Source organism: Cetorhinus maximus, chromosome 6 (assembly GCF_964194155.1).
Source record: "Cetorhinus maximus chromosome 6, sCetMax3.hap1.1, whole genome shotgun sequence".
Classification (NCBI taxonomy): domain Eukaryota; kingdom Metazoa; phylum Chordata; class Chondrichthyes; order Lamniformes; family Cetorhinidae; genus Cetorhinus; species Cetorhinus maximus.
This window is the reverse complement of record NC_135884.1, coordinates 118,096,571-118,158,818: the sequence shown is the minus strand read 5'-3', so window position 1 is coordinate 118,158,818 and position 62,248 is coordinate 118,096,571. Positions and strand designations below refer to the sequence as shown.

General features: G+C 42.9%; 1 protein-coding gene across 1 annotated transcript; it reads right to left on the bottom strand.

The window, feature by feature from the left end:
• Window positions 1-1,639: 1,639 nt before the first annotated feature.
• On the bottom strand, window positions 1,640-46,789 carry LOC144681379 (ninjurin-1-like). Its single transcript, XM_078542972.1, has 5 exons — window positions 46,708-46,789; window positions 46,418-46,556; window positions 10,416-10,568; window positions 8,664-8,764; window positions 1,640-1,834 (listed from the first exon to the last, which is right to left on the bottom strand). Exons 2-5 carry the CDS (start codon window positions 46,532-46,534, stop codon window positions 1,687-1,689), a joined length of 519 nt encoding a protein of 172 aa, XP_078399098.1. The 5' UTR covers window positions 46,535-46,556; window positions 46,708-46,789; the 3' UTR covers window positions 1,640-1,686.
• Between the last annotated feature and the right edge of the window lie 15,459 nt (window positions 46,790-62,248).

The following is a 62,248-nucleotide window of genomic DNA, read 5'->3' as shown; positions in this document are numbered from 1 at the left end:
TTAGATATCAATGGTCTCGATCCATTACACATCTTACTACCCAAGCGGCGATATTAGCACCTAAACACGTCCCCCAGCCCCTATCCCTTTGAAGTGCGTGATGCAAACTTATATAAATCTTGGTAATGTACTGTGCATCTCCACAAACCTCGCGTTTACATTGGGCTTTAGTTGGAGGGCCTCTTTCTCATTTCCCAGCTCTTTGTTTCAAAGGTTTTAAACCACAATAAGACCTGCTAAGGAAAGGCGAATAGCGGATTATTTTGGAGTAAGTGGTATGTCCAGCTCAGGCTTTCCCTGATTGTCGAACAATTTCATTAATGTCACTCCGATCATCATGCGGGAATGTCATTGAGAATTACAACAACATCAAGAGGTTGTTCAACTGGAAAGAGCTCCTGTTCCACTTCATCTTGCTCCAAGCTGACACCAGTGACTTTTTCACATTCGGGTAAGTTTGTTGGCGTTTTCTTAGTGCGGTTGATCCATTGCTGGTCGGGATTCCGCAAACACGCCTGGTACAATAATACCACACCGGCTAACTGACCTGAAACCTTAACTCTGTTTCTCTCTGCCGGATCTGCTGAGTATTTCCAACATTTTCTGCTTTTGTTTCAGCTCAGTCTAAACACGTTTCTCAAGCAAAACGTGGCAAGCAGGCATGTATGTACTCGATGTCTGCAACTAGAAGTGTGGAGTGTACCCCTCTGATATCAGTGTTAATCTGGGGGCTGCTGCGATTTATCATTGCAACGTGAATTCTGCAGCTAAACGTTGTAAAATCAGTTGTTTTGCTTTTTTGCTTTCCTTAAAGACTTGGTTTGAATTCATTGCAGAAATGCCATGGGCTGATCCACACACCGTCGTATTGCCATTTGAAATCATACGAACCAATCAGATGAGTATGAATTCGAAAATCAAAGCAGAAACTGCTGAAAAACGCTCAGCTGGTCAGGCAGAATCTGTGGAGAGAGAAACTCGGTTAGCTCTTCAGGGACTTTGAGCAGAGCCGGAAGGTGGTAGAGGTTAACGCCGCCCGACCTGCTGAGTCTTTCCAGCGTCTGCAGTATTTTGCTTTTGAGTATAAATTCGTTTTTTGGATACGCACTATCTACACCTCTGAGCAACCAACCGCGAATACATTCGCATCTGGAATTAACTAAGCAGCGGATGCAACACTTCTGACATACTGACAAATATCATTATCCAGAGCACACTGTCTACCCCCTCAAAAAGCACAACAAGGAATTCGAGAAACTCCGGTAACTATAATCAACCCTTTCCAAAGGGAGGCGTAAATTAATTCGGCAAAGTGCAGTTTTAGACAAAGAAGAGTTGAAATCAGCGCCCTTTTAACTGTGACCTTTAAGAGTGGTTCAGTTTAATGATCAATGTGAACATCGTTTTATGTTGCTGGAGTTTTGAGTCTAGCGACAACTGGAAGAATCTATCAGAACTCCCTTCCCCAATGTGAAGGCATCCGTTGCTAAACATCTTTAACTCGTGTACAAGTAACAGTTGTAGTACCTTGTCTGTGCTGTACAGTAATGTATGCGAGCCTGGGCAGAAAAAAGGGGAAACCGTTAATTGGTGACGGGAGGATGCCAAATAAAAGATGGAGCCGTTTGCTTGTACAGTTGTACTTTATTTTTCTGCAGCTGGTTTTATTGTGTGCACAAATAATGGTCAACAGTTAGTGCAGGTGGCAACTGGGCTGAGGCGCTGCTCCTCTGGCGTGGTGTGGGGAGGACTGAACCAGAATGAAGTGATGAAAACATTGACAGCTGTGATCACCAGGATCAAACCGGTTACAATATTATTCAGCAGATGTACTCTGAAAACAAAGAGTAAAGAGCTAGGAATCAAATACATCAAGGTCATGGTGGAAGACATGCTGACTTTTTTTTACACTGAGTGTCAGCTTGGAGGCTGCATGTGAAAGCTCTCAGGGTGGAGTCTGTTATATTATATGAACTGATGCACTGTAATCAATGCCAGCATTTAAACATTTTAATTAAGGTTAGTATGAGGTTAGCTGACTTACCCAGTGATGGATCCAGTGGCAGAGCCAATGGGGGGGGGAAGTTGGTGGGGGGAGGGGGAGGGGGAGAGGTCATGATACCCCACCCCCCACCCTACCACCCCACAATCACTTGGCGCTTGGTCAGTGAGCCTTTGGATCACTGCCTCCAGTTTGCTCCTTTGTCACCAGAAGCAGCCATGTGCAATGAGCAATCTCAACCCAATCTCTGTGAAGATTGGACACGCAGCACAAGCCTATACAAAATTTGGTTAAAAAAATTAGCATTAAATTAACAGCCTCATGAAGAGGGACCAGGATATCCAGCTGGAAAACCTACATTTGCTGCTGAATTATATAGTGCTTATGGGGTTTAGGGACATTGTTGGAGAAGAGTAGCTGGGGACTATAAGGGTGATTTTCCTAACTCTTGTCACTTGAGAACACTTAATACCATAGGCAAAGGTCAGGCAAAAGGGGCAGAATATATTATTACTGAGTTTCTAACCTTTGATATTGCCCTTGGATTTCCAAAGGTAGAGCTTGAACTGTGCCTTCAATAAGTGCAGACCTGTCAGGGACACACGAGTGAGCTGAGGGAGGGTGTAGCCTCCCACCTAACTTTCCAGGTCACTGATCAGTTGGCACCCCAGGATAAGGAGCACCAGGAAATATGGCACTTTGCAAGTGGTATTTGCAAGTCCACAATGGAGGAAGCTATGTAGTGACCTTGTAAAAATATCTTTACAAATCTCCATGATTTTACTACAAATAACACACAGAAATCTTCCCCTAATATGTTTAATTAAAATGTTTCCAACTCTCAAAAGTAGTCAGCTACAAAACCTGAGCAATGTCACAACAATAAATAAATCAATAAATAATGGTATTAGTTAATGTGATTAAGCACGTTCTGTTATATTTGTTCATGCATTGAGCCACACAAACAGTTTAGTGGCATCACTAAAAATATTAAATCAGGTCTATCTTCTGCATCTAATTTAAATTGGCAGAACCTCCATCAGCTTCATTTAATAAATAATTTAATTTCCTACACAATTCAAAGGATATCTAGTGCATCCACTTGCAAGATTTCTCATTCCAGGCTCCATTAACACAGCAATTGTTTTATAAACACCCTGGAGTGAAACAGCAGCTTTATGCTGAGACCACAGTTAAAAAATTTACATGTCCAAACACAAAGCAGTAAACAGCTAGGAGATATAGCTGAGTACCTACTTAGCTGAAAATCGCAGTAAAATTCTATCATGGTGATAAAATAATTACTATGCGAATACATTGATATCAAAAGTCTTACTGAGGCTTTGCCAAAGTAAAAGAGCTGGTCTGTGAACTGGGCTATTTTTCTCCCTCTCTAATGTTTGAACAGAGTCCACAGGACTGGCTCATGTGAAATAATATGCTGGTTGCTGGAGATAATTCTCTTCCTGAGATATGCTTCAAAAACCTTTAGAAAAAGTTTATGATCTGAACTTAGTTCAAAAGCCAATTACACTGCACATTTTAGTACTGTAGACAGGAAATATGGGGAGATCTGTAATTGTTCACATTCACACTAATCCAAAGTTTCACATTATTTCAGGCCAACACTCAAAATGTCCATCTTAAAATAGATGGGCGTATTGTATGAGGTGATAATGATGTGATGGTATTATACACACTACTTTCCATTGTTACGGCTCATTACTGCTGACCTTAAATTATGCCTGTGTGAAGTAGGTGTCTAGTATTGCTAGGTAGTGAAGATGGAAATTCATCTAAAGGGCCAGCAGGTACATTTATAACGGTCATAAGCCAATTGTCATCAATCTTTGCTTTATTGCTTTATATTTTTGGGGGCCCCACTCAGCATCCTGTCTAATCCTCAATTCTAAAGGTTTCAATTCTCTTTGACCAGAGAGTAATGGGACTAACACTATAATGTGGCCCTGCCAGCAATGCTTTGCTCTCAGTTGCTACCTGTCTCAGAACAGTAGTTGTGGAATAATGATACCCTTAGATTGTATCCGGCAAAATGCAGTTTTTTTTGGGAACAGTTGGTTGCTTTTTTGGAGCAGCAGTAAGAACAGCAATGTACCAGGTTGTAGGCACCATGTAGATCAAATAAAATTCAATAATTGATAATAGTTACAGTCGATTTTGCTTAATCCCACAAGCTGCATGCTCAACATTTAAAACGTGATGTATGCTGAAATTTGCAACACAGCTTTGTACCAGAATTAAAAGAAAGGCAGTGGAATATGTAAACACAACAAAAGTATTTCTGGAGGTTTAGAATGCTGTGTGGTATTAATAACTTTTTAAATTTTAATTGGGTGACGATCTTCATTAGCCTAGTGAACAGAGGAGTTTTCATACATACGCATTGATGTCAGTGTTACTAATATTGCACAGCGTGATTTCAATACCTTGGAGATTTTAGCATATGCAATTATGGCTACAATGCGCTCTGCTACCTCTTAGTAAATGACATTTTAATTTAACATTTTAATGTGCTTTAAATTTAGAGATTCCTCATTTTCAAAACCTATAGTTGTATTTAACTGAGCAATGGCATTAGGAATTTTTTGTTAACTTGTAATCCATTTTGTGCTATTTGGATCACTGTAATTTGAGTCATTTAGGCAATGGTTTAAGTTTTTCGCTAATGTCTAATACATTGCTATTGATATAGCAGGCGACATTAGCTGCTGTTTAAGAACTTCCTCAATAGCTTTCTATCATTCTAAAAAACACATCCACAGCAACATCAATTGCAAGTGTTGAGTTTTGTTTCTTTTATCCTTAAAAAAAATCTTTCTACTTCTCTCTCTCTTGAACAACAGTTCTGCCCTCCCACTTTGAAGAAACTTTTGAAAGTTATATTTTTTTTAGCTTGGGGCATTATCTTTACATGTCAGAGGTTTTATCAATGGCTTTGGCTTTAAGGGTAATTTTGTATTTTTCTGGTGAGAATGGCAAAAGTTGCTGTCCCTTTATTTTGTTCAGGTGTTGCAGTATGAAAGTATCTCTGTATCACCAGTACAGTTTTATTAATTGTCCAGATATCTAGGGGTCAATTCTGACAGAGCTTCCTTGCAGAAAATGATTCAGCTAAAAAAATTAAGGACACAAATAGAGCCTGAAGGCCATTTAATAAATTTCATAATGTCTGAAAAAATGTATAATTATGCAACATGCAGAGACATATTTTAAATAACTGTTCAATAGTTAATAGTTAATAGCAGGTTTCGAAAACAAATGAACAAAAATAAACACTAAATTGTGGCTAAATTCTTCTTTTTATGGATCATGGTGATATTACTATATGAATATGGACAGTTATCTGTCAACTCATTTACATTGTGTGACATGTTTGCCTCTGAATATTCAGTGGGAGCTGTTGTTAAGCAGTCCTAGTGCAGGTCTTTCAAAGGCACAACAAATGCATTCAGTGAAATAAAATGTTATTGGATACTTTAAAAAAAAATGGATTGGATGGGCAGTTAAAATGATGAAATCTGAAACAGGAACCCAACCGTCTCAAACTCGTGCAAGTCTGGTTTTAACGGAGGTGTTAACGAATGCTCTCAGGTAGCGTGTTAATCACTGAAACCTATTATCAAGGTGACATGCCTTCATTTAGATGGGGTTTTTATTTTTAATTTATGTTAGCCTGACTTCCTGGGCTTTGGGAAAAACCAGCAGATAAAAGGAGGTGAAGAGCTGGATCCATCAGCTTAGTGCACTACTTGCGGGCCAGGTGGAGCTGACCCAACCAGCTGGCTTGTGAACACCCTGTCACTGCCACAATCTCCCTTCAACCCCCACATCGCCATCCCAGCCCCTGGCTCCGCCCCTGATCTCTCACTGACCCCTACCCCCACCCAATCTCCTCTGAGTATCTGGTGATCACCCCAACACTCCCAACCATGCTGTGCCACTCCCCCCAACTGTCCTCTGCAATTGGTATCCCCAGAAACAACTAAATATAATAGTGGCCTTTTCTGAGTATTCCCCGCCTGACAAGCATGTCAATAGGTTGGTTTTCAGACAGGAAATCTATTCAAATGAAACAGTGCATGCTTGGAGTTAGGTTACCTGACAATAACTCTGGCCTCCATCCCCCAAACTCTGCACCCACCCACCACCACCTGCCACCACCTCAACACCAATAGCTCCAGAACCTCACCACAGTAAATATTGGGGCCATTGACTTTGGCTTTGTAGACTAGATGCTGTATTCTTTGCTTGAAAACAACACAATATATTAAAACCAGCCTTAATCTTACAGATAACAAAGTTAAAACATTGGCAAAAGACAAGGATTAAAATAACATGCACATGTGCAATAAACGTAATGCACATTAGTTTTAAGCATGGTCCCACTCTGACTATTAAACATTGTCCAATACAAACAGCAGCTACTGGCTCTCTCTAACCATATAAATTTGTGTTTCTGTTTTTTACAGTCTCATAATTTCTTTTTCTCATTCCTGGCAGGCATAGCTCACTGTCACTCATGTCTCTCACTGATCCAAGCAGCTTTTTGCTGTTTTCCACATAGATTTCCTTTCTAATCCCGATGACCACAGTCCAAATAACCAGAAAGGTTATCGTCCTACTCCAAGCTGCCATTCTCTGCAATTACGTAATTCTGAGCCAGACACTTGCACTTCAAATTCCCTTCCGGGTCATTAGTAGTCATTCTTTCTGGTTTCATACATCCTTACTTCTTACCTTTAAGCAACTATTCCTCGCACACCCAGACTCACAGACTCATTTTGGCCCTAAGGAAGTAATTTCTTGGCTACTGTCCAATGTCTGTTCCTGCTCTGAGCAGACAGTGTAAGATCATAAGTAACTTTTCCAAAAGTTCTTTTTTGACCTCATTGGAGTCATTGTACATTGAACAGAGATCACATGACCAATGTCAATCTTTGCTCCAACCTCTCTGAGATAATAAGTTGATTTGTTTACTACAGTTCCAACATAAATCCATGACACAAAAACAAAGCCTAGTGGAATATGCAGCAAGGACCAAATATTATCAAAATAATTTTCACGCAGAAGATTTGATTGCCTATCAGTTATGAGGTCAGGTCACAAGTATAAACATTTTCCTGTTCGGTTGGTCTTTAATGAATAGCCTCTCTTTAATAAACTGCCTATACTCTGCTATATTACCAAACTAAGAGCAAAGAAGATGAAAATGAGTCAAATCATGATATTTTCATTTTACTTCTGTGGGCAGAGATCACCACTTTTATGTTAAGTACTACAATTTCTGCCTAAGAGAATGCTACCAATCCTCACATATAATCAGTGGAAAGTAATGTGGCCATTTTGGATAACATTTGAACAATAATTAATAGCAAACACGGAAAAAGAACTGTTTTGATTCAAAATGCTAGTTATGGAATTTTAAAAAATGAATGATATCACACTAACAGCGTTATTTGAAAGACTTACCATTTTCGCAAAATTTGGGTTGGAATGGAGCATTGTGAATTTGCTCTACAAATGGGAAACTTTTCATTGCTTGGTAAATGTTTTGAGTGTTCTAATGATAATTTAACACAAAACGTGCCTGCGTGTAAGTTTGTCTTTTCTTCCAATTTTGAATTCCTTTAGAAACTCTAATCCTTATTGCTTCTGTATCCATTGGCTAGTGGAGCTATGAGGAAAATGTCTGACCCTGCCAGGCAAGAATCACAGTCCAGAGTTTTCACTTTGGGCGCAATTGGCAATCTGAGCACAAATTATGCTGAAAATTGCACTGGTTTTCCTAAATTAAGCGACAGTTCAAGTTTATATTCAAACTTATTTGCATAATCACATGACTTCATCATAAAATGCAACGCAATTGGGCAGGTTTTTAGAATATAATTGCTTTATTTTTCTAGCGTTGAAAGAATTCCTTGGTGTCTTTAAGGGTGGTAACCTGGTTCAGTTTTACTGATGCAGCTGAAAAGAGATTTATTACAAAGAATAAGCATTTTGAATAAGCCTAGTCAAGCACCTGGTTTTGGTTGGAGCACTAACTAGATTTTAAATAGCTAAACATGGCTTTAAAAAAAAATTATACAAACCATTTACTAGTTTCATTGGTGTACAGTAGCCAGTTGATTTGTCAATTAAAGGCAAAATTTGCTTTTGTAAGTTATTTGTAAATTAAATTGATCTGACGTTTGAAAAAAATTAAAAGGTGCCTACTAGTGCCCTGTGCCTAATAATACATCTTAATGTGAAGCCCCCCTCACCCCCGAAAGCCTGCAAATTGGCACAATTTGAAACTTATTGTGCTCCTTAATTCAACCTGTAGGCATGGCTAGTTCCGTGAGCAGGGCTGCCTTCCATTCTGCCATTTTTTAAACTAGTGCAAAAAATGTAGGAACATAACCTTCCCTTCAGATTCTGTGATCTTTTGCATTGGTTTGGCTGATTTTGGAGGAATTGCACTGGAAACATCTGTGCTGTAATTTTACCCCCACATTCTTATTCAGCTATTCCACTGACATACATATTACGCGAGAAATCTTTTGCTTGCTTTAAGTTAAATCTTAATATATGGGCTACTAAGTGAAAGACAAGATAAATCTTCTAAGAACAAGCTGTATATATATAGTAAGAGCCAATATACCTGTCACTGAGCCTGCGTTCAGGATCATCACATTCTATGTTCTTTGATCCTTTATAAATTAACAGGGCTGCAACAATCAACTGAAGTATGATGGAGATGCACTGCAAAACAACAAATGTTAACATTGGACAAAACCTGTAGTGTGTGACAATATACAGAGCCCATTATATTATTTAACATTAATCACCATAAAAATGGTTTATCATTGATACTTAAATTTAGCATAATGTCCTTGAAGCATAATTAAATGTACCATTGTTTTGTTACAGAAGGAAACTTGCTTTTCTGTCTATGCATTTCTTACAAGTGAACCATTTAAGAGGAAATGGGTTGTCTTATTTAGCAATTTAATTCATTTTAAATGTCGAATAACTGAACCCCTACTACTTCAAACCTCTCAATAAACAAAGAGCAATCACTGATTCTTTTTTGCAACTGAGTCATAGCAAATAGAACCAAATTGAGTCATCTTAAAAATTTGCTTGGGGATGAGGATGATACTGACAAGGCTGCATTTATTGTCCATCCATAAGTGCCACAGTAATTGTTTTTCCAAATGAATGAAATTCCCTGGCAATCCAGAGGAGATTAAGGGCAGCATATTGCACCCGTTGAGTGGGCATGCCCTCGACCCGAAGAAGTGTAAAATGACACATGATGATATCGGGCGAGTGTCCCGGCATCATTGCACACTCGCACACACAGGAGTCGGTAGTGCGCCTGCCAACAATTAACAGGCCTATTAAAGCCATTAAAGATCTAATTAAATGAAGCTTTTTGCTGCCCATCCAACCTTACGTTTGGCGGACAGGCGAAAAGGCCAAGCGGCCTTTGGATTTTTTGCAAAACCTCATCCACGGATGGGATGGGGTTCAGATCAGTGATTTAAAAAAAAAAAATTTTCAAACTAATTTGAAACATGTCCCTGCTCATGCGACAACGCCTTTTTGTCTGTCCGCCAAACGTTAATAGGCCTGTTAATTGTTGGCGGGCGCGCTGCAGATTCCCGTGCGCGCCCACCAACTGAAATATCGCACGAGTGTGCAATGATGCCAGGACAATGTCGCATGAGGGGACGTTATTAACATTTTTAAACTCTTTATTCTTTATTTTCAAAACGCTTCAGCTCTGTGCCTCAGGGAGCTTTTACTGTGCGCACCTGTGTGCATGCGCTAAGTTCCGCGCTCACCCTCCTCCCCCCCACCCTCCCCCACACAGGCAACGCTGAGCACTGCAACATGCGATTCATGCTGGCTAGCTGTTAATTGGCCAGCCAGCGTGAAATGGCAACTATGGCCGATCGCGGGTGGCGGTCTGATTCACGGCCGCTCCTGCTCGCCCCCGCCGAGCTCTCCCGACAACCAGAAAATCCTGGCCCTAAGAGTTTAGCATATAGCATCGGACTGATATCAAATGTAGATCAGAACAGGTAATTTCCTCTCCCTGAAGAACATTTGTCAAAAACTTCTGCTTTTACAACAATCGAGCAGCTCTGATGATCACTTTTTCTGGTTCTATCCCACAAATGATAGAATTTTACTAAATTCAATTCCACAATTTGCTGTGATGGGATTTGAAATTATGGCTTTGGCTTACCAATATACCACAAATGTAGGTTATTATGTAGTAATGCTGAATTCATAGTTTGCAACAAAAACAATAGTTGTACCATCACATGCAATGGATCCTAAACAGTGGGTCCTGAAGCCACTTTAATAGTATTATGTAATAAAGAGTATTTCACATACACACCAACAGAACAAATAGGAAATAGTAAAACTGTATTCCTGGGCCTTGTTGCAGGAGGTGTTTCATCTGTGATGCGTTTGCAGTAAATAGGGCTATATCCAGAAAGCCCTGAGCAATGGTCTTTGTTCTGGCATATGTGTTGATGTTCCTTATTACCTGGAATAGAAAATAGACTGTAAATACTGTGTATCATTCCAGAATTTAGCAGAAAGGTAGATGTCAAAAGAAATCAGGACCTAAATTTGGAACAAACCCAAACCCCCTGCAATAAAACACCTTAAACCATGTTTCTTCTTTTACTCAAAGGTACTTAAATGCTCTGTTTCATTTATAGTCCACTAATAAGATGGTAGCAGTGTGCAGTTTTGGTTTAATGTTATTTCATTAGCATGAATGAAAAATAGCTCATCGATGCATCTATAATAGTTGACTATTCATTGACACTTCTTAAACAGCAAATGAGTCACATAGCTGGTTTAAGTAAAGGAAAGTTCAGAAATGTTACTATGGAATGCCAAATATTGGTGCAAATTAGTACAAATTTGAAAATCCCATTTTACTCAAAGGAATATGAGACTTAGGAGCAGGTGTAGTCCATTCAGGTCTTCGAGCCTGCTCCGCCATTCAATAAGATCATGGCTGATCTGGTTGTGGTTTCAACTCCACTTTGCCATCTTCCCAGCACCTCCCCTGACTTCATAATCCTCTTGTTTATCAAAAATATATTTAACTCTGCTTTGAATACATTCAAGAACCCAGCTTCCGCTGCTTTCTGGGGAAGACAATTCCACAGACTAACCACCTTTTGAGAGAAAATATTGCTCGTCATCTCCATCTTAAACTGTAGGGGCTGAATTTTCCCCCCGTTGGGGGGGAAGTTGATGGGCGGGCACGTATGCCCCCGATTGCCCTCGATTGGAGGCATGGCGCCATTTTATGTGGGTGGGCCAATTAAGGCCCGCCCAGCATGATGTCCGCACAGAAGCGCTATGTGCTCCCTGTGTGGGCGGGGGTGGGGGGAGAATCCCAAAATCGAGAGTGCGCTCTTTCGCCCATGCTCATGAAAGAGCGCACTCATCTCCCTGAGGCTAAGTGCAGCCTCAGGGAGATCGGCTCTACATGTAAAACAGATAAAAGTAGAACATGAGTTGGGACATATCCATAATTTTTACACAATCTTTATTAAAATTTTTTAAAGCCTACATGAAACCTCATCCCGCCGGTGGATAAGGTTTCATGTTTTTTCTAGCTCCCGCCGGGGCTCCTGGCCTGCCCGCCAACCTTAAGGTTGGACGGGCAGGTCCTTTAATTGCTTAATTGACCTTGTCAATGGCCTCAATGGCGTCACCACACGTCACTTTACACGTGAGCAAGCGGGCCCCGCCCCGCTCGCCAACTCGTAAAATTCAGCCCTAGACGTCTGATTCTTAAAGTCTGTCCCCTGGTTCTAGTCTCTCCCACAAGTTGAAACTTCCTTACGGCATCCACCCTATCAAGTCCCCCTCAGAATCTTATATGTTTCAATAAGATCACCTCTCATTCTTCTAAACTACACTGTTTTTAGGCCCAACCTGTTCAACCGTTCTCCATAAGGCAAGCCCCTCACCCCAGGGATGAGTCATGTGAACCTTCTCTTCTAAAGCAATTATATCTTTTTTTTAAAGGAGACCAAAATTGTACACAGTACTCCAAGTGAGGTCTCACCAAGGGCCTGTACAGCTGCAGTAAAACCGCCCTACTTTTATATTCCATTGCCCTTGAAATGAGGCCCTGCATGGAACACCTTCGAAGATAATGGAGAAGAGAAAGCACATGAGTAAGTGACAGGGAATGTGGACTCTGAGGAGCTCAGATTTTTCTCCCTAGCATGATTGCTGGTGTAATTACGTACAGCAGGATTTTTGCACAGCTGCAGGATTTGGCACTGATCTTAGTGAATTTTCTGGGGTCAGACAATTATAAATATTTTTGGTATCGCCTGATATATACTTGAGAATGCATCACTTGAGGAGTTGGGGAGCATGGGACAATAAAGCAGGCATTAATTGGTGATGTGATACCCAGTAGCAGCTTAAAGTCCCAGGCAGCCTCTCCAACAGCAGACATGTTGTGCCTCCACTAAGGAAATGAAATTCCAACATTACTTTATAAGTGTTTGCTGTTGCCAATTATATCCTGTTTGACCCTCCCAATTACCAAGCAATATTGAACATACGTTGTATACAAGTGTAAGTTATATCCAGCATTATGAGGTGGTAGTGATATGATATCCGATGCATGATGTAAGTGTTTTCACCACCTCGTTTTAAAATGTTGCGTTCATCCTGTGCCAGTCAAGTCTCCCCACAGATATTCACACCTTGGGTCTGCAGATGGATCCTTGAAGCTGATGAGACCTGTGACAAGCAGGAAAGGTAACACAGAAGCCGTATGGGCATCAGGGCTGTGATTGAGCATGCAATTGGGATACTGAGGATGTGACTCATTTGCCTGGACATATCTAGGGCAGCCCTTCAGTATGCAGTGGTCAGGGTTTCCAGAATGGTAGTGGTCTGCCGCACCTTGCACAACAGGGTGCAGCAAAGAGGGCTGGAGCAAGAAAAAACTGATGAGCAACTTCAGAGGAGGAGCAACAGCAGGAGGATGAGGAGGAGGAAGAGAGTGATGTGGTGGGGACACCAGCAGCTGCACACATAGCTGCCAGGGACCCCTGGGACAGCCTCATTGAGGCACACTACAGCTAAACTGAGGCACTCATATGGCAGACAAAACCTGGACCCACTGCTCTCCACCCATCCAGATCCCAACACAAAGCAGTCCCACATTAAACAATTTATTTCTCTTATGAACACCTACTTCTCTCCTTTAACTCTTGTCCTACCATTCTTCACAAGGCCACTTGGCAGGCAGCAGGCAAAGGCAGGTAAGGTGGAACAATGGAGCAGTGAAATACATTTTATGGTGCATAAAAAATTAATCAGAAATTTGACAATTAAACACCACGTTAAACACCAAAGTAAACACTCTTGTGCAACTACAAATCCTTTATCTTCCTTTTTCTAGTACTCCTACATGATGTTACCCCTGTGGCTTCAGCAGAGCTAGAGACAGGCTGCTTGTGTCTCTGCTCTGACTGCTTAGATGCTTGTGACCAATGTCCTCTGGGTTTTGGAGCCTGTGGGGGGCTGTCAAAGGCTGCCCCACCTCCACCTTTATTTGAGAAGACCTGGCTGTCAGGAGAGGAGGCAGCATGTGAGGCTATGTCTGAGTCGGGTGCAAGGGGTCAGAATCAGAGGCTCCTGAGGGGTGATTGTAGGTCCTGTGGGAGAAGACAGGCTTGATTTGGAACTGACAAGGTGAGAGGGTTCCATGTTATCATTGTGCAGATGATCATATTTCAGAGGTTGCTGACATCAAGTCAACATGAGTGAGTGTTGTGTGACATGTGGTTGTGCGATATTTAATTCTGTCACCAGATAGCTGGAAGAGCCTCATCTCTCTATCCCCAATGACCACAAATGCAGAGATCCAGCTAATCTCCATTGCTTCCTCCCTCACAGCTGTCAGAATGAAGATGACTTGAGGGTCAGGCCCAGTTTTTTGCCTCTCTCTAGTCTTAGGTTTTACAGCAGAAGAGAACACCGATGAGTGTGAGAAGTGAAATATTTTGAGAGGATGGATGGACAACATTTGCAGATGGGTATAACTCTGCAATAAGATGAAGTTGAGTGTTAGTGGTGTCTGGTCAGATGAGTATGTTAGGGGGTGTCTCGATAGAGAGGAGTGGGTCCACCTGCAAGTTGTGTTAATCTGAGGAGTGATGTGCAGGAGAAGACTTAAGAAGGCAGAGTAAGGTGGGGTTGGGCTTGTACCTGAATGTGCCATGTCACTCGCCTTTCCTGCCCTGAATATCTTGCAGCACTGTATCCAGCATTCCTGCTGTTGACCTCCTCAATCACCTCCAACCCTGTCTGCTTGTTTTCTGTGGCTATCCTCTTTCTCCTGTCTATAGGAAACACTGTCTCCCTATGCGCCCTTATAGCCTGCACCATTATCTCTAGAGGTATATCAGAGAAGATGGTGCTGCCTTTCCATGAGAGGGCAGAGCAAAATGGAGGTGAGAGGGGCTGAGGGAGCAGGCAATCATTTCTTCACTCTTGAGCATCACCCATGACAGCAATCTCAATAAGATTCTTCAATTGCAAATCTCTGTCAGTGGATAATCATAGGCTTGTCACTACCCACATTTAAAGATCAGATTGCAAGTCACCCTCCCGGACCTCGCACTGTGTACTTGGCTGCTATGCATGGATGAATTACAGATAGATCATGGGTCCCCTGCACTGCAGGTAAAATTCCGGTTCTGGGAAATGCCTCTCAAATGTTTCCAAAAGAACCTCAATTGGCTTCCCACCATTGCCACATGAGGTACCTACTCCTGGAGGCAGAATACATTGGCAAAACAGCCCGATGGAATTTTTCAAATTTTCTGGCCGAGCCTGCTTCCAGCCCTGCCCCCAAGTCTTGGGGAAATTTCCCTATAGTGTTAGCTCATGTCTCTGTGGAATTGTTTATCCATTCGTCCATCTTCTTCAAATCACTGTATCATGTTTGATTTCCTCAGTACAAGCATTATTGCGCTGCTGGAAAATATATTTTGAGGTATTTGATTTTCTTATGGTGCAGGCACAGTATTTGTAAATTTGTACCATAATAATCTTATTAGGTACGTGATAGGATTTTTGTAATGCCCTATACATAGAGGAAGCCAACAATTTGTTCAAACTTCAGTTGTGTTTCTGTTATATGTAGTGGGGTGTGTGATAATACCAGACTTCAATTACTTTTCTAATGGGGTAATGCAAAGAAAACTGTTAACATCTGATATGTTCCATGTGGTATAAATGTTTTCGGCGCTGTGCCTGCAGAACATTAAGAACCAGATGACACCTCTCAGTTCCAATATCCTTGTTTGTCCGTGCTATTCATGCACTGCTTCTCTGTCACACTCACGTAGCTAACTCTGTTGTGGTGGACTTCCTGCTATGCTCGAATCTGGTGTGAGTTCTGTAACTCCTATATCTCTGCACTTCCTGTCTACCTTCTCCATTTTACTTTTGGGACTAATAGATATTCTACAATATCCCCTTTATTTATGCTGCGGGGCAGAAAACACCAACTGAGCTATTCACTTCAATACCTTGAAACTTTGTATTTTGCTAAAACCTCACCAATTCTACCGACCTGGGGTTAAACACTTCCTTTTGATTTACCTTCTGTTGTACTACCCTAAATAATTCGGAATATTTATCAGGATTTTCCTTTAATAAGGCAGTAAAAATACTTATTTGATTTAACTTCTGTTCATTTTTGGAACAGTGCTAATTATGGGCAAAATAATTAAAGCTTTTCATTGCTTTTGCACCATTGGGTGGAATCGTCCCAGATTTGCACTAAGTGCGGTAGCGGGCGGGTAAAATGTTATTTTACCTGCCGGCCGCAATGGCGGCTTTTCACGCCGTATCATCCCAAACCTGCTGCACTAATTATGCATTCTCGGGAAACATGCCATTTCCATGGCGGGTGGGCTCCCATTCTCCCACTATACCATCACCTCACCACTTCAGCACACCGGGCACCATATTTAAAGTCCAGCCATGCGCACACCTGTCAGTGCTTCCAGCCCACGACTGCTGCAAAGAAGACACAGCCCTGAAAGGCAAAAAGACTGCAGCCCCCAGGTTCAATAACACGTCCCTTGAGTGCCTTTTGGATGCAGTAGAGACTCGCCATGATGTCCTCTACCCCCACTCTGGCCGCAGAATGGACAGCAACATCGCTAATCCGGCTTGGCAGGAAGTAGTGGTCAGCGCCAATGCCCGACAAAGGAGAACAGCCACCCAGTGCCGCAAGAGGATGAATGATCTCCTCTGTTCTGCCAGGGTAAGTCACTCTTCACATCACTCTCAACTCACACATTCACAAACCCATCACACTGCGCCCGTCACCACAGGGCCCTCACTCACAGCAAGTTCAAGGGACATCACCATTCACTCTGTCACGCTCACCATCATTGTCCTCATCCTGTCCATGGACCACTCACCACCCACACAGGCCAAGGCATACTTATCATCTGACCAGGCAGGCGTCTTGCTTTTAATCTCTCCATCTCTATTTATGCAAGACAAGCTGGCACACAACAGGGAGAGGTCGCTTATCGACAGAGAAATGCCTGAAATCAAGGTCCTCATGGACTTTGAAAACAGAGCCATCCAGCTGGCTGGTGAGTATCTGGACCATTCCTGTGCTGACGGTGAGATCAGCTGTGCTGTACCATGTGAGCGTCCAGCAGTGCAACATTCATCAGACAACTATGCCCTGAGTGATGTGTCCTGTTTCACAGGCCACTGCCATGTGCTTAATATCTCTCCTTGCTTTCGCAGGCACATCTGGGAAACAGCCGACGGAGCCCATGACCCAGGGCCTCCATCAAGCCCCGAAGAAACCTCTGAAGGAGAATCTGAATGCACCCTCCTTGAAGTCCCGTCACAGCACTCACCCACACACTCCACCAGCACAGAGACACACACCTTGGTGGGACCTGGCTTTAGTGTAACCCTGGGATCACAATCTGGTGAGCACATCGCACTGTCTGGTCCACAGCAGGCGGAGGCAGGAATTTCCCAGGTTTCTGATACTCGGAGGACTGCTGGAGGCCAGGAATTTGCTGAGTCCAAGTCAGATGATGAGCCTCTGGACTCAGTCATGTCATAGTTACTGGAGCTGCAAAGGCAAGCTCGGGAATGTCAGGAAGGGATATCCATTGCACTCCGCAGATAGCAAGGCACGATGGAGGAGTCCGTCCACCTTCAGGCTGAGGTGATAGCGCCAGCATTGCAAAGCACTGAGGTCAACACTGGTAGGGTGGCGGCTGCCATGGAGACCTTGGTTCAGGACATCACCCCTGCACTGCTGCGCGGCTGAACTCTATTGCTGACGCCATAGTTGCCTCCAACAGTGTGTACACGAGAGGGGTGCAGGGCAGCTCAATCTCACTCCAGCTACCCCTTCTCCTCAAGGAGTCAGCCAGGGGCCCTTGGGCACCCGTAGGGAGGGGCATCAGCAGGTGCATACCTGGGGCCATCGATCCAGGTGACTCTGGGGGTGTCCAGCCGATCCGAATCCCCTCTTCCTGTGACCCCAGCAGCTTCAGCTCCACAGCTCAAGGAGGGTACCACTGCCACACATCGGAACTCCGAAAGCAGGCCAGGCACCTCCAGTGCTTGGCCCTCCAGCAGACGCCTGTCAAGGTCATCAGAGACAGGGCGTCACAGCCAGCAGGCTGCCTCCACCTCCATGTTGATGTCCGGGGAGCACCAAGAGGTAGCGGCAGGGTTAGGAAGGTTAAGATGTACCTCTTGTAACTCTTTCGAGCACATTCACAGTTCTTGACCTTTTTTTTTTGTTCAAAGTCCTGGAGTGGGACATGAACCCACAACCTTCTGACTCAAAGGTGAGGGTGCTATGAACTGAGCCACAGCAGTTGCACAGCCTGGGCATGGGTGTTAATCATTTGTACATACTGTTCACTATTGTCAGTGAACTCCCATTCTTGGCTCCCTGCCTATGGCTCCTTGTTCTGATCAGCAATGCTCGTGTCACTCAGATGTGAAACCTTTCTGCACAAGATAAGAGGCGGGTGTCTAAGTCCAAGGCCTCTTCCCTGTGCTCTGTGCAGCCTTCAGACCACAGTGATGGTCCAGCCTCACACTCCCTGGTCACATTACTGATGCCTGCACCTCAACGGTGCATGTCATTACTACCAGAATGTCGTGGGCAGGCACCACAGAGTTCTCTCATTCTCTCTGTGTGCTGTTAGCACCTTTCAGGTTGGGCTGGCCCCCATCTCCTCAGCATCTGTGACCAGTGATGCTGTGCTCCTGAAGGGCTCAGGTGCTGAAGGTGGACAAAGGATCAGATGCTTCTAAAGTTTAATGGCTGCGTCTCTATGATATGACCCTTATCACAGAGCACAAGTGATCTGCACTTGGCTAGGCAGGAGTCAGATATTCACAGAGGCTATGTTAAGATCTATGGAGTGTCCTCACTGCATGTCGTCATCATCCTCCATAAATCTAGCAGCTATAAGGGCCTCCTGAGTGCGCCTGCCTTGTCTGACTAGTGTGAGGGCCTCATCGCCACCATTGTCACCTTCGAGGACCTCCTGACCCTTATCACTGTCGACGCCCTCCTTATCGGAGGAGTCCTCCAGCTCTTCCATCTTCTCCTCGGCCAGCTCTTCTCCCCGTTGCAGTGCCAGGCTGTAAAGGGCGCAACAGGTGACAACTATGCGTGACACCCTCTGTGTATAACAGGGCTCCACCAGGCCGGTCCAGGCACTGGAAGCACATTTTCAGCATCCTGATGGTTTGCTCTGCAAAGTTGCGAGTTGCAGCATGAGCCTCATTATACCGTCGCTCTGCTGCAGTCTGAGGCCGCCACATGGGTGTCATCAGCCACATCCTCTGCGGGTAGCCCTTGTCCCCAAGGAACCATCCCAGCAGCCTCTGTGGACCCTGGAAGACATTAGGGATCTGAGATTGGCTGAGAATGTAGGAGTCATGCACACTCCCTGGAAACCGTGTGCAGACCTGCAAGATGCATTTGTGGTGGTTGCACAACATCTGCAAGTTCAGCTAATGGGATGTCTTGTGGTTGACATAGTTGACTGTATGGTGCGATGGAGGTCTGAGCATCATGTGAGTGCAGTCGATGGCATCTTGCGTTCTTGCATCCTGCCTCTCCTGACCCCGGGCGAAATGCACATAGTTGTGTGCCCTCGCTAAAATGGCATCCATGACACTATGGATGCAGTTGTGGGTGGAGGCTTGTGATATCCCACAGGGGCCACAGTGGAGCCCTGAAAGGAGCCACTGCCACTGGCAGTGGATGTCCTCTATCTCCCCATGGCGCCAAATCCTGCAGTAGCTGGCAGATGTGACCGACCAGTTCCCTAGGCATGCGCAGTCATCGGCAACACTGGTTCTTGGTCATCTGCAGGAATGAAAGGTGGCGTCTAAAGACCCTGGGTGTTGTTAGATGCCAACCAGTGACAGCTCACTGTGGCTCTTTGGCGCCGTGTGTGGGAGTCCCACTGCTCCTACTTCCAGAGGGTGCTGCTCCTCCCTCTGCACAGCCAGGCACCTCAGTCGCTGTCTTCTCCATCATATTTGCTCTCTGTACACCACGAGGCATGCAGCTAATTCACCAGGCTCCGTGATCCTGATGTACTCCTCTTACAGGATTAAAGAGAGAGACATGTGGGTTAGCATGGGTGCACTAAGAACCTCTCTTAGTTAAGTCTGAAGGCACCTCAATGCAACCTGGAGAGTGCAGGCCACCACTTGCATGGGCAGACATTAGTGCACTGCATGGCTGCCTGAAACCCCACATTTCTCCACCCACTCCACCTGACCGATTGGCGGCAGCCTTGCCCATTGGACTAGGTGCTGTGCTCTCAGCTCAGGCGGCATTCTCCTAACCTGCACTGCAAGGCTGCACTGTTAGCTTGAACCATGGGGGAGTCTGGTCCAAACCGGGATGCTGACATTACAAGGGGCTGTGAGCGCCTCCACCAGTGACTGCTCCATGGCCAGCTTTAGCAAGGAGGTTGTACAACATGCCCAGTCACCCAACTGTTCTGCAGTCCACTGAAACACTCATTAGTTTGCACTCTGTGCCCAAGGAGTGAAAAGCTCTAGAGCGCTTGGTGGCACTTTGATACCTCTGCGTTGCTTGAGTGGACAGATAACCTAGAGGCCCGACTCCAATCATATTGGCTGCGTCTGACCTGTCACAGCTGCAGAGGAATGGTCACTTTGTGCAAGGTGTCTCTAATGTGTGGCCGCTTCCCTCTCCCCCTCCACCCCACATGTGTTACCTTCAACTGCAGGGCAGCCTTTGTAACCCCCCAAAGCCACCACAACTGGAGGGCAGCCTTTGCCCACCCCCTAATGTGCCTCAACCTTGAAGTCTAACAGGTGACCATGGCGAGCGCTTCGCAATGTTACTGTGTACTCACCTCCGATTTCCCTTCAAAGTGCAGCCCGCTAAGTGCATTCCTTTTATGTGATGTTGTGAAACACGCTGGCATGTAATCACGCCGACATGGTGGGGGGAACGAATATGTTGGGCTAATCTTATAATGATATGCAGATGCATTAAAATGAGGCTCCCGGCATCCAATGATGAGAAATGTGGCCTGCCATCGACAGGCTGAACAGACGGTTGCAAACTGGTTTCATGATGCTGTGAAACTGATTTTTGGCCTTCTTGCCATTTTGCCCGCTTATGCCACCGAGCACACCCGCACCAGCGGGCACGGCCGATTTTGCCCATTGTGTTTGCCTCTCTACTTTTTTGCTAAATTTAACAATAAGAAGAAAATATGGCACCTTCTGACTCCTGAGAAAGACTTTTATGCTAGGCCAGTAAACGATCCAATTGTATTGTTAACAATAAACTACGTTGAATCCAATGCGGCATTAGTAAAGGCAGATAGCCATCATTGGTTGTATCAACAGTATTTGGATCACATTCAAAGCTATACAGGTATTACATAAGATATAACATTTCTGCAGAATGGTAATTTCAATCCTTGGTTTCAGTTTGTTACGCATGATCAGTCTTACACTTCGCACTTCTCCACTGAAGGTAAGAAATTGTTTCATCATTTTTAATGAAAATCAATTTTCACACTTAGTTTCAAATGATGCAATTCTACTTCTTTCCTTTGACACCAAAGCTTGGATCAGGCTTTGAAGCTTTGTACAAAAGGCCCAATGCTTTTAATCCCAACATCCTGAGGGTTCATCAACACTTCAGAAATCTGTCACAATTGGGGGAGGGGAGCTAAAGGATGTAGTAATTTAAAAGAATAATCATTTTTCAGCATTCGCACTGGCTCTTCATATCTTAACTGTTCAGTAAAGTACATGTCAATGTCTTCTTCTCAATTTTGCTGCAAGTTTAAAAAGTAAATGCAGCACATTACTTCCTTTCTGTGTGATTAAATCACTCTGTTATATTTCTGACCTGGTTTGTAGGTTATGTTCATGAATGCACATCAGCCTGAGAACTGCAGGAACTATCTCTGTTCAAAATTTAATATTCTTAATTTCTTCAATTCCTTGCTGTTAGATTACATTCAGTAACAAAACAGAAACTTATTCAATACATTTTTGGGCAGCAGATTGAGTAGATATTGTGCATAATATCTATGATATCCTGGACTCAGTCGTACACATAATAAACTAATCATCCACATTCTCTCTAGGCATCACAAGTGGCAAGAACTTTGCTCAGAGAATGCCTTAATGGATTAATTGTAAAAGACCAAATAATTGGCCACCTGCGTCGAATCTGATTTATTTCCATCACCTGGATGGATTGGGTAACGGTTTAGTTAGAAATATGCACCTGATAGCAATTACTTACTTAGTCCTGACAGACTTGATTGTCTATGCTCATTGTTACAAAGCTTGCAGGTCTACAGTTGATATTCTCTTGGTTTCAGCATTGCCTGTTGCACTCATAAAGAGACCTCATATTCCTTATGATCAGGATCATTCTTTCACTGCCTATGGTGCCCTGAACTTAATCAATAGGGACCTAGAGTACAAAAGCTAGGAAGTTAGGTCAAACACTGGTTTGGCCTCAACTGGAGTATTGTGTTAAATTCTGGGCCCCACACTTTAGGTAGGATGTGAAGGCATTAGAGAGGGTGCAGAAAAGATTCAAGAGAATGGTTCCAGGGGTGAGGAATTTCTGTGTTACATAGATAGATTGGAGAAGTTGGGACCGTTCTCCTTGGAGAAGAGAAAGTTGAGAAGAGATTTGATAGAGTTATTCAAAATCAGGAGGACTCTGGACAGAGTAGATAGGGAGAAACTGTTCTCATTGATGAAAGGATTGTGAACAAGGGAGCACATAATTAAGCTAATTGGCAAAGGAAGCAACGGTGGCAAGAGGGAAAACTTTTTCATGCAGTGAGTGGTTAGGATCTGAAATGCACTGCCTGAGAATGTGGTGTAGGCTGGTTCAATAGAGGCGCTCAAAAGAGAATTAGATTAGTATTTGAAAAGGAAGAATGTGCAGGGCTATGGGGAGAAGGAGGATAAGTGTCACTAGGTGAATTGTTCCTTCAGAAAGCCAGCACAGACACGATGGGGCAATGGCCTCCTTCTATGAATCTATGATTCTATTGTCTAATTAAACAACAGTTTGACTGAGTGTCTGTAACAATGGATCCTTCATGGTGTGTACTAGATAATGTGCTCTCACAACTGAAGCAATGTACAATATTCTGTTGCTTCAGATGGTGGAATAAAACAATCTTGTGAGAGATGGCCAAATGTACACCAAAAAACTGGCTTAGATTACATGAAACATATTCATTCATTCACATGTACTTTGTCTAATTCAGGTCCTTGGCTCATTGCCTGCCCATGGTCCATTCTGAGCCAGTCCCTTGGCTATTTATTTTTAGTGGTGATTTGCCATTGCCTTCCATTCTCAGAGGTAGGGCAAGGGGGCAGGTCACAAGTCTACATCAGTGGAATTGCAATTGAACCTGTGCTGTTGACATTAATCTGAATCACACGCTAACTGTTGAGTCAACTGAGCTAATCAGCCCTCATGGAATATTTAAATGAACAGAATATAGTTCTCTAACAAAATACATCTATTTCCTACCATTTCTCATACACTAAAATAACAAGCTACGCACCATTACCACTGTTCCGTGTGGAACCCACTTAATTACTAATTACCAGTCACCACTGAAATGGTATAACAGTTGGTTACTTGGTGTTGTGCTCTGTCATATTGAAAGATGAGATTCTTCTTACTGCCTCAGACCCAGTGACTAGAGATTAAAATCTGTGTCTGACTGTTTCAGATTATCTTTTTCAGTACAGGCACTCTTTCCCAGAGTTCTACAGAACAGGAACAGTGTTAAAGATAAAAATGGGATTTGTAAAGCATCTACCACAGGAATAAAATTCATACCATGTTAGGGTGTCCCACTGCATCTAACTGGAAACTGCATCACATTGAATTACCCTTTGGCATGTTACCATGCCCTGCAATTCTCAGTATTTCATAATTTAAGTGGAACAATATATGATATTGAAATCAGAAGGCACCAGAACTGGATTGTTCAATCCACCATGATGGGATACACCTTGGGAATGATTTGAATCTGTGTAGTAAATGAGGGGTGGGGGAGGGAGAACAGCAAAGGGGCTCAGCAATTGCCTAGAGGATCCATGTGAGTTTAGTGGTCATCTTTATTATTAGGTGATCGGCAAGATGTAGACATGCAAGATGCTCCAAATACACAACTTGCCAATTTGGAGGTGCAAAATCAGGCAGTAAGGCAGCTTGCTGAAGGACTGCAGCAACATAACAAGCAGGTCAGGATAGAAAAGAAGCATCACTGCATAGCAGAAGGCAACATGAGTGCAGAACCTGCCGCAGCAAATACATCAACTTTCAAATCCATTAAGGTGGAAAACTCAAAAGCAACTGTCAGAAAAATGTTTCCAATAACTTCATCTAGCTTTACCTGTCAGCAGCTGAGGATCTCTTTAAATATTTCCTGAATAACCGTCTCCTGACATGTACCACCGTTTGTTTGTGGAGAGCAGTTGGTGGCAGTCCCACTGACTCAGAGAGTGTAGGGTCCACATTATTTGACTTGACCCCTATTTGTTTTCTTGGTTAAGGCTATTTCCAATGGGAACTCCTGCTGCTAGGGTTCAAGGCTGCCTGAAAATTGGAACTTACATCAAAGCAACAGTTAGTTGGTACTAGAAGCCTCTTCATTTTGATTTGGGTACTGTTCCATTTTTTAGGAGGCAGTAAGTAGGAAAATGAAAACTGCCTGTCATATCTGCAGACTCTTGGACTCCATAGGATTCAGGAAACAGGCAAGGTTATGGCCACTCATTGTTGCTGGCTTTACCTCCTAGTCTATCATGTGAAAGACCAGCTACTCACAGACATATGAAACAACTGACTGATGTGCTGGTCAGCATAACTATCCCCTTTCCTACTGGCCAGCAGCAGGAAGGCAACATACATTGCTAAAATTCCCCAAGTATAGGTCAAGAGCCCTGGTTCCTGTTCCTCTGATCACCTCCTCAGCTGTTCCCAATGAATCATCCAATGCTATCTTATCCTACAGAATGGATGTAGTTTTGCTGGGACCTGCAAGGGTTGGTGAGTGGATCCCAGGTGCTCTGAGTTGCTGTCACATTCTAGCCTTTTAGAAAGTTGCGGCTGCTTCAGGTATGCAATAAGAAAAAAGTGACCAAGGTTACAATGATGTCAAGAGAGATATGCTTTATACTATATAATTGTATTGTGAAATTGAGCATATGCCTGTGTGGGAATGAGTGAGAAGGGAATGAGAATAAACAAGAAGTGGATGTACTAACCCACAGCTTCTGGGAGGTGTGCAGCCTCACCCTCTCTTATCTCCTGGATGCTCTAAGAGGGCAGTCTCCTCCTAAGCAGCTTGTAATTCCTGTGGCCTCCTACTGTTTGGGTTTGTTTTCTTCTCTTAGCCTATCTCATTCTACAAGAAAAGTCATTTTGACATGTTAAAGCATCTACGTTGTGTTACAGAGCTTTTCTGTGTTAAGCCCTTTGGTGGTGTTGAGATACCAAAGTTTCCAGTTGAAAGTAATTACCTCATGCCAGCAGCATTTTTTTATTTGCCAGTTGTTAAACTGGTGTTTGATGGTTTCACTCCATCATTAGCCCAGAGACTCCATGTTCTGCACGCACATTTACTGTTCCAGCTATTGTGTATTACTAACTACATCTTTGCCCCAGACAACTTTTGGAATGGCTCAAATGTGTACTGATAATATTCATGATCTTTTCAATCAATAAATATATGTTGCCCACATAAAGCATACATCCCTTTAAATTTATTTGTCATTGATTATCAGGAGTCCTCAGTGGTCGGGTTTGGGGTGTGGGGGAAGTGCAGGAAATCATGTATCGTCAGCAATTATCAACCCCATTCTTTGGCAAGGTCTCAGCATCAGACTCAATACAGACTGGGATTTAACTGCACTTATTAAAATTAATTTAACTTTGGAAGTCATGTCAGGGTCAGGGTTCATTGAATCAAGACACAAACAAATCCTGCAGCATCCACCTCTCAGAATACCAATTCTAGAGTCTCTGAAGAATGAAATAGGGCAGATCTTGAATTGTCACAAGAGTGGCCCGGAGTGCAGAAATGGCACTTCTGCAGGGTGTCTTCCAATTGTACTTGCCATCACCACAGAGTCATGCAACTTCTATGTCCAACTGAGCATGTTATTTCTTGTTCTAATCTGCACGATCCTACAGTGGAGCACTCACAATTTGGGAACTACAGCTGTTTTTAATATATCTGTTTCCTTAACTGCAGTAGTATCTAACTCTCCTATTCCTTTATCAGTGTCAGGGGACTCCTCTTCTTGGATGGCACTAACCATTCAGTGATGGCCTTGAATTTATTAGTGAATCTTTTAATCCTGGAAATGTAATTATTTTACACGTATGCAGTCTAGGTTGTTCAGGAATAGCTGTGTTTTCAAATATTACAGGTAGCCTTTGCCTGTACATTCTGGACTCTTTTACTGCATTGCTATATTTACTGAAAACACTTCGCAGACCACTCTGAAGTTCTCTTTGAAGCATAGCAGCATTGACATTAGTGACTAAGCGGAGCTTACTACCAATTGTTCAAAATGCCGAGAACTTGTCCATCAAGCTGCATCACATTTTGAAAAACAATGCCTCAAATGATGAGGCAGAGCAGTGGCAGAGAAGGAGAGAAAAGAAAGAAAATCCTGCACTCCAGGTCCCGCTTACTCATGTGACATCCTTCCCCATGTACTCAAAGATCTGTGGGTCGAGAATTAGTCTGTTCAGTCACTCATTGCAGAAACTCATGATCCTGATTAGACGTCATGCTAGAATCAAAGGACAGCTGGCAACATGCTGACAATGGTACGCTGGGATACTCTGGGATAAATACAATCCTTCACTGGGAATTTATTTGTTTGAAGTCTTTATAGCTTGACTAGGATTCATTTATAAAAGATCTTGAATTTTGGCTTAATTCGTACTTACTTTAAAATATCCAGGAGAAATCTAATAGCCAAAAGAAAAAATGAACTTGTCTTTATAGGGCACCTTTCATATTTTCAAAATATGATAAACTGCTTCACATCCAATTATATCATTTTAAAGTGCAGTCATTGTAATGAAGTAAACATGGCAGCCAAGTTACACATGGCAAACTTTCACAAGCAGTAGTGACATAAATGTCTAGATAGCTTGATTTTGATAGTACAAGGATGAAAGGGATACATTTTCACCCAGTTACCAGAACAGCTCCCCCAGCTCTTCTACAAATACCAAGGCTGTGGAGGCCAGGTCACTGAGTGTATTTAAGACCGAGATAGATAGGTTCTTGATTGGTAAGGGGATCAAAGGTTACAGGGAGAAGGTGGGAGAATGGGGTTGAGAAACTTATCAGCCATGATTGAATGGCGGAACAGACTCGATGGGCTGAATGGCCTAATTTCTGCTCCTATGTCTTATGGTCTAAATAGTGACATTGAGTTTTGTACATCCACCAGGGATGAACAGGACCTCTCATTTAAAAGACAGCACCCTCTCACTACTGCGCTAAAGTATCAACCTTATGTGTTCAAATCCTGGAACACATGCACATCTGATTTAACAGTGGGAATGCTATCATTGAGCTATTTCTTAAATCTAACCCACATGGAACTTTAAGAACATAACATTCGAGCAGCCCAATGGTTAAAATGGAGCAGGATTGGTTTTTGCTTTTTGTTTGCTTGGCAATATTTGTTCCAGATGGTTCCAAGTCTTAATGGCATTTTTGTCTACTTGTCAGTTTCTTTTGAATCAATGTAAATGCAGTTGGATACACATTTCAAAGAACCTGGGAAAATGTCTGAGAGCTGTTCAGCATATTTTCTGCATAAGTGCTCCTTTGACATTCGGCAAAATAAAATTGCCCTGACATCTGTTAGAGGCTGCCCAGAAATATTATTGTAGAATATTGATGACGTCATTAATGCCATATTGTCAGGCACGGTACAAAATGCCATGGACCGCAACAGAAATATTGAACTTTTACAAAATAATATTTTTATTTGATTTTGGGAATATGGTTCTGTAAGATCAGATAAAGCAAAATAAAAACTGAAACTATAGTGACAAACAGCAAATCCATTAAAACTGTAATTGTACTTCTTTCATTGAAATAAATGGGAAGCACAGTCCACTATGAGGATAGCAGCAGAAGCTGCAAAAAGAAGCTTGTCGGCACAAAATTACCTTTTTTTTTAAGGTTTCCTTGTAACAGATTTTGATGCTTGCAATGATATATGTGGACAAAACAGTGAGCTTCAACATGGAGTCCTGTAAGAAGCATTTCATCTGTAGGACATCAGGAATGGTGTCCAATGTTTATCAAGCATGATCCCCTCTATCAAACCATATTTTACATGATGACATCATACTTCTTTCACTATACATAGGAACAGGAATAGACAATTCAGCCTTTAAACTTGTTCTCCCATTAAATTAGATCATGCCTGATTTGTACCTCAACCCAATTTATCTGCATTAGATCTATTTCTTGATACACTTACTCAACAGAACTCTATTAACCTCAGTCTTGAAAGCTTCAATTGACCCTGCATTCACAGCCTTTTGGGAGAGAGAGTTCCAGATTCCTATTGTCCTTTATGTGAAAGTGTGCTTCCTGATTTCACTTGTTCAGCCTCGCAGCTAACATTTTACTCATAACAGATCTCAGTGTTAACAGACTGTGATTTACAAGAGAGATCTTCTGCCCCAGTTTTCTTTAAAAAAAAATGATGTATGTTGACTTTCTCCAATCCTTTTGTCCAACTCCTTATTCTCATGATTTTCCAAAGATCCTCACTGGTATGTACCTAATTGCAACAGCTATTTCATTAAACAACCTGGGAAGCCGGCCATCTGGTTATAGACTGGATTAAATTGATGTTGTGAAGATCTTTCAATGAAACCATTACTTCTTTATCAGAAATTATAACTGTTCTTAAAATTTCCTCCTAATTTTTCAAACAAAAACAGCTTTTACTTCAGACAAAGGATCTTCTTCTGTGAAATATCAATACAAAGGAAGTGTTTGGGGTATCTACTATTTCCTAACTACTGGATTCCTTTTAAAGGCCCTACAAATGCTTCAACCTGTATTTTTGTACAGATGGAGAGGCTGTCTATCATAGCAAAAATGGCAGTGGGGGCCCTAACCTGCAAGTCCCACCCTCAAACCCGGCCCTTACCATTTTTGCAGGGGGAAAACAGAATGTACTTGTACATCCATGGTTCATGGAGGAAGCTGCACATGTTAAAGTGCAGCTGAATTCAGTTAGATCCAATTTTGGCTAGTGGGCTGTCTGAAACATGACACGTGCACTTTAGACTTATCAGGAGAAAATCTATAAAGTTAGCGGAGTTCTTTGGAAAGGTAGAGTATCCTTTAGGAGGGGCAGGGTACCCTTTTGCATAGGACCAGGGACACCTTTGGGAGATGTAAGGTGCCCTTTGGGTGAGATAAGGTGCCCTTTAGAGTTGTTAAAAATAGACATGAATATGCGTAAAAAGTGGATAAACTCATTGTAACTGCCAAGGAAACTGTCAAGGGAACTCTCAGTATGTCAAGTGATTTAAATCTCATGGCCTTAGAATTTTAAAAACAGCAGTAGGCAGTGCTTGTTATTTCACAGTTTATTGAAAAAGCCTAGGGCTATAATTATAGGATTTGTGTTGCATGACTGTTTTCACAACCTATCATTATCACTGTGGGGTGCCTGTCAGTTCACTGTTTAATTGACAGCTCCAATTATTAAGTCTTTGATATAGGACTATGAATTCAAATGCTTGTTGTTATAAAGCATTATTGGTTGAAGGAATCTAAATCTAGTGAATGCTCTTATATCAATGACTGTTTTTTTAATCTAGCGAATTCATCAATTTTATTTCCTCTCAACATGGGTTGGAGGGCTGACCATGGTGGATGCTGGGTAAGTAGGCATGGAGGGTGTAAAGGCAAAGGGTGGTGGTGGGGCATGGCAAGAATTGACACTAAGTTGGCATAGGGGCTATGAAGGACATGGGGTTGGATAGAGAGGCATACATTGGCATGGAGACTGTGAGAGGCCAAGGGGGTGGGTAGAGGGGCATAGGCTGGAATCGGTCAGCAAGGATGGGGCAAGGGGAGAGTGTGTTGGGGTGAGGGTTTTTAAAAATTCATTCATGAGATGTGGTCTTTGCTGGCTAGACCAGCATTATTGCCCATCCTTAATTGCCCTTGAGAAGGTGAGCCGCCTTCTTGAACTGCTGCAGTCCACATGTTGTAGGAACACCTATAGTGCTGTTTGGAATGGTGTTCCAGGATTTTTACCCAGCGACAGTGAAAAAATGGTGATATGGTCCCAAGTTAGGATGGTGAGTGACTTGGAAGGGAACTTGCAGGTGGTGGTGTTCCCATGCAACTGATGCCCTTGTCTTTCTAGGTGGTAGAAGATGTGGGTTCAGAAGGTGCTACAGTGCATCTTGTAGATGGTACACACTGCTGACACTGAGCAACAGTGGTGGAGGAGTGAATGTTGAAGGTTGTGGATGGGATGCCAATCCAGGTAAGTGGAGAGTATTCCATCACACACCTGATTTGTGCCTTGTAGATGGTGGACAGGCTTTGGGGAGTCAGGAGGTGAGTTACTCACCAAAGGATTCCTAGCCTCTGACCTGCTCTTGTAGCCACAGTATTTATCTGGCTAGTCCAGTTGAGTTTCTGGTAAATGGTAACCCCAAGGATGTTGATAGTGGGGGATACAGTGATGGTAATGCCATTGAATGTCAAGGGGCGATGGTTATATTCTCTCTTGCTGTGGCACGAATATAATATGCCACTTGTCAATCCAAGCTGAATGTTGTCCAGGTCTGTCTGCATATGGACATGGACTGCTTCAATATCTGAGGTGCTGAACATTGTACAATCTTCTGCGAACATCCCCACTTCTGACCTTATGGTGGAAGGAAGGTCATTGATGAAACAGCTGAAGATGGTTGGGCCTAGGACACTACCCTGAGGAACTCTAGCAGTGATGTCCTGGGACTAAGATGATCAACCTCCAACAATCATCTTCCTTTGTGTCAGGTGTAACTCCAACCAGTAGAGAGTTTTCCCCCGATTCCCATTGACTCCAGTTTTGCTAGGGCTCCTTGATGCAACAAATGCTGCTTTGATGTCAACGGCAGTTACTCTAACTTCACCTCTTGAATTCATCACTTTTGTCCATGTTTGGACCAAGGCTGTAATCAGGTCAAGAGCTGTGTGGCCTTGGCAGAACCCAAACTGAGCGTCAGTGGCCATGCTATTGCTGAGTAATTGTCGCTTGATAACACTGCAATGAACCTTCAATCACTTTATTGATGATGAGAGAGTAGACTGATGGGGTGGTAATTGGCCGGGTTGGATTTACCGAATTTTTTGTTTACAGGACATACCTGGGCAATTTTCCACATTGCCGGGTAGATGGGAGTGTTGTAGCTGTACTGGAACAGCTTGGCTAGGGACGCAACTAGTTCTGGAACACAAGTCTTCAGTACTATTGCTGGAATATTGTCAGGGCCCATAGCCTTTGCAGTATCCAGTGCCCTCAGCCGTTTCTTGATATCATGTGGAGTGAATCGGATTTGTGATGCTGGGGACCTCCTGAGGAGGCCGAGATGATTCATCCACTCGGGACTTCTGGCTGAAGATGTCTACAAACACTTCAATCTTGTCTTTTACACTGATGTGCTGAGCTTCCCTATCGTTGAGGATGGGGATGTTTGAGGAGCCTCCTCCTCTAGTTAATTGTTTAATTGTCCACCACAATTCATGACTGGATGTGGCAGTACTGCAGAGCTTAGCTCTGATTCATTGGTTGTGGGATCTCTTTTCTCTGACTATCGCATGATGCTTCTGCTGATTGGCATGCAAGTAGTCCTGAATTGTAGCTTCACTAGATTGAAACATCATTTTTAGGTATGCCTGGTGCTGTTCCTGACATGCCCTCCTGCACTCTTCATTGAATCAGGGTTGATCACCTGGTTTGATGGTAATGGTAGTATGGGGATATACTGGGCCATGAGGTTACAGATTGTGTTCGAGTACAATTCTGCTGCTGCTGATGGCCCATAGTGCCTAATGGCTGCCCAGTCTTGAGTTGCTAGATCTGTTTGAAATCTATCCCATTTAGCATGGTAGTAGTGCCACACAACACGATGGAGGGTATTCTCAATGTGAAGACGGGACTTTGTCTCCACAAGGACTGTGTGGTGGTCACTCCCACCAGTACTGTCATGGACAGATGCATTTGTGACAGGTAGATTGGTGAGGATGAGGTCAAGTATGTTTTCTCTCTTGTTAGTTCCCTCACCACCTGCCGCACACCCAAACTAGCAGCTATGTGACATAGGATGGCTAGCTCGGTCAGTAGTGCTGCCGAGCAACTCTTGCTAATGGACATTGAAGTCCCCCACCCAGAGTACATTCTACCTCCTTGCCACCCTCAGTGCTTCTTCCAAGTGGTGTTTAACATGGAGGACCACTGATTCATCAGCTGAGGTGGGCTGTAGGTGGTAACCTGCAGGAGGTTTCCATGCCTATGTTTGACCTGATGCTGTGAGAATTCAGGGGGTCCAGAATTGATGTTGAGGACTCTCAGGGCAACTCCTTCCCAACTGTATACCACTGTGCTGCCACTTCTGGTGGGCCTGTCCTGTCGATGGTGCAGGACATACCCAGCGAAAGTGATGGTGGCGGCTGGGACATTGTCTGTACGGTATGATTTTGTGAGTATGATTTTGTGAGGCTATTACTTGACTAGTCTGTGGGACAGATGTCCCAATTTTGGCACATGCCCTCAGATATTAGTAAGGAGGACTTTGCAGAGTTGACAGGGCTGGGTGTGTCATTGTAATTTCCAGTGCCTAGGTTGATGCTAGGTGATCTGTCTGGTTTCATTCCTTTTAGACGCCATAGCGGTTTGATACAACTGAGTGGCTTGCTAGGCCATTTCAGAGTCAGCCACATTTCTGTGGGTCTGGAGTCACATGTAGGCCAGACCAATTAAGGAGGGCAGATTTTGTTCCCCTGAGGGACATTTGTGAACCAGATGGGTTTTTATGACAATTGAGGTTGGTTTTGTGGTCACCATTAGGTTAGCTTTTTAATTCCAGATTTATTAATTGAATTTAAATTGCATCAGCTGCCATGGTGAACCTATGCCCCCCAGGGAATTAGCCTGAGCCTTTGGATTACAGATCAGTGACATTATCATTATGCCACAGCCTCCCCCCAAAATGTATGGGCGGTGGCTTGAGGGCTGCAGCAACAAACCTTATCTGAGCACTCAGTGGAATCGCCAAGCATCCCCCAGGTTGAATCACTATATGGAAAGGGTGGTGGTGAAAATTGAAGGGTAACTTGTTGTTCCTGAGTGGAGTCTTGGTATTGCCACTGGCCTTGTTATATGACATTCTGATCCCAACTTTACAGGGTCTGATATGAAGTGAAGAATTCCCATCCGTTTGAACAGCCAAGCAACTTCTTACAGATCACAGAGCAACCTTCATATACCACACTGTTAGAGATGACCCCCCCCCACCATGGACTGCATTAAGTTCCGCTTCCAAGGGAGACCTCAGGAACACTGGTGGTAAGCAGAACTGTAGAATCCCTCAAGAATGGTCCCATTGAAAGATGATGGAGCAATGAGATTTACATTTCATGACACGTTAATGATCAGTTTCATAAGGCTCCAGAAATTCATTGATTTGTTTTGCAGCTGGGGCATAGTGTCGGATCACTGAGGCCGGCCTTTTGCCCAGCCCACCTCCACAGTCAGCAGTCTCAGTGCTGCCCCTGAACTGTTTCTGGGGTTGGCGAGCCTGACTCCCAATATCTCCTTCTCCACCCCCCCAGAATAAAAATTGGAACTTCCAGGACACTTTTTCAGGAGTCAGCTTTGCAGAGCTGGAAATTCTCCTGACTGTGCTCCTGACCTGGGAGCTAAAATTCAAGCCTTAGACCTTCTGTTTACAGATATATAATGATACAGGCCCTTTATATTGTTTTATGATATAATCATTGCACTTCTGCTCTTTGTTTATTTGTGCCAGTGTAACCAGTTTTAACAGCCTTACACTCCTGTCTGTCTACCATTAAACCTAGTGATGTATATTTGAGGATCACTTTATTGTTGCAAAAGTTAGATATTTTTGGTGCTATGGCTGCCATTACAGAACTAAAATAACAATGCGCTGCATGTGCACTTCTGATATAGACCACGTTGGACACTAGTTTGTTGAGGTTGTTAGCATGGGCAACTAGAGTGTATTAAGTATACAGAGTAGGCAGATTGTGATGTCATTCAATGCATTATGTGGATTAGACCCCAGTGATGCCACTTGTGATCTGAATGCTCCAACAATCTCTTAAACTCACACAGCTCAACATGCATTCAGCAACATGAAGGACCCCTTCTTCCAGTGCTATTTAAAGGGATCAACAACAACTTTTAGGTTAGCTTGATTGATTTCTAGTGGCTGTTGTTGAGTTAAGAGAAGTGTTTTGTGGTTTGTTCTGTATTTAAAGTTGGTGAAATCTATAGGGAGTGGTGTAGCATGTGGTGAGGTTTTGGTTTTCAGTTCAAGGAATCTACTCACACCACTTGCGCCCAGTCATAGTTGCTGTAGATTCTATTCCCATTGGTTTGTAACATGACATGGAGAATGAGAAGAGGCAACACAGAGGAGAACAAGTTGTTCAAAGAAGGAGGAGGAAGAGAAGGGCTTTCAGCACAAGGTCATATCCACCCGGGTTTTCAGGAAGCAACTCTGCCCCAACTTAAGCCAGGAACAGTGTGTGACATCTCTGTTACTATAGAGGCGCTCGCTGAAATCTGCCACATGTTTCGGTCAGACCTGCAGTCTCAGAGGACTGCAAGGATGGCTTTGCAGGTGGCTGTGAAGGTGACTGTGGCCAGGAACTTCTTTCAAGCTGGAGCAGGGTACATCTCAATATTTCACAGTTCGTCATCCACTTGCGGTATCGGAATGGAGAAAGGCGCAAGGTAGGGTTGCAGTTTCAGCTCTGCTGCTGTTCACTGCTTCAGTGTGACTGCCCCAAATGGAGGTAAGTATATACATTCATACCTGTCCCCCGCCAGTTGGGTGCTGCTGCCTATTATGCACCACCTTGTTGTGAAAGAGTGAGGGAAGTGTGTTAGTGAGTATGGTTTGGGTGATGTGCCTGCCATGTTTAAAATGTGTGCAAGCTGTGAGCTGTGGGTGTGAGGCTGGCAGCAGTGATAAATGTGTAATGCTGAGGTGAAGTATAAGTCATGACTGATTGAGATTTTTGGTAGTTGAGTGAGGTTAGTGGAGTGAGTGATGAATCGAGCTAGTAGTTGAGGCGTAAGGTTATGCAATTTGCAGATGAACTTGCTGACCTTGACCACTCGTGTGAGGTCATTAAACTGTTTGGGGCACTACATCCAGGCCCTCGGAGCTACACTTCCTGCATTGACCATGATACATATCTGCTCTCATTGCCTTCCGAGAGTTTGTCTGGTGGGCTGCCTGGCCCCCTATGCTTAGAGGTCCCCTCTCCTCCTGTCCACCTCCTGCACCAAGACCTCCAGTTCTGCATTTGAGAACCTTTTAGCATGCCCTCCACCCTGTTCCAGCATTAGGCAGTCTTCTACCTTGCTCAGAGTGTCTTCCACAGTCACTTCCAGCACTTGATCCACCCAAGAATGCACCTCCTCTTTAAGAGGTGCAGGCTGGCTTTAAATGTTGCACTCTATTTTTAAATGGCACACATTTAGGTCCCCCACTGAAGTGTGCAATCACTGCATTTAGTGCTGGTCTGCATGCATATATCATGTAAATGTGCAGGCAGCATGAAGTTTATGTAAACTTTAAAAGGAAAAGTCTCAGGTTAATTGCACATTGCATCCCTGCACCCATTTGTTTGAGGGGTTGGGCGGCTATACAATTTTGCTATCTACATTTTTCCCTTATTCCTTGCATTGCTTCCTTTGATGCCACATTGGTTTCCTTCTCTTCTTATTCTGTTTTTTACTCAGTGGTATAACTCGACTTTAGATTCCCTATATGTGCCTTTATTATACCAGCTGTCCTTGTCTCTGTAATAATCAATTCCAGCTCCTTCAGTTGCTTCCTTATTTGTTCAGTGTCTCGTAATATTAAGGCTCTCAGCTGAGCTTTCCTTATCTATGGTGACTTTAACACTAAACTCCACTGTGATACGATGCAGTTTCCAAAATGTTTCCTAACCTTAAGCTGTTCAACACAAAACCAGATCCAAAATGAGCTCTTCCATTATGTGATCCTTAACATCAGAGTCAAGAAGTGGTCATGACGATGGGCAGGAAGTGAATCTCTTTACTCCTGCTCACATTAATAATCCTCGGTGTTAAATCCCAGTAGATTAAATTTCCCAATTGTATTTGTAGCTAAAAATAGCTCGCTAATCTTTTTCTATAATTCAAAACCCATAGCATCACTCGACTTTGTGACCTTAAATAGATCCCAATAACTAGGCTCTTTTGCATCTTATTTCTTATCTCAGTACATTCAGCTTCTACTTTTACCACAGTGAATCCAGAATTCATTATTTCCGTCAATGTAAAAAGCAAGATACCTTTGTGAGGGGTCTAAGACCTCACCCTGTATATCTTCTATAAAATAGATTATAGATCCCCTCGTGGCTATTTCTAAAATTTAAAAAACTGGATGAAGATCTATTAAAATGGCTGAAGCTATGTCTGTCTGTGACCCTCAAACATAAAGAGCTACTATGGCAGTATCGAAGAAACTTGCACCTCATTATCTCTGAAGAGATGCCAATGACCCTGCTGTAGGCTGCAGAGATCAAATTCAAAGAGGGTTATACAAAGGTCACCTGCATTTCATAACTAAGGTTGGCCAACCAGAGTTTACTCTTCAGCTAGGACAAAGGGCCCCATAACTGTTCTTTCAATTCCTAATGGTTGGGACATCTAACCATTTTGGGGACCCAGACAAGGTATACGCATCCCTTGTCAAAGACAATGTGGAGAGGTGGAAGTCATGTGATATGGACCTCTAGCTTGTGTAACCAGTAATATTGCCTTTCTGTATTACAAAATCTCAGCCTGCTGTTTACCATCTTAAAAGCGGTCTCACAGAAAAGAGGCTCTGCCCAGGTTGAATACCATCTACATTGCCTCTGCTGGAAATTCTGTACCATCGCCTACAAGAATAATTCATCTCTGCATGCCTATCTCACTGTGTAAAGTCAATATCACCAGAAAAGTGAATTATACAGCATCAGTTTTCAACCTGCTGACCACTGCGAAGGAATAACTCATTGGAATTTGACTCTGGGCTCTGGAATTCACATGAAACATAATTTCTTTTCTCTGTGGTCTCTGCACTGTAAATCTTTATTTCCTCTATCCCTCTTTCACTGTGTGACTGCAAAGGCGACCCACCTCACATGTTTGAGTGTGTGCAAATAAACTAACGCTTTGGGTTCATCCTATCTCGAGTTTGCTGTGGGGTTATTAATAGAAATTGGATCACACCAAAACCGAGGGGTTGGGTAATATGCCACTGCATATAAAGGGGGAAGCAAATCAAAAACACCTTTCTGTTATTAGATGGTGGTGAGAGGAGAAATTAGTGCAGTCTAAATTAAACCCCCTCCAGTCCATAACACCTTCCAGGCCTAAGTTCTCTATCCTTACATGCCAATCAAAATTCTTTGAGGTGCACTTCTCATGCGAGGAAGAAATAAGTCATAAAATGTTATGGGGAGGATTAAAGACTTTTCTTGCAGGCAGGTGGATGTTGGTAGCCCATTCAGTTAAACTGTTTGTACACATGCAGGCCTTGATCTAATGTGTGAGGTGATGTAGGTTAAGCTGTTTGTTTTTCGCATACTGAGAAATCAAATACCACCTTAGTCACAGTGGGTATGTTGGAAGCCAAGTTTAAAGATGGAATGGGTAAATCAGGCATCATTAGCGTAGATGCTGAGAGACTCACAGAAACACATTCTCAACGCAGTCTGGGTGCATGCAGGGAATGCAACTAGATTCTGGTCACAGCGAGAGGGAAAGTAAAAACATCACAAGATGAATTAAGTTATGGAACCTTTTGCTACATCATTGAAAAGTTAATTAAACCTTCTTTGCCCGGGACCCATTTAAATCCCAACAGTTGACATCTCACCCTGTTCTGACTGGGAAGAGGCTGGCTGTTGGACGATCAGCTGCCAGGTCATTCCAAGTCATGTCTTGCAATCAGGAAAAGGCGGTGAGGAGTCAGTGGCAGGGTGAGTCAATGAATAGTAAACCTGTGGGGAGGAGTGGGGGAGGAGGTGGTGCATCTAGACTAGGTGTCCAACTTGAACTGACTCCATTCCTACAGGGTAGAAAATGTTAAAATCAGGGCTAACAGGTTGAGTTGTCAGGTTGTTAAGTATAAGACTGTGCAAAGTACTTGAAAGAGAGCAAAGGATTTACTGTGGTAATGCTTGAAATATGCATTTCTTTAACAGTGACAAGAAATTTTTTTTGAATGACATTGTGGAAAATTGCCCATGTATGTCCCATCTATAAAAAGCAGGACAAGTCCAATCCAGCCAATCTACCTATCAATCTACTGTCAATCATAAGTAAAGTGATGGCTGTTGTTGGCAGTGTTGTCAAGTACCATTTACTCAGCAACCTGCTGACTTATGTTCAGTTTGGATTCCACCAGGTCCATTCAGCTCCTGACCTCATTACAGCCTTGGTCCAAACATGGGCAAAAGAGCTGAATTCAGGAGGCCAGGTGAGAATGACTGCCCTTGAAATCAAGGCAGCATTTGACCAAGTGTGGCTCAAGGAGACCTAGCAAAATTGAAGTCAATGGGAATGAGGGTGAAAGCTCTCCACTGGTTGGAGTCATATCTAGCACAAAGGAAGGTGGATGTGGTTGTTGGAGGTCAATCATCTCAGCCCCAGCCCATCATTGCAGGAGTTCCTCAAGGTAGTGTCTTAGGCACAACCATCTTCAGCTGTTTCATCAATGACCTTCCCTCCTTCATAAAGTTAGATGTTTGTACAGTGTTTAGTATCATATTCTACTCCCCAGATAATGAAGCAGTCCATGTCTGCATGGGGCAAAACCTGAACAATATTCAGGCTTGGGTTGATAAATGGCAAGCAATATTTGCCAGGCAATGACCATCTCCAACAGGAGAGAGTCTAACCATCTCCCCTTGACATTCAATAGCATTACCATTGCTGAATTCCCACCACGAACATCAGAAACTAGTTGATGTTGACCAGAAACTGAACTGGACCAGCCATATAAATAATCTGGCTCCAAGAGTAGGTCAGAGGCTGGGAATTCTGCAGCGAGTAAGCCTGTCTACACTTAAAAGGCATAAGTCAGGTGTGAGCTAGAGTACTCTCCACTTGCTTGGTTGAGTGCAACTCAAACAAAACTAAGAAGTTCAACACCACCCTGGACAAAAGAAGCCCACTTGATTGGCACACCATCCACTAGCTTAAACATTCACTCCCTCCACCATTGGCACACAGTGGCAGCTGCATGTACCATTTACAACATGTCCTGCAGCAATTTGCTAAGCCCCCTTAAATAGCACCTTCCAAACCTGTGACCTCTATCACTTAGAAGGACATGATGCATGGGAACACTACCAGCTGCAAGTTCCCCTCCAAGCGAATCACCATCCTGACTTGGAACCATATCACCATTCCTTCACTGTCACTGGATCAAAATCCTGGAACTTCCTTCCCTACAGCACTGTGGGGGTACCTACACCACCCGGACTGCAGCATTCAAGAACGCAGCCCACCACCTCCTTCTCAAGGCAAACCAAGTGTGGGCAATAAATGTTGGCCTAGCCAGTGATGCTCAAATACCATGAACTATAAAAAGAAAATATCAGACAACTGATTGCTTGTAAAGGAACTGAGATCATCAAGAAACAATTTACAGTAGTGTAGATTAAATAATTAAAATGTGCATGGAGAACCCCCTGGACATGTGGGTGAAGAAGCAAGACATGGGGGTGAGGAGGAGCAGGAGAGAAATGGGCTCTGCAGGAAGGTAGCTCACTCACCTAAGACACCATGCTTTCCTCCCATACCTGGTGGTGTCTTTCGCCCTCACAGCCTGGTGCAGAGACAGACAGACTGCCTTGGATTAGGGAGATGAGAAGTTGTGAGGAGAGGCAGGGCACTGCTTGTGGTGGTGGGGGGGGGGGGGGGGGGGGGGGGCGCACGGAGTTGGTGGGGGTGGCGGTAAGGGGGTAGGGATGCTGGACTGCAGAGACATGGGGCATAGGTATCCCTTGATTCATGGCAACTGTCTGCTGAGATAGGGCAGCTGCTGCCTGCAATGTGTGGAGGGAGCTCTGGAACAGTTTGGTCTCACCCGTGTCAGAGAGCTCAGTGGAAGAAGGCCAGAGCCCTGGGGCACTGCTGTTGTCCTGACAGTCGGCAGCATTTCTTTCTGGGACATTGACTGTGGTCTGGAATATCCCCTGCATTTGGTGATGGTGCTGGGAGCTTATTATAGTGAGAATTGCCAACAGTGGCATGAGCCATTGTATGAAGGGTAATAATCAATTATTTAAATCATTTGTTGCTGGAATCAGCTGATGCTGATGAATGCTCTGAATTTAGGAACCTGCTGGTGAAAAACTTTCGACAGAGATTATTGAATTTAGAATAAGAGTTTTTGCAGAGTTTTTTTTAGCTTTCCACCTGAATAGGGCTAACTGCCTTTAACAACCTGAGGGAAAATTATTTCACCTGCACAATGGAAGCAGTTCTGAGTTACTGGAGTTACTGGAGTTACAGCTATGGGATTCTCAATTGCCAATTCCCTTGTCGCCAATTTGTTTTGGAAGAGGACAAGAAACAGGAAGGAAAGGAAGATCAGTCAGCATTTTTGAAGAGGTTGTGTCCCACAGCCCCAAAGAATTTGCAAGCTTTGCACGTCTTTTGAAGATCTTATTGAGGGACACTGCATGAGAAGAGTATGTTTCACCAAAGAGAAAGTGCCAACTTCTGCAGGAAAACCTGATGCCAAGACCACCCACTTGACAGCCATTCCAAACCCTGCACAGAAATAACTGAGGATGTAGACTTCTATGAGGACTCATTTGTGAAATGGAAATGGGCCAAGTGTATTCTGTGCTTGCCTTGGTTGAGTTATGGAGAAACCTGAGCAGCAAGCTGTTGAAAGTTCTGAATATGAGTCTGTGTCTGAAATTTTTGTTTGATTTGTGTTGGTCCATGGCTATGCTTGGCAAGGTACTGCAGTGGCTTGCTGTTGCTTTCTGCAGGTTGCAGTACTCAACTAATAGCTTTCTTGGGCACGTAATAGGAAATCATGATTTAGAGAGCCTGTTACAGATGGGAAAGATCGATGTAAAAAAGATCGAGATAGACAAAGAATGACCTTTATAAAGAGCCTCGCAAACTGGGTGAATGTACCACCAATGAAGATGATCCATTCTTCCAAAGCGAAATCAACATGAAGGTCCATGGTCACCATCAGCCTCTGAGGGCATGGTACCTGAATAGAGGGAGAGAGAGCGAGAGAGAGAGTCTGAAATTTTAAAAACCTGAACCAGAAGGATAAGGTAGACAAGGAGGTTTTCTCCAGCCTGACATTGGAAATGTGCCAAATTCGAGCCATTGCATTGCCTCAGTTGATGTACCCATCAGTACATTGGGTGTATCTCAAATGGATGTTCATACTGCCACAATGAAAAAATGACTATAAACATGGATTAGTGATGGTTATGTTCTACTCATTATGACCAACACTGTAGACTACTCTGCATGTAGACATGACTCCAGGGTGGTATGTTGCCTCCCTGGTGCTAGGGTCAAGGATGTCACTGAACGGCTGCAGGGCATTCTAAAGGGGGAGGGCAAACAGACAGAGATCGTGGTACATATGGGTACCAATGACAAAGGTAGAAAGAGGGATGAGGTCCTGCAAGCAGAATTTAGGGAGCTAGGAAACAGAGTAAAAAACAGGACATCAAAGGTAATAATCTCTGGATTACTTCTGGTGCCACCTGCTAGTGAGTATAGAAATAGGAGGTTAGTCCAGATGAATGTGTGGCTGGAGAGATGGCTCAGGAGGGAGGGCTTTAGATTTCTGGGACATTGGGACTGTTTCTGGGGGCAGTGGGGCCTGTACAAGGCGGACGGGTTGCACCTGAACCGGAGTGGGATCAACATCCTTGCAGGGAGGTTTGCTAGTGTGGTTGGGGAGGGTTTAAACTAACTTGGCAGGGGGATGGGATCCTGAGGGGAGGTTCAGCATGGGGAAATGCACAGCCAAAATTAGAAGAGAGAGCAAGAGATTCTGGAAGGCATAGAAATTATAGGCCAGTTAAGGCACAAGGGTGTTTGGCAAGGTTGGATGGTATTTATTTTAATACAAGAAGTCTGACAAATAAGGAAGATGAGTTGAGGGCACAAATTAACACATGGAAGTATGATGTCATTGCTGTCACAGAGACATGGTTGAGAGAAGGGCAGGATTGGCAGTTCAATATTCCAGGATATGGATTTTTCAGGTGAGACAGGGAAGGAGGTAAAAGAGGAGGGGGAATTGCAATATTGATCAAGGAATCAATTACAGCACTAGGGAAGGATGACATCTTAGAAGACTCCTCAAATGAAGCCATATGGGTAGAACTGAAAAACAAAAAAGGAGCAATCACATTGCTGGGAGTGTACTATAGGCCCCCAAACAGTCATAGAGAAATAGAAGAGCAGACATGTAGGCAAATTTCAGAGAAGTGTAAAAATAATAGGGTAGTAATAGTGAGGGATTTCAACTTCCCCAACATTAACTGTGTTAGTCATAATGTGATAGGTTTAGAGGGATCAGAATTCTTAAAATGCATCCAGGAGAGCTTTTTAAGCCAGTACGTAGAAGGTCCTACAAGAGAGGGGGCAGTTCTGGACTTAATTTTAGGGAATGAAGCCGGGCAAGTGGTAGAAGTATCAGTGGGGGACCATTTTGCATATAGTGATCATAACTCCGTTAGATTCAAGGTTGCTATGTAAAAGGACAAGGATGGGCCAGAAATCAGAGTTCTAAATTGGGGAAAGGCTGATTTTAATAAGATCAGATATAATTTGGCCAGAGTGGACTGGGAGCAGCTACATTTAGGTAAATCTGCGTCAGAGCAGTGGGACTCATTCAAGAAGGAAATAGGGAGAGGACAGGGCCAACATATTCCAGTAAAGACAAAGGGTGGGACCAACAAATCCAGAGAACCCGTGATGTCGAGGGATATACAGGATTGGATAAAGAGAAAAAGGGAGGCTTGTGGCAGATACTGAGGGCTCAAAACAGCGGAAGCCCTAGAGGAGTATAGAATGTGTAGGGGGGAGCTTAAAAGGAAATAGGAGAGCGAAAAGGGGGCATGAAAAAACATTGGCAGATAAAATAAAGGAAAATCCAAAGTTATTTTACAAGTACATTAAGAGTAAGAGAATAACTAGGGAAAGAGTAGGACCTATTAAGGACCATAGTGGTAATTTGTGTCCGGAGCTGGAAGACGTGGGTAGGGTTCTAAATGAATACTTTGTGTCGGTGTTCACAAGTGAGAGGGATGACATGTGTATGGAAATCAGGCAGAAGGACCGTGATATAATTGAAGAAATTAGCATAAAAAGAGAGGAGGTTCTATGTTGTCTGGTAGGCTTAAAAGTAGATAAATCTCCAGGCCCGGATGAAATGTATCCCAGGCTGTTGAGTGAGGCAAGCGAGGAGATAGCAGGGGTGTTGGCAATAATTTTCAATATCTCTCTGGCCACAGGAGAGGTGCCAGAGGACTGGAGGACAGCCAATGTGGTACCGTTATTCAAGAAGGGAGGAAGGAATAAACCAGGGAACTACAGGCCAGTCAGTCTAAACTCAGTGGTGGGGAAACTATTGGAAGCAATTCTAAGGGACAGAATTAACCTACACTTGGAGAGGCAGGGATTAATCAAGGACATTCAGCATGGTTTTGTTAAGGGAGATGGTTGATCAGTAAGTTCGTGGATGACACGAAAATTGGTGGGGTGGTAAATAGTGAGGAGGATAGCCTTAGATTACAGGAGGATATAGATGGGCTGGTCAGATGGGCTGATCAGTGACAAATGGAATTTAATCTGGAAAAGTGTGAGGTGATGCACTTGGGCAGGACAAACAAGGCACGCGAATACACGATGAATAATAGGATCCTGGGAAGTACCGAGGATCAGAGGGACCTTGGTGTGCATGTCCACTGGTCCCTTAAGGTAGCGGGACAGGTAGATAAGGCGGTTAAGAAGGCATATGGGATACTTGCCTTTGTTAGCCGAGGCATAGAATATAAGAGCAGGGAGGTTATGCTGGAACTATATAAAATGCTGGTTAGGTCACAGCTAGAGTATTGCGTGCAGTTCTGGAATCTGCATTATTGGAAGGATGTAATTGCACTAGAGAGAGTGCAGAGGAAATTTACCAGAGTGTTCCCTGGGCTGGAGAGTTTTAGTTATGAGGAGAGGTTGGATAGACTGGGGTTATTTTCCCTGGACCAGAGGAGATTGAGGGGGGACCTGATTGAGGTGTATAAAATCGTGAGGGGCATAGATAGGGTAGGCAGGAAGGAACTTTTCCCCTCAGTGGAGGGATCAATAACCAGGGGGCATAGAGTTAGGGTAAGGGGAAGGAGGTTTAGAGGGGATGTGAGGAAGAATTTTTTCACCCAGAGGGTGGTGGGAATCTAGAACTCACTACCTGAAAGGGTGGTAGAGGCAGAAACCCTCATAACATTTAAGAAGTATTTGGATATGTGCTTGCGATGCCATGGCATACAAGGCTATGGGCCTAGTGCTGGAAAATGGGATTAGAATAGTTAGGTAGTTGTTTGACCGGCACAGACTCGATGAACTGAAGGGCCTTTTTCTGTGCTGTAGACCTCTATGACGCTATGACTCTAGGAATTGCAGCAACTCATACAGATACAACTGATACATCATTCTGTCTCTTAATATCGCCCATTCTATACAATTGCCCAATTAAAATTACACCTGAAAAGAAAGGGCTGAATTTTCCCGGCCTCATGGTGACAGGCTTGGAGGTGGGGTGGAGCCCAAAAAATAGTGTTGCGACGCGAGATGGCTCCCGACATGTTCCCACTTCCAGGCTGGGAAGCGGATCAGCTGCATACTCCATGGAGATGGGCAGCTAATGATCATTGTTAAGGCCTTAATTAGGGGTGATTTTGCAACCTTACTCAGCATTTTGCTGCTGGCAGAGTGGCCCCACCGCTGCATGATGAATTTGCCCGTTCAAGGGAGGCGGCCTCTCTGCAGCAGGCCAGGTGCCCGTCTGAGACATAGGCTCCATGCTTCAATAAAAGGGCCACGGGGAGAGAGGCTGCACCCACAGCCCAAATAATTCCACTGGAGGGGTTTCCCCTCCACCCCAGATTTGCTGGCCCTCTGATTGTGCCTGCAGCGTCGGAAACCTGCCTACCACCCTGAATAGGACAGTGGGTGCATCAGCAGCCAATTCGGAGACCACTTCCCAGAAGATTGCTGAGCCAGTCTCGCTGCTGGTAAATGTGAGCTCAGGACCCCCATTTGACCTCAAATCCGAAGTCCCAAAGCCTGCAGGAAAATCCAGCCCATTAAGTCTATTGACAGGCAGCACTAATGCCTTCTGCCCATTTGATTACCAACCCTCATGGGTGCTCGGAGCAGAAATCTATCTGATTATCTCCCTTCAAAGCTAAGTAATGCATTACAACTGCATGACCATGCAAAGTATCCTTACAAGCATTTTACTGAAGAGAGCTTGTAAGTAATTGATCCCATTTTCTGGAATAAATAGCTTCCTCAGTATGTGCAAAAAGAACTTTATATGTTTTGCAAAACTCTAAAGGAGCGAGTAAAATGTTTAAAAAAAAATTTCATGCTTAATTTGTTTCAGTTCTAGACTAATGACAGCATAAACAGGATGGAGATTTTAACAGGAAATACAGTTATATATAACATATACATATTTCAATATGTATTATAAGCCTTGTGTATGTAGGAAATGTGCACCATTTCAATGGTTGTTGTACTATTAGGAGCTGGATAAATCAAAATCAGCTCCTCTACAGAGCAACACAGCTTATTCTACATCCATTTGCTGTGTACAGTTTGACCAATTCAAATGTACATGTACCGCAGCCATTCATAGACAAAGATGTAATTAAATTGTCACATTTCAATTGCAATCTGCATCAGATTTTAACGCAAAAATCCACAATAAAACATTTGAGCTCCTACCAGTGAAACACAAAAAGCAGATGATTAGAAATTTCAGAATGTTACTGAAGGGATCAGAGCAAATTATCTCTTTGACCTGCTGAAATTCAGATGAGCCATGTACTTATGACATGCAGTCTGTATTTGTCCTTAAGCAGTTTCTCTAACTTACAGAAAAGCCACAAATCAGAGATTTTATTCTGGAAGGTTTATTGACGTGGGACAATGTCTGTGAAGATGCATCCATGTGTACTTACATTCATGCATAACTGGCCTCCTAGCTCTACTTCATAAACATCCATCACAATGTCATGGAAAATGGTTTTGATATTGTCACACTTCTGGAATGCAACTTTGATTTTTTTTCTCTACTTTATAAACTATTAAAGTTGTTTCATGCTCTACAGAAGCATTACAAAAAAATGTTTTCCAATTCCTATAATATATACTCACATTTATTCTGCCTTCTTCATTGGAGTTTTGCTGAAAGAGAGGCTCCTCATCAGTGGATACATCACTGCCATCATAAGGGGAATTACGGTGCATATTTCTCCAAATTAAGGTGCTCATCCTGTTCTTATGAAAAAACTCCCTGTCAGAAAATCATAAGGAAGCATGAGGTTTTATGGATGCACACTCAATTTCCAAATCCTTCTGGAATTTTTATAACTAGTTACTAACACTAGTGCAAACAACATGCTTTATGGCTCGTGTCCATTTCAGGAACTTTAAGCCATGCTTACCATTCATTGTATTAGTGGCAGTAAATGCAAGATATGAATGTGCTGTAATTCTGGTAGTCTCTTTATGCATCATGGTGTGGAGTTTCTCTTTTGCAATCACAGTGAATGAAAGCTCCAGAGTTGCTGACTCATACAAGCTGTTGAAAGCTTTTAGCTGCCACTTACACTTTTTTTTGTGTTCTTTGCTTTCTGTTATTAGCTTTTATTTACATATTTATTAGACATAATGAACATCAAATTAACTACAAATTTGAAGTCATGGTGTTCTCAGGAAAATGCTTTGCCAAATCTGTCTCCATTCCTTTACAAACATAGAAAGTAACAATATTTAAATATGTTCAAATGTATTATCATGGTGATTTGTGTATCATTTTCATAATGATAACAGTGACACATACTTTTGTCTCATCCTCCTTCCCAAGCAATTTAAAGTTTGGTAAATAGCTTTTTTATGAAAACTTTGTCCTTTTGAATGTTTATAAATGTAATTATAAATCAATTAAGCTCAGTGAGGAGTTTAAGGGAACCAGGTTTATTCTGTGAGAAGGAAGATCTCATAACTCATGAATGAGCTAATAAAGGTCTTATTAGAGACTTTCTCAATAGCTCAACCAGTTTACCAAGTAAATAACTGAACCCCACAGGCTCAGAAATTGCCAGGTTGGATCACAAGTCAGTTACTTAATGATCTTATTTCACCCAGGGATTGGTAGAAGCCCTATAATTCAGGACTGTGCTTTAGGGAAGGGAAAGATGGTCAGAGATTTTGACGCTGGTCAGTATCCAGTGACTTCTGTTGGAAATATACGAGTGCGGACTTCAGGTAAGGCAGGTTCAGGCTAAGCCCTGATGTCCATCATAGGGAATAGCTGCCAGTGTGCACTGAGGCAAAGCTTTCCCTCAGGCATGAGCCAGTACCGACTGAACTGTACCCCAGCAGGGAGTGAAGGCCTTGATGCTGAGGCAGAGAAACACTGGTGAATAAAAAGTGGAGGAGAAATAAACATCTTATTGACAGTAAAATAAATTTCCCACTCCTTAGACTTTTGACTGAAATTAGGATTTAAGTCAATTTTACATAATTTGAATCATTCTACCTGAGGCTTATTTGAGCAGGATCTTACATACGAACATATCAACATAAGAATTAAGAGCTGGAGTAGGCCATTCGATCCTTTGAGCCTGCTCCGCCATTCAATAAGATCACGGTTGATCTGATTGTGGCCTCAACTCCACATTCAGCCTATGCCCAATACCCTTTAATTCCCTTGTTAGGCAAGAACCTATCTACCTCTGCCTTAAAAATATTCAGTAACCCTGCCCTAACACTCTCTGGGGAAGTGAGTGACCCATGGCCCTCTGAGAGAAAAAGTTTCTCCTCATCTCCGTCTTAAATGGGAGACCCCTTATTTTTAAACTGTGTCCCCTGGTTCTGGTTTCTTCCACAAGGGGAAATATCCTTGCAGCATCCACCTGTCAAGTCCCCTCAGGATCTTATATGTTTCAATAAGATCACCTCTCAATCTTCTAAACTCCAATGGATACAAGTCCAACCTTCTCTCACAAGAAAACCCCCTCATCCCAGGAATCAGTTGAGTGAACCTTCTCTGAACTGCTTCTAATGTGACGATATACTTTCTTAAATAAGGCAGCCAAAACTGTACACAGTACTCTAGTTGTGGTCTCACCAATGCCCTATACAACTGTAGCAAAACGTCCTTACTTTTATATTCCATTCCCCTTGCAATAAACAACAAGATTCCATTTGCCTTCCTAATCACCCTCTGTACCTGCATACTAACTTTTTCTGATTCATGTACCCCCAGGATACCCAGATCTCTCTGTACCTCAGAGTTCTCTCTCCGTTTAAATAATATGCTGCTTTTCTATTCTTCCTGCCAAAGTGGACAAGTTCACATTTTCCCACATTATGCCTCATCGGGCAAATTTTTGCACATAAACTTAACCTAGCTTTATCCCTTTGCAGGCATTCGTGTCCTCTTCACAGCTTACTTTCCTACCTATCTTTGTGTCATCAGCAAATTTTGCAACCATACCTTCGATCTCTTCATCCAAATCATTGATATAGATTGTAAGCAGTTGAAGCCCCAGCACTGATCCCTGTGGCACTCCACTCATTACATCTTGTCAGGCCAAAAATGACCTATTTATACTGACACTGTTTTCTGTTAGCTAACCAATCCTCTATCCATACTAATATATTACCCCCTACACCATGAGCTCTTATTTTACGTAGTAACCTTTGAAGCGGCACCTTGTCAAATGCCTTCTGGAAATCTAAGTACACCACATCTACAGGTTCCCCTTTATCCATGCTGCTTGTTGCTTCTTCAAAGAACTCTAATAAAATCTAATAAATTAGTCAAATGTGATTCCCCTTTCACAAAACCATGATTTCTCTGCTTGATTGTATTGAGATTTCTGAAGTGCCCGTCTATAAGCAAACTAGTCTGTTGTTTCCTGCTTTTATTCTCCACCCTTTCTTGAATAGAGGGGTTACATTTTCTATTTTCCAATCTGATGGGACATTTCCAGAATCTAGGAAATTTTGGAAAACTAAAACCAATGTATGTGCTATTTCAGCAGCCATTTCTTATAAAACTCAGGATGAAGTCCATCAGGACCTGGGGACTTGTCAGCTTTTAGTTCTAATAATTTTCTCAGTACTCTTTCCCTGGTGATTGTAATTGTTTTAAGTTCCTCCCTCCCTTTCACCTCATGAGTCACAATTATTTCTGACATGTTATTTGTATCCTCTACAATGAAGACAGATGCAAAATATCTGCTCAATTCAGCCGCCATTTCCTATTTTCCATTATTAGTTCCACAGACTTACTCTGTAGAGGACCAATGCTCACTTTAATACTCTTTTCCTTTTTAAACATCTGTAGAAATGTTTACCATTTATTTTTATATTTCTAGCTAGCTTTCCCTCGTACTCTAATTTCTCCCTCGTTATTCTTCTGGTCATTCTTTGCTGCTTTTTATATTCTGTCCAATCTTCTGTCCCGCCCCTAATCTTCACAGAATTGCATGCTTTTTCTGTCAAATTGATATTATCTTTAACTTGTTTAGTTAGTCACAGCTGCTTCATTCATCCCCTATAGTCTTTCTTTCTCACTGGAATGTATCTTTGCTGAGTGTTATGAAATATCTCCTTAAATGTCTGCCACTACATCTCTACTGACCTGCCCCTTAACCTAATTTCCTGGTTCACTTTAGCTAGCTCGGTCTTTATACCTTCATAATTGCCATTATTTAAGTATAAAGCACTAGTCTTAGACCCACTCTTCTCTCCTTTAAACTAAATGTCAAATTCATCATGTTATGATTGCTGCTACATAGGGCTTCCTAAGTTATTAATTAATCCTGCCTCATTGCACATTGCCAGATTTAGAATAGCCTGCTCTCTGATTGACTGTAGAATGTTCAGTTCTAAGAAACAGTTCCCAAAACACTCTATGGGCAGAATTTTGCCCTTGGTGGTGGTGCTCGGTGGGGTAGGTGGGAGCGGTCGGGAAGCCGACTGCCACCTTCAATCGGCACTGGACCGCGATTTCATGCTGGCGGGTCAATTAAGGTCCACCTAGTGTGAAATGCAAGCGGCAGCGCTGCCTGTGCGGGGTGGGGGGGAGGAGGGTGAGTGGGCGAGTGAGCACAGAGCTGCCTTGGAGATGAAGACATATGACAAAAAATTTAAAAAATAAAAATGTAATGAAACATGTCCCCTCATGTGACTCTGTCACTTGAGCAGGGACATGCTATTGATAAAAAGTTAAGGTTTTTACTTTTTGTTTTGCTTTTGGAAACCTCATCCCGCCCGTCAATGAGGTTTCCAATAAAATGCAAAGGCCGCTTGGCGTTTTCGCCTGCCCGCCAACAGTTAGGTTGGATGAGCAACGAAAATTTTAATTTAATTGATTACTTAATGGCCTTAACAGGCCTTTTAATTGTCGGCGGGCATGCTGCCGGCCCTTGCACATGCCTACTGACCGAGCTATCGCATGATTGTACGTTGACGTTGGCACGCTCGGCCACCCACCGACCGAGCTATCGCATGATTGCGCGTTGATGTCGGAACACTCGGCCGATGTCAAAGCGCGTCATTTCATGCTTGAGTGGGCCAGACGTGCACCTGCCCACTGAGCGAAAATTTCTGCCCTATGAACTCATTTGCCAGGATACCTTTGTCAATCTGATTTGTCTAATCTATATGTAGATTAAAATCACCCATGGTTATCGCTGTACCTTTGTCACAAGCTCCCATTATTTCTTCCTGTATATCCGTCCTACAGTGTGGTTACTGTTAGGAGGCCTATAAACTACTCCCACGAGTGATGTCTTTTCTCTGCTGTTTCTCATCTCTACCCAAACGGATTCTACATCTTAATCTTTAATGCTAATGTACTAATGCCATCCTCAGTTAACAGAGTTACCCCTCCACCTTTTCCTAGCTTCCTGTCCTTCCAAAATATCATATCCTTGAATATTCAGATCCCAGCCATTGTCATCTTGCAGCCACGTCTCTGTCATGGCTATAAGAGCGCACATATTATTCCTAATTGAGCTCCCAATTCATCCATTTTGTTATAAATGCAATGTGCATTTAGACACATAGCCTTTACTTCTGCCATTTTACTATTTTCGCAACCTCTAGCCTTGTCTGCTATCTCACCCTTAAGTTTGTATGCCCTGTCCCTTCCTGCTACGTTCTGATTCTCAATTCTCTTATTCATACCTAGCTCTCTTGCCTTGTCTTCTCTTTTTACTTTATCACATCTTCCCAGATTTGATCCCTTGCCTTCACTATTTACTTTAAAGCTCTCTCTACTGCTCTAGTTATATGACTGGTGCCAGCATGGTTCAGGTGAAGTCTGTCCCAATGGTACAGCTTCCACTTTTCCCAGTACTAGTGCCAGTGCCCCATGAATCAAAGCCCATTTCTCCCACACCAATCTTTGAGTCATGCATTTAACTCTCTAATCTTATTCACTCTTTACCAATTTGCTTGTGGCTCAGTTAATAATCCAGAGATTATTACTTGAGATTCTGCTTTTTAATTTAGCTGCAACTGTACTCCCCAAGCAGAACCTCTTTCCTAATCCTACCTATGTCATTGGTACCAATGTGGACCATGACCACAGGATCCTGCTCTTCCCACTGCAAGTTCCTCTCCAGCCCCGAGCAATGTCCAAAACTCTGGAACTGGGCAGGCAACACAGCCTTCTGGACTCCCACTATCAGGCATGGAGAACTGTACCTAACCCACCCACTATACTGTCTCCTACTACCATTATATTCCTATTAACTCCCCCTGCTTGAATGGCTTCCTGTACCATGGTGCCATGGCCAGTTCGCTCATCCACCCTGCAGTCCCCACTTTCGTCTGTACAGTTTGAGAGCATCTTGAACCTGTTGGACAATTGCAAAAGCTGAGGCTCATTCACTTCTAACTTCTTGATCCCCATACCTGCCTCACTTGCAGTCACACTCTCCTGTACCTGACCACTTAGCTTTTCACAGAGGCATTAATACCCTCAGTTTAGCAAATCCTTAGGCTTCAGGTACATCGACCATGACTTAAAACTTCTACTGAGAGAACTTAGAGTCGGTTTGAAAATAACTTTGACTCTAGGCCAGGAAGCATTTTTTTCCCTGGAAATTAATATTACATTAATACTAAAATGTACTGTGAATTTTTAAAAAAATTACAAATACCTATAGCTTCAAACCATTGACACTGATGTGCCTAATTTTATCCTGCAAATGTCAATACTATTATATCATTCCATTCATTTCTAATCTTGGCACCTGGTGGTAAAATGGCTGAGTGGTTCTGCAATGGGTGGGTAATCCATTGTGCCAGGTTACCTCCTTGGCAGCCAAGTAGAAAATCATCATTTGCATTTCTGCAAAATATGTTTTTGAAATTGTTTTTTAACAATGATTTGTACTATTGGATCTCCCGTGGCAATGGTAATGGTTTGTTGGGCTCTGCAGCATAGTTTGGATGTTAATTAAGTCTGCCCCATTAAACCCACTGTTCTAAATAGGACAACCTAGACAGTTGTAACTGGCTGTTAGCTGCTGAGGTGGCAAATATAATTTGTTTGTAATTATAATTTCTTTGTAGTGTAATATGAGCTGACTCTGCAGATCTGAATAATGACAACCTTACTCAATAAGGACGAGGTGTGATAGACTCTCAGAAAGAATTCAAACTAATTATCAAAGGCATCAAAGGGTACGGGGAAAAGGCAGGGCAATGCCACTAGGTCATAATGCTCATTTGGAGAGCCGGTGCAGACACGATGGGCCGAATGGCCTCCTTCTGTACCATTACAATTCTGTGATTCTGTGAAGACCACGGTAACATCTTTAGTAGCCACTGTTGTCTTCTGAAATTATTTTGTTTCAGTTTGAAACGGAATGCATTCAAAAACAACAACTTACTTTTAAATAGCACCTTTTACATAGTAAAGCCTCCCAAGGCACTTCACAGCACTGTTATCAAACAAAACGTGACATCAAATTACATAAGGAGAATTTAGGGCAGATGACCAAACTTGGTCAAAGAGGTAGGTTTTAAGGGGGACCTTAAAGTAGGAAAGAGAAAGCAGAGAGACAGCAGAGGTTTGGAAGTGAATCCTAGAGCTTGGGGCCTTGGCAGTTAAAAGCACTGCCACCAATGTTGGAGTGATTAAAGTCAGGAATGTACAAGGGACCAGAACTGGATGAGCACAGAGATCTCAGATGGTTGTGATGTTGCAGGGATAGGAGGAGCCAAGCTATTGAGGGATTTGAAAATCAAGATGAGAGTTTTAAAGCCTAGGAGTTGCTCAACCATGAGTCAGTGAGCACAGGGGTAATGTGGGAGTGGAACCTGGTGTGTGTTAGGATACGGACAACAGAGTTTTGGATGATCTTAAAGCTGGTAGAGAGTACAAGGCGGGAGTCCCACCCAGAGCCAGTTGGAACAAAGGCACAGATGAGGGCGAAGCAACAGATAATTGGAGGCAGGAGGAGTGTAGCTGGGCAATGTTAAGTAGGCAGAAGTCTTAGCGATGGCATGACTATACAGTTAATAGTCTCTCCCTGGGTCAATTGCGACACCATGGTTGGGAATAGTTTGGTTCAGCCTTAGACAGTTGTCAGTGAGAGGGCTGGAGCCATTGGCTAGGGGATGGAGTTTGTGGCAGGGACTGAAGGCAAGGTAGGTAAAACATTTTAAACAGAACAGAACATTTATTAAGATTGAACCAAGTTCATCTTGAATAGATTCTTCAGAAAGAAAAACTATAACTATACACAGAGACTTGAGATGTTATTTCCACTGGAAGAGAGAAGCTTAAGAAAATATTACATCAAATGATACAATATTTACAACACAGAAAGGGGCTATTTAGTCCAATAGGTCTGTGTCAGTGTTAATACTCCACACGAACCTCCTCCCTGATAGAATGGATAAGGGGCAGGTTACTTCTTCTGGCTGGGAATTCAGTGCCATCATTTCTGGCTCCCAAAGGATTGTTCACCAAATTCCACCTGAATTATCCCGAGGACTGACATGTCTGCAGCTGAAAATGTGGACCCATAATTTTATTGTATTCCATTATATTGTTTATAAACAAATTTATGTGTAGCATGTTTACTACAGTTTTGAGGGGATGCAAGTTCTTTAATTATTTTACTCCATTAAGGCTACTTATACCATCATATTGCTCATTGCTGTTTTTTCAGTTTTTATTAGCCCATTCCTCAATTCATTTAAAATACATTCTGACAGCATGGAATATGTAACTGTCATCTTATGATCTAGTTTGAGAATATATTGCATGACATTAAATGATGCTAAGTTGGTACATAATTCTTATTTTATGTTCTTGCATACATTTTCAGCATACTTTAATGATAAATCAATCTCCGTTATGGATTGTTTATAAAGTGCATCCATCCTTTTTTCTGTTTTGTGGGTGATATTCATTATTTTTGTACAATAGCATAAGTATCAGGCAACAAACAGCTTCCATAAGTTAAAGCAAATTGTCAATAACCAGGCATGCAATATCATTATTCATTGAAAGTGTACAAAGATTATGCACATCTAAAATTAAATGCAATGAAAGTAACAGATGGAATAATTTTAGCTGCTGCAAGGACATTAATCAACATCACTGAAACCAAATCCTCCTTTTTGTTTAACTACTGCAATATTCTTCTGCTCTGCTTTTTTACACATCTACCCTGAAACCTATTACAAGATAGAACATATTGTACTGTCAGCACTTTTCCCTTTCTGTTCTGTTTCTTTTAAAATGTAATTGTAAGTATTGTTACAGTAATCAATTTGCATCTCAGATTCTAATTTGTTTGCAGTACACATGGAAGTGAATAGAGAATGACATGTAGATGTTTGAAAAAGGAGAAGTGTGATATTAACAGCAACATGTGTTTAAGAACTATTGGTTAAAACAGCACTGACCAATAAAAATCATTGACCAGCCACAGGTGTGGCTACAGCAACTCCAATTTAGCCATTGGCACTAATTTTAATAGAAAAGTGTTAACATAGAATAGAGGTAAATGTAGTTCAAGTGTATATTTACTAAAATAAATCTAAAACCATTCAATGTAAAACTTAACTAAAAGCAAAATACTGCAGATTCTGGAGATCTAAAATAAGAATGGAAAATGCTGGAAAAATTCAGCAGGGTTTGACAGCATCTATGGACAGAGAAACGGAGTTAACATCTCAGGTACACCTGACTCTTTTTCAGAGATTCTGAAGCAGCTCCGAAGAAGGGTCATACGAACTCAAAACGTTAACTTTGTTTCTGTCTCCACAGATGCTGCCAGACGTGTTGAGTTTTTACAGCACTTGCTGTTTTTATTTCAATGTAAAACTTTGCAGACTTTCTTCTTCACCAAATTTTGGAACCCTGGCACAAGTTTACCAAATATAGCACATCTTAATGCAGTGTCTGGGTTTTTGTCCAGTAATTGCGAGGAGTACTTTGACTTCATCAGGGTGATTGCTGACAACTTTGGCCTACATAACAAGATGGCTACATCTGCCGCTGTTCCATCCAGTACTTGGTTGAATGCTGGCTGACCTTTGCCATGACGTGTCTTCTTGGAGCTGCTCGTTATTGGTTGAACTTGCTTTCTTTGACTAGCTGAGCATGGTTATTCTGATTGGCTACAATAGCAGCTCCCTACTCAATACAATATTGCTGGTCTTCCCATTTCCCATGGCGCTGAAGTCCAGCATTTTCACCCATGTTATACACCACTTTAGTGGGTAACTAATAAGCAGTAAACAAGGAAGTAAATCCCATACAACAATCAAAAACACTCACTGACTCTGCTTTCTGCCTTACGAATTTAGCAATAGTCTTACAACATGATCAAATTGCACAGGTATATGTCATTCAACATCGAAACCACATTCTTAATAATGGCATTTATTATGCAATTGGCAGCATCTGTATTTCTAATTAGCCACATGTTGTTATTGATCATTGCATTGGATAACACTGGGTTGAAATACTATAAACAAAAATAAAACCAAGGGCAGAATTTAGCCCAGGTCGGGTGGGTTTGGCAGGGGTGGCTGGGAAGCTGACCGCTGCCCTCGATCGGGGCCGGACCATGATTTCACGCTGGCGGGCTGCCGTGCTCAAGACTGCCTGTGTGGGTGGGGGGTGGAGGGTAAGCGGGGCGAGTGCGAACTTCGTGCACGTACGCGAGTGAGTGCTTGAAAATCTCCCTGAGGCACAGAGCTGCCTCAGGGAAATGAAGTATTTTTAAATAAAGATTTGAAAAATGTAATAAAACATGTCCCCCCATGTGACTCTGTCACATGAGTAGGGACATGTTATTAATTAAATTTAAAAACCTTTATTTTATTTTTATTTGCTTTTGGAAACCTCATCCTGCCCGTGGATGAGGTTTCCAAAAAAATGCAAAGGCTGCTTGGCATTTTCGTCTGCCCGCCAACTGTAAGGTTAGACGGGCAGTGAAAAACTTTACTTAATTGACTCTTTAATGGCCTTAACAGGCCTTTTAATTGTCAGCGGGTGTGCTGCTGACTCTGGTGCTCACCCGCTGACCAAACTATTGCGCGACTGTGCGCTGATGTCGGGATGCCCAGCTGACGTCGACACGCGTCATTTCACGCTCGAGCGCGCGCCCGCCCACTGAGTTAAAAATTTTGTCCATAAAGTTTCAGTTTACATACATAGTTTAAAATAATTTGAGGTGATGAGGTTCTTTTGATTTTGCCAAGATTAAATTTATTGCTCTGTGTTTATTCCTGATCTCATTATTTGGTATTTTACATTAGTATTTTTTAAAGAAAAATTGTATTTTTCTCAACAAGTGTCATTCAAAAAGTATAAAGCTGTCTTCAAAAACCATCTGTAGCTAACATTTGATGTTATAGTGATTATTTTCAATTATATATAATGTTTATCTCACTTCAAAGTAAAAATTCAGCAAGGTCACTGCTGATAGTAACAAAGTTACTTTCAATCATTTGAAATATACTTGGTTTAGATTTTCATTTTGGCTCTTCTTTCCTGCTTCAGCATTGATCTCAGCATCATTTTGAGAGTAAAAACCACAGTTTTATTAGTTGTATTATTCCTCCAGTGAGAATTTTTTTGGCCTTGAAAAGATGTTAACCTTCATTGTCCCTGTTACCTTCAATTTTGCTTGAAAAAGCAGTTAGAAAATCTTCAGTCACAATGTCTAATGAAAAGCTTCTAAAGGGACTTACTAAATGCTTATAACGTAACATCTTTTCAGTCCATTGAATAAAATGTATTCCTCTGTTGCAATTCTTGTATTAACAAGATATGGACCAAATATTTTTTCTTGTTTGGGATTAAAAGTGCAATTGGACACTGACAGTATTTGTGATTTATGTCTTTTAGATTTACTGCAACCATCCTGAAGATTTTTTCTGCAGCCAGATTGGAATCAGCTCCTGCTTGGACTTCTTTCAATTCAAAGATCAGTAAAGGGTCAGAATCATACCCAAAAACTGATTAATGTTAGACTCTCCAGTTAGGTCTCTATGCCAGTAAGTGAACAGCAATGACATTTTTCAATCTTAGTACCATTTTAGCTAAAGCCGGAAACGGAATGGTCCAAAGACTCGGCCAGATCCAGTGAACCCTTTGGTTAGAAGCATTCATTCAGTTTACTATTGACATTTTGAGTGAAAGTATGAAATGTAAAAGGACAGTTGTATCTACTTCTGCATGTAAATAATCTGTAAACTGTCCTTCATCATCTACTTTGCATTTTTTGCAGGCATGACATGTCATTGACATTTAACTAAATAAATTGTCTTTCACTAAAATTGCATTGTTTTGCATTAATTACACCTGATTAACAGCAATCCATTTGTTCAATGTAATTTAGGACTTACTAGACAATGGAATACATACGTTTCTTTTCACGATTACCTGATTAGTTCATCGTGCGAGAAACACAGTGACCTTCCCCAGCTTCCAATGGTTCCTCTACATTCAGAAATACTTGTATTTTCCAAACTTGGGTTGTCATTTTTGACAATGATTAAAGAAGTCAGAGATTGCAATTAATTTCTTTGTAAAACTCAAATAGTGGATCTGAGAGTTTCTGAGCAGACCCATGTATCTTGTGAATGGCACATACATTTCTCTTCAAATCACCCTCTTATACCCAATGGAATTTTGGCTTTGATTGGCTGTCATACACAAATTGTTTTACTTTTAGATTGAGCTTGCCTCTCTTATCAGAAAGCAATATCTTTTCATTTTAAATAGAAACTAAAATATCAGATTCGAAACAACTTGGCTCGACTACTAGTAAAACAATGGGGTGGAAGCAATTTGTTCCTGTCTGTAAAAGCCTGGGTGATAAGATCCATAGCATTTGTGCAAGGGGGGCAACTGGAGTAGCAGAGGATAGTCTGTGAAGTAAGTTGTATATTTAAGTTTCATGGTATCCCAGACAACAGCTGTACCAGTCAGGCAAAGCTACCTCACTGAGTGGCAATGCCTCAAGTGCTACAGCTATACACGATGACAATGACAAATGTGTGATGTCTGGTGAACAGAAACTTAAAGGCACAGCAACAACAGCTTGTATTTATATAGCACCTTTAACATAGTAAAATGCCCCAAAGCACTTCAACATGGAGATGGCTAGATCAGTGGAAGTGAAAATCACCAGGGTGCCATGCAACAGAGTTGTTTCACCCAACCACTGGTGACATGAGAAGGTAAATGTTTTACCACATCCTGTTGGGCTGTAGCAACAGTAAACCATTTCTCCTCGATCTGCCTGCAGTCTTTGACAGGGTTAACCACAATATCCTACCCTACGCCTCTCATTGAAAGCGGTACAGGAAGGTTCACTTAATTTGTCTCTGCGATGAGAGGGTTGTCCCATGTCGAGAGGCTGAGTAAATTGGATTTGGCAGAATGAGAGGTGATCTCATTGAAATATACAAGCTTCAGAAGGGACTTGATGGGTAGATGCTGAGAGATTGTTTCTGCTAGTTGGGGAACCTAAAACGCAGAAGCACAGTCTCAGGATAAGGGGCCGATCATTCAGGACTGAGATGAGGAGAAATTACTTCGCTCAAAGTGTTGTGAATCTTTAGAATTCTCTACATCAGAGGGTTGTGGATGCTTCATCATTGAATACATTTAAGGCTGGGATAGACAGATTTTTGGTCTCAAGGGATATGGGGAGTGGGCGGGAAAGTGGAGTTGAAGCACAAGATCTGCCATGATCAAATTGAGTGGTGGAACGGGCTCAAAGGGCCATATGGTCTATTCCTGTGCCCATTTCTTGTGGCCTTGTGTTCACTGTTGTCCAGTTGGGTCAGATACACATACCTGGTTTCATTCATATCTATCTTGCTGTCGTCAAAGATTCATCTGCAACGGCTTCTCTTCTCATTTCTGCAGAGTGACTTCTGATAATTCTGAAGAATCTATCCTTGGGCCCTTTCTTCTTTTCAGGTACATGCTGCCTCTTGGGGCAGAATTTTTAGGTTGTGTGCGGGCACGTGCCTGACCCGCTCGAGCGTAAAATAGTGCGTGATGATGTTGGGCGAGTGTCCTGATGTCATCCCACATAGTATTTCAGTTGGCGGGCACGCGCAAAAGTTGGAAGCGCTCCCGCCGACAATTAAGAGGGCAATTAAGCCCATTAAAGTTCCAATTGTCCCCGATTTTTCCTTACAACCTTACAGTTGGCGGACAGGCGAATCTGCATGGCGGACTTTGCATTTTTGATGAAACCTCATCCAAGGGAGGGATGAGGTCTCCGGTATTAAATTTAAAAAAATTGTATGGACAGAATTTTCATTATGTATATGTTCAGGTGACTGATTCTGATGTGTGGACCAGATTAAAAAAATTTTATTAATTGATTTTAAAGTCTTCAGTTCCCTGAGGCAGCTCTTTGCCTTCAGGGATCTTTCATTCAGTGCTTCCCCATGCCTGCACTTACGTCAGTGCCCGCCCTCCTCTCTCCCCCTCCCAGGCAGCGCTGAGCATTTCAACATGCGCTTCAAGCTGGCTGGCGGTTAATTGGCCAGCCAGCGTGAAATCGCGGTATGGGGTCAATTGTGGGCGACGGTCTGTTCCTGGCCGCTCCCAGGCCCACCGCTGTCCTTAAAAAGCTGGGTGATAAGATCCATAGCATTTGTGCAAGGAGGGACAACTGGAGTAGCAGAGGGTAGTCTGTGAGGTCTGCACACTGACCCAAAAATCCTGCCCTTGGTAACATCACATGAAATTGTGGGGTCAGTTTCCATGTGTATGCTACCAATACCCAGCTCCATCTTTCCCCCAGTTCTCTTGTCTGATTGCTTGTCCGATTTCCATTATTGGATGAGTAGAAAATTTCTCTATTTAAATATTGGCAATGCAGATGTCATTGTCTTTGATCCCCGTCTCCAGCTCCATCAACTCTTCTTGGCAATGCTAAACCAAACTGTTGATAAGCTTGGTATTATATTTGACCTGGAGATGAGGTCCCTACACCACATCTACACCAAGTCTAAAATCGTCTATTTCCATCTCCATTACATCACCCCGACTTCAACTTTGCCCCAGCTTCTCTGCTGCTGAAAACCTGATCCATGCATTTGTTACCTCTGGAGTTGATTATTCCAACACACTCCTGGCCCGTCTCCCAAATTCTACCCTCTGTACACTTGCGGCCGTTCAAAACTCTGTTGCCCATGTCCTTACTCAAACCAAGTCCTACTGACCCATCTCCCCTGCCCAGGCTGATCTACATTGGCTCCTAGTCAAGATACATCTTGAGTTTAAAACTCTTATTCTTTTTGGAAAATCTCTTTACGGGCCCATTCCTCCCTATCTCTGAATCCCCTTCACCCCTACAACTGCCTAGACCTCTGTGCTCTGCAAATTCCGGTCTATTGCGCATTCCCACTTTTAATCACTCCATGGTTCGCAGCCATGCCTTCAGCTACCCAGACGCTAAGCTCTGGAATTCTGTCTCTATGAGCTGGATTTTCAGGAGCTGGGATTGATTCTTTGTCCTGAATCCACCACTGGGGGGATTTTCTCAGAGGTGCCCCATAATTGACTCAGAGTTAGATTACCTGTCCACCTAAGGTGGATTGACATGCTCTTGAAGCTATGGGCCATTCAGAGGCCTTCCAACATCAGAGGAGCAGCCACTGTGGTAACAGGTAAGTAAAGAGAAGACACTTCAACGTTGAGGCACCCTCTCACCATTTTTTTTGAAAATTTAAATGAAAGGTGGTTCTTGCAGCCAGACCACCCTTGTGGGAGGCAAGTGGAGCTCATCAGGAGGACGGCTAGTGGCTGCTCTGGCACAAAGGCAGGCAGGGAGGGCCCCATGGCCTGTTGCTGGGTGCCCGCCTCCAAGCAGTTAAACTGCAATCCCACCCCCACCTCGGCCCCGTGCCCTGGTTCGGGAAACTGGAGGCCGACCGGAAAATTACACTCAACCTCCTTTAATTGTAGTTAACAAGGCTCTTAATGAGCCTCATGTGGGAGGGTAGACAGCTCCGAGCCTGTCTCTGCAATAAGAGCCACATTGGGAATGGCATCGGGTAAGCGGCATGCTATAATTCCCACCCTGGTGGCGCCCAAATATTGGGCCCTATATCTCTCCACCTCTCTTCCTTTCTTTCCACCTTTAAGCCCCTCCTTAAAACCTACCACTTTGATCAAACCTTTGGTCACCTGGTCTAATATCTTTTTAAGTGATTCATTGTCTAATCTTGTCCTACAATGTTCCCATGAAGAGCTGGAGAGGTCCTTAGAAAATTTACCTTTCACTGGCCCAGATTCTCCTGGTGACTTGTGCCAAAGTTTATGACATGTGGACCCTTGAACTGTGCAAAAGACAAAGGAGTTTATGAAGTAAGTGATATATGTCGTTATTAAGTCATTCCATTTCTTTTCCTGGAATAAGAGCAGAAAATACTGGAACTACTCAGTAGGTCAGGCAGCAT

Excerpts from the sequence above, each read along its gene's own strand:
- LOC144681379 (XM_078542972.1), bottom strand. The coding sequence starts at position 46,534 with ATGAGCACCTTAATTTGGAGAAATATGCACCGTAATTCCCCTTATGAT. Across the intron at positions 10,569-46,417 it reads ATGAAGAAGGCAGAATAAAT|GTAATAAGGAACATCAACAC; the intron begins GTGAGTATATAT and ends TTTCTATTCCAG. Across the intron at positions 8,765-10,415 it reads ATTTCCTATTTGTTCTGTTG|TGCATCTCCATCATACTTCA; the intron begins GTGTGTATGTGA and ends GTTGTTTTGCAG.